Below are 72,089 nucleotides of genomic sequence, written 5' to 3'. Positions count from 1 at the left end.
TCTAGTAGGTCTGAGGATTCCTCCTCATGTGTGGGGAACGCACTCCTTCCTTTCTTATTTTCGCACACTGAGAGGTTTCCCTCTTGTTTTATCCTGTCTGTGTGGACACAGAACTCTTGGGCTAAGCGGATATGCTTAATGCGGTTGACGACGTCGCTAACCATTTTAATTACCCTATAAGGGCCCTGATACAAAGGCTGGAGTTTCTTCGCCACCCCTTGCCTGGGCCTGGTGGTGACGTATACTCTATCACCTAGGGCAATCTGCTTTATTATCGCCCTTGGTCTCTTTGTGTGTCTGTCTACTGTCGCTACTTCGAGGAACTTTTGACAGTGATCGAAGCATGTATTCACTATGGCCATTGTTTCGGCTGCCATGTTCTCAGTGTTGTACCAAGGGATGCTGGTAGAACGGGATCTCGGTGAAAAAGAAGGGAATGCGGGGAATCGTGGAGGAATCTGTGGTAAGCCGAGTTGTAGGTCAATGCCGCCAGAGGGAGCATTTGATCCCAACCTGTCTAGTTGTGCTGGACAAGGGACCGTAGGATTTTAATGATGGTCCCATTTACCCTCTCAACTATTCCGTTGTTTGACGGGTGATACGGCGTTATAGTGTGGTGTTTGATATTCGCCATTTCCAACACCGCCTTGAACATTTCGTTCGTGAACTCCCCTCCCCATCTGAGACCACTTGCTTAGGGGTGCCATGTATGGAATGTACATGGGTGATGAAAGCCCGAGCTACCGTCCGCGCATCTTTGGAACTTATGGGCACAGCGACCAAGAAACGGATCAGGACATCGACTACTGTAAGTATGTACTTCGCACCGTCTAAAGTGATGGTTAATGGACCTATGAGATCAATGTATACCATCTCGAACGGACTTTTCACATCAGGAAACTGTCTCAGTGGAGCTCGGAGATCATATGAGGGGTTGCATGTGATGCAAAATCTGCAATTCTTTACAAATGCCTTTACATCCTCCGACATCTTTGGCCAAAAGGCGAACTTTTGCAGCCGGTCAAGAGTGACTTGGACTCCTCCATGACCTGCCATTGGAAAATAATGGGCAATACGCAATGCCGCTGTCTTTGCTCCCTTAGGACATACCATGCGAAGTTCCCCCAACTGGTATGCATTCCTGCGCGAGCGATATAGAAGTCCGTCCGGGAGGAGCTGAAACTCATTGATTTGTACTTTTAAGCGTGGTCCCCTTAAGATAATTTTTTATTTGACCTCAATCAGGATGTTAATCCTGCTCCTTTCGTGTCGCTAATTGGTCCCATTTGACGGTGTCCTCCTCAGTGTTCGAGTTTCCTTGGCTATCCGTGGTTATGGCCGACACTGAAATCGTCCGTAGGGTGGTCAGCTCCCCCGTATTCTAGAAAACGCGTCAGCGACGATGTTTAATCGCCCCGGGATATAGTTGACTTCGAGATCGAAATCAGCGATCACCATTTGCCACCAGAGTCCGAATGTTTGTGCCTTTAGCAGTGAACAGCCATACCAAAGGCCTTCCGTTGCACTTTACTGCTATCAAACCCTTCAAATGGTTCTGAAATGACAGATAAAAAAAAAATCAAATATATTCTGAACACCCTGTACATCTGCAATACCTCCCACAGTGCCTTCCTATCTACCTTGTCATAAGCTTTTTCCAAATCCATGAAGGCTAAAAAAACATCCTTACCTTTTCCTATAGCTTTCTCACATCTTACCACAAAAATCTGATCCACGCAACCTCTACCTGTCCTAAATCCACACTGTTCCTCACCAATTACTCCCTCTGTTCTTTTCCTAATCCTCTCAATCAAGACCCTCCCATAAGCCTTCACAACTACACTTAATAAACTGATCCCTCTGAAACTACTACATTCACACTTGTCCCCCTTTCCCTTGTAACGTTGAACTATACAGACACTCCTCCAGTCCTCTGACACTACCCTCTCTCAAACAAACATTAAATATCCTCACCAGTCAGTCCACCATCACTGTACTGTACCTCATTTTTTTCAGATATTCTGCATGACACCCTAACCCAGGTACCTTACCTGCTCTCATCTTCTTAACAACTGCCTTCACTTCATCTTTCCTTATTTCTCCTCCATTGTCCTCATTCACCACTGTCATTTTCTTAGCGCTTCCCACTGACACTACCTTTCCCTCCCTATCCTCATCCTCCTTCACATTTAGCAACTCCCTAAATTCCCTCTTACTGCTGTCTCTTCCATTATCATCCCTCCATCTGCATCTTTTACCTTTTCTTCTCTACCTGATTTGTCTCTCTTAATTTCTTTCCAAAACATTTTTTATTACTTTCAAAATTTTCTGTCATACCCTATTTTACATCTGCTCTCCTCTTTGCTCCCCTAAATCCTTGGGGGTATAGTTTAGGAGGATCCATCATTTTTAGGCTGTGTTATATGTTTTTTCCAGGTAAAAGATTTCAGCCGAGACATGTTTACAAATGCTGTGTTTCTGTTTGAACTGATATGCCTGTAGTGCTGCAGCCAATTCAAAATCCTGTTTAAAGGAGGGATTTCAAAGAATAGAATACTAATTGCCATGAGAGTTGGAATGAGAATTTTTTCCAAGAGGTTGTAGAAACAATTTGAAAGTGCAATTTGGCAGTAATTGTCTGGATAATTTTAGTATCTTAGTTAGGGAAAGGTAATGATGATGGCTTTTTTGCAGGCTATTGAAAAGGTTCCTTCTGTCTGTGAAGAGGGTTGGAGGTTGTTCTTACACTTCTGATGAACTGGGGTGAGCAGTTGGGTTGCGAGTTTTAACGACACTGGTAAGAAGGATGTAATGGTATGTGCAGGGGATATATGTGGGTGGTCTTCCTTATTGTAGGTACCTGAGTGGAACCATTTTGAGGGTAGAGATCTTCTGGTGGATTTCTGTGTGTGTGACTCCTGGTATGATCATCCTGGATCATATTCATTTAAGTGCTTCTCTGAACCTGAGGGTTTTTTTAACCCCTCACACAGAAAACTTCCTTTCATACTTTTTGTGCAATCTGAGGATGAGTGTTGTTTCTATAATTTGGCTGGGTTTGAGCATGTGGTACCATGTGCAAGGGCTGAGGAATGTATGTCAGTGACTCAACTTATGCACAGATTTGGTTAAAAATTCACATAAATTTATAAATTTTTACATTAACTATGGTGGTTATGTCTCACACACATTTGTCTCTTAATGTTTCACTTAACTCAAAAAAATTCTCACATAAATCAAGTTTTTGACAGATTTCAGGACACTGTTTATCTTCGAAATCAGATATTGAATACACAAAAATCAATACTTTACAATACCTCTTTGTGGAATCTGAGGTGAAGTTATTGCGATACTTGGGTCTGCTGATAAGAATGATACCAGTAGGCACTACCCTCTATGGAGAGGGTGAATAACTGCTCCATGTTACCATTGTAAATTGCTCTTGAATTTTGGGGCAGGCCTCTTCACTTCACTCAATGGGAAATGTTGCAGTGGAGCAGGAGTGCAACAGAGGTACTTTGGTTTTGGAAGGATTATTGCTCCCTCCTTGTTTTGTTACTATCATTGTCATTATTCTTACTATATTATGGGTGATCATGCTGGAGGCGGCTCCTTAGCTTGGTAAAGTCATAAGATAACTAAAGTTATCTCATTCACACTTGTTTGCTTAAATATTTCATAATTACTTTTTTCTGTACCCTCCTCCCCACACATACTGGGAGTACAGTAGTGACTGTATGGTAGCATGCACCCAATGTTTTGAGGTATTTTGGGGCACCTCCATAAACTGGATTCACACACAACTTTTCTACGTTAGAGTAAAAGTACTACCCATAGAAGAGAGACGATTCTTTTGTACTACAACTGTCCCTCCTTTATGTTGTTCCCTTGAAACTGTCCTTTACCACTTATTTGGATATATCTACTTCTGTGGTAGGAGTGGAAGGAATTCTGCCAGTGTTTCCTATATGGTAACAAAATGGGATGGAGTAGGGGTTCTACTTGGCATATCTATCCTACGAGAATATATCCACAAGAGGGTCAGGGAGAAATCCAACCAGAACTCTAAAAATTGAGATATTAAATGTGCATGATTGTGGTAGAGATGAGAGTAACTGGGAACAGGTTGGCAGTTTGCGAGAAAATGGAGGTTAGCATTAAGTGAAACTAGGTTGAATCATCATTTAGAAAGTAAATGTTTGATAAATGATAGCCAGCATGGTTTCAGACGAAAATGTTCTTGCGTGACTAACTTACTCGAATTCTACAACACAGTTATCTTGAATTATGACAAAAGAAACAATATAGATTTGATATATCTAGACTTTGCAAAAGCTTTTGATACCGTCCCCCATGAAAGACTACTTACGAAATTAGCTTCACATGGAATAAGTGGTAGCCTATTAAGTTGGACTTGTAATTGGATGAATGATCAAAAACAGAGTTGTTTTAAATGGAAAAATTTCTGGATGGAAAATGTTACAAGTGGAGTTCCTGAGGGTTCTGTTCTTGGGCCACTTCTATTCATAGTATATATAAATGATATAGACCACAGACTAAAATCTATTGTTTCCAAATTTGCTGACGATACAAAACTGTGTGGAATGGCAAATGACCACTTAAACCAATTAGATATTGAAGATTTAGATAAATCACAGCAATGGTCTGAAAAGTGGCTAATGAAATTTAACACAAGTAAATGCAAGGTAATGCACATAAGTAAAAATAACAGTAAGTACGATTACAAGCTATTTGGAAATTCGTTAACAAGAGTGAATAGTGAAAAGGATCTCTAGGTTATCAGTAACGATCTCAAATGACCTAAGCAGTGTATTTCAGCCTCTGAGAAAACAAATAAGATTCTAGGACTGATTGTGTGATCTTTTGACTTCAAAAATCCATCACTCATTAACAAGCTATATAACTAATTAGTTCGTCCACATTTGGAATATGCTGTTTCCGTATGGTCACCAAATCTCTTTAAAGACATTGGCAGATTGGAAAAAGTACAACGGCGAGCCACAAAACTGATTCCAAATATCAAAAATAAATCATATGAAAATAGGCTAAAACATATTAATCTGTTTTCCCTAAAAAAGCGTAGACTCAGAGGTGACTTGATACAGTTCTTTACGATTCTAAAAGGAATTGACATCAAAAGTAACAAAATTTTCACACTGAATGAGAATCAGACAAGAAACAATGGTCTCAAACTGTCAGGAAACAGATTTAATTTGGAAGTGGGTAGAAATAACTTCGCCATGTAGTTAATGAATGGAATAAACTTCCTGCAGAGGTAGTGCAATGTAGTTCAGTTAGAAGCTTTAAGAATAATTTAGATAAACACCTATGCAAGATGCTGTAATGACTATCATTTATTTCATATATTTTTGTTATCATGTCTGTTTTTTTATTTGCTCGATTCTCACATAAGAACATTAGAATGAAGTAGACTGCAAGAGACCATAAGGCCTACACTAGGCAGCTCCGTATTCATCATCACCTGTCATCCCCATCCATAAAGTTGTCTAATCGTTTCTTAAAACAACTGATAGTTTCAGCGTTTACTCCATGGTTACTAAGTCTATTCCATACGTCAACCACCCTATTAGTAAACCAATTCTTGCCTATTTCCTTTTTAAATATAAATTTGTCCAGTTTATAACCATTACTGCGAGTCCTGCCCTATTGTTTTAATATGATGACCTTGTTTGCATCACCCTTGTTAAAGCCTTTGATCCACTTGAACACCTCTATTAGATCACCCCGCACTCTGCGTCTTTCCAGTGTGTGTAAGATGTCTAAGCCTCTCTTCATAAGGCAAATTTCTGAGTCCATGTATTTTGGTCATTCTTCTCTGTACTGATTCTAGTGAATTAATGTCCATTTTGTAGGACGGAGACCAAAAATGTACCGCATAGTCAAGGATGGGTCTATCACTAGAGTTTAATAATTACCTCTGCACTTCTATTCATTAGCGTCCTGGCAATGAAACCTAATGCTCTGTTAGCTTTATTCCTGGCGCTAATGCACTGTTTCCTGGTTTTAAGGTCCGGACTCACTAGAACTCCCAAGTCTCTCTCACACTCAGTTTTCTCTATAAGCGCGTTATCTAAGCTGTATCTATTTTCGGGGTTGTGTAACCCTACGTTTAACATGCTACACTTAGAGATATTTTAGTTCATTTGCCATTTCACCGACCATGTGAACAATTTGTTAAGATCATCCTACAGAATCTCTGCATCGCCTCCTGACCTAATTAGGCGTCCTATTTTAGTGTCGTACGCAAACTTACTAACATCACTATTTATCCCATCATCTAATTAATTTACATACATAATGAACAACAAGGGACCTAAAACCGAGCCCTGGGGGACCCCACTAGTAACATTGCCCCACCTAGATTTTACTCCGTTTATGTTGACCCGCTGTTTTCTGTTACTAATCCTAGCTCTAATCTATTCTAACACTTTTCCTCCTATGCCACCTTGTCAAATGCTTTGCTAAAGACAAGGTGAATAATATTGTAATTATCATTGTTATCTGACGCCTTATATACTTTAGTCAAACATGACTTACCCTTAATGAAACCATGCTGTGAATCACGAATTAAATTATGTCTTTCGATGTGTTCTCCGAGTCTATCTACTATTACTGATTCAAGCATTTTTCCTATAACCAATGTCAAACTGATTGGCCTGTAGTTCCACATAGACAATCTATCTCGCTTCTTAAATACAGGAACAATGTTTGCCTGCCTCCAATCAGTAGGCACAAAACCAGTGTCTACAGATTTATTAAATATTTCAGTTAAATGGTCGCAGATTTCTAATTTACACTCCTTAAGCATTCTTGGAAAAATTTCGTCTGGAACTGGGGATTTTGTAGCTCTAAGTCTGCTTGACTACTTCTTCTTTACTAATGTTGATATTAGATAGACTACTTTCTTCATCCCCTCTGAAAATCGGATCGCAGTCAGGTACTTTAACTAACCTCTCATTAGTAAACACCGATAGAAAATAATCATTAAACTCCTCGCTCATTTTTTCCTCCGATTCTATCATAACATTTTCATCGTTTTTAATTTATCCTATTCTTTCCTTATTTTTTTGTTCTATGGAGATGAAACCCTTTGGGTTGGATCTTCCTTGACTAGCAACCTTAATTTCATAATTACATTTCGCTGTACGTGTATTCTTTTTAACCAGCTTTGCCATTTCGTTATATCTTGATCTAAGGTGTGTTTCCCCGTTTTATATTTATACGTAAAGTCCTCTTTTCATTCCGATCTCATGTTTCAATCTGTCCGTCATCCATTTGGGAGTATTACTATTTTTCCTTATTGACTTCAGGGGGATAAATGCATTTTGTTCATTAATAATTAAATCAGTTAGATTGTTATACATTTCATCCAAATCACTGACCTGTTTATTGAGCCCTCGCCCCCAAGTGACCTGACCCAAGGTATGCATATTACCCTCCATGACCCAACCCCTGGTCATGACCTGACCCCTGGTCACGCACAGACCCGACAATGTCCGAAATATCTGCAACATTCGCATGACATTTCATATTCAATTTAAATTGTCAAAGTTTGCTCTCCTGAAGTCTGGTACTTGGATGTTATTCGTACTCTTTAATTCTTCCCAAATAATATTAAATCTTATTTATTGATGATCGCTAGAGCCTAGACTATCTTCCACTTTTACATTACTCATTAGGTGCTCATTATAAGTTAAAAGTCCAGAGTATTTTCTCCCCTCGTAGGATCGGTAATCACTTGTTTTCGGAAATTATCCTGCACCCCGTCTGGGGTATTGGCTGCTTGTTATTGTGGCAAAGTAGCATGCCACATAGACTTTAGGGTCTATATGGGGCGCCCCTACGGACCAGAGCCACACATAATTTTGTCTATGATAAGAGGAAAACTCTTCATAGAGAAATGTGACACTTTTATAGTACGACTGTCCCTCCGTTATGCTGTCCCCCAACCCCTTGCTGCTGTCCTGTACCATTTCTCTGAGTATTCATTTTCAGCTGTGGGGGAATTCCCTGTGGTGGGGGAAAAGAATACTGCTAACAAGTATTTCCACTTCGATCGTAAGAGGCGAGAAGAAAGGGACGGGGAGTGGGACTAGGCATCCTTCTTGTAGCCCCACAGGGGACATTCCTAAACGAAAAAGTAAAGGCATAAGAGGGTCTGGGAGTTTTCCGACCAGCACTCTAAGGTTTGGGTCTTTTAATGTGTGTGGATGTGGTACAGATGAGAGTAAAAGGGAAGAGATAGGTAGTATGTTTGTGAGAAGAAAGATGGATGTGTTGGCTTTGAGTGAAACTAAGTTGAAAGGGAAGGGTGAGTGTAAGTTTGGGAGGGTAAGTGGGAGGTTATCAGGAGTGAAGAGAGGGTGAGGGAGGGAAGGAGTGGCTATACTAGTAAGTGAAGAGATAGGTAAACGTGTAGTGGAGTGGAAGGAGGTTTCCTCAAGGATAATGTGGATGAAGGTGAAACTGGGAAAGGAGATGTGGGTCTTTGTAAGTGTATATGGGCCTGGCAGTGAGAAGAGTGTAGAAGAAAGGGAGGCCTTTTGGATAGATTTAAATGAGTGCATAGAGGATTTAGGGAGAAATGTCAATGTAATAGTACTGGGAGACCTTAATGCTAGGGTAGGAAATGGTCCAATTGATGGAGTGCTTGGGAAATGTAGAGTTCCAGGAAAGAATTGTACTGGAGAGTTGATGGTGGAAATGTGTCTAGAGTTGATGATAGCAAATAGTGTTTAGGAATAAAGTCAAGCATAAGTACACATGGGAGAGGATGGTGGATGGAAGGGTGGTAGATAGTGTTTTGATGGATTATGTAGTGGTAAATAGGACTATGATAGGAAGAGTTAAGGATGTACATGTACTAAGGGGAGAGGGTGGGGGAATATCAGATCATTTTTTGGTGGAAGGTAAGTTGAAAGTGGAGGATAGATGGAGAAAGAGGAAAGGGACAAAAGGTAGGGAGGTGCTTAGAGTGAACTCTTTAAATGAAAAGGAAAAGGAGAAGGAGTACAAGAAGAAGCTGAAGGAGGAGTGGGAGGGAGTAAAGGATAGAGTACAGCTAGGTGTGGAGGAGGAATGGGGATGGTTCAAGGAGGGAGTCATAAAGTGTGCAAGGATGGTGTGTGGAACAAGAAGGACAGGAAGAAATAGAAGGAAGGGTAGTGAAGGGTGGGATGAGGAAACAAAGAAGGTTGTAGAAGAGAAGAAGCGAGCTTTCACAGATTGGTTACAAAATAGGACGAGGGAGTCATATGAGAGGTACAAAGAAAGAAAAGAGAAGTAAAGCAAAAGGTAAAGGAGGCAAAGAGGAGAGCAGATGTGAAGTGGGGTAAGAGTATGACAGAAAATTTTGAAAGTAATAAAAAGAGGTTTTGGAAAGAAATTAAAAGAGGAAGAGGAGGCAAATCAAGTAGAGAAGAAAATGTAAAAGGTGCAGATGGAGAGATGATAATGGAGGAGAAGGCAGTAAGGGGAAGATGGGCAGAGTATTTTAGGGAGTTGCTAAATGTGAAGGAGGATAGGGAGGGAAAGATAGTTGCAGTGGGAAATGCTAAGAAAATGAGAGTGATGAGTGAGGAAAATGGAGGAGAAATAAGGAAGGATGAAGTGAAGGCAGTTGTTAAGATGATGAAAGAAGGTAAGGCACCTGGTCTGGATGGATGCCATGCAGAATGTCTAAAAAAAGGAGGTACAGTGATGGTGGACTGGCTGGTGAGGTTATTTAATGTTTGTTGGAGAGAGGGTAGAGTGCCAGAGGACTGGAGGAGTGCCTGTATAGTTCCACTTTACAAGGGAAAAGGGGACAGGTGTGAATGTAGTAGTTTCAGAGGGATTAGCTTGTTAAGTGTAGTTGGGAAGGCTTATGGGAGGATCTAGATTGAGAGGATTAGGAGAGGAACAGAGGGAGTAATTGGTGAGGAACAGTGTGGATTTAGGACGGGTAGAGGTTGTGTAGATCAGATCTTTGTGGTAAGACAAATATGTGAGAAAGCTATAGGAAAGGGGAAGGATGTTTTTGGGGCTTTTATGGATCTGGAAAAGGCTTATGATAGGGTAGACAGAAAGGCACTGTGGGAGGTTATACAGATAAATGGGATAGGAGGAAAGCTTCTGGGAGCTGTCAAGAGTTTTTATGAGAGTTGTAGAGCTTGTGTAAGGATTAGAAATGGAGAGAGTGAGTGGTTCGAGGTAAAGGTGGGACTTTGTCAAGAATGCGTTATGTTGCCCTGGCTGTTCAACTTATACATGGATGGGGTGGTGCGAGAGGTAAATGCAAGGGTAGTGGGTCTGGGATTGGAGATGGTTAAAGAAAATGGAGAAAAGTGGGAGGTGAGCCAGCTGTTGTTTGCGGACGACACTGCGCTTGTGGCAGGATCGGAGGAGGGACTGAGGAAGTTGGTGATAGAGTTTGGGAGAGTATGTGATAGAAGAAAGCTAAAAATGTGGGTAAAAGTAAGGTGATGAGATGTACAAGGGGTGAAAGTGGCAGTAGACTGGAAGTGAGCATTAAGGGAGAGCGACTGGAGGAAGTGGATAGTTTTAGATACTTGGGTGCAAATGTGACAGGAAAAGGTGGAGTGAAGGTGGAGGTTAGAATGTAGATTGAGAGAAGCGAGTAAATGCCTTGGTGGATTGAAGAGTGTAATGAGGAATAGACATTTGGGAATGGATGCTAAGAGGAGACTGTATGAAGGAGTGATTGTGCTAACAGCACTGTATGGGGCAGAAACATGGAACATAAGAGAGGAAGAGAGGAGTTTGAATGTGTTTGAGATGAGGTGTCTGAGAAGTATGATGGGGGTTACTAGGCTAGTGTGAGAAATGAGGAGGTGAGGAGAAGAACGGGGGTGGAAAGGGAGTTGAGAGATAGGGTTGATGAAAGAGTATTAGGATGGTTTGGACACATGGAAAGTATGAGTGAAGAAAGACTAGTAAAAGAGGTATGGAAGGCAGATGTGGAGGGAGTGAACATGAGGGGACGTCCTAGGATGAGGTGGATGGATGGGGTGAAGGGGGCTTTGGGGAAGAGGGGAATGTCTGTTGAGGAAGGACAGGAGAGGACAGAAGACAGGGGTGAATGGAGAATGGTTGTATATGGATGATGTTGTGATGCATGAGATGGAATGGGTGGAGGGATGGGGGGGTGAGGTAGTATGTGTGAGCAAAATTTGACGCAGCTCGAAGGGATTTCTCCCCATCGCCTCCTTTTATTCATGGGGGGACAGATAGTGGGGGTCGCCGATTTAATGAAGCGGCCTTGCTGTGGATGTGCTGTGTCTTGCGACACTGCTTCTGACCCAGGGCAGTGGACAAGGTGCAGGGATGACCTGTCATCCAGGAGGTGCTAAGATAAGAGGGAGGGTGGAGGGGTGTGTGGACTGTATTCAGGGATGGAATGGGTGGGAATGATTTTATGCCTTTTCCTTTTTGGCTACCTCCCTTGTAAGGGGGAAAAAGCCTTGGTATATGTATGTACATCTAGGAATTCCTTCATTTCCTGATCTATTAAAGTTTCCCAGTCAATGTTTCTACAATCAAAATCTCCCATGATCACATTTTTGTACTAGGACGCTCAGCGAGTTTCATGAATCAGGGGATCAGTCTGCTCAATGCTGAGGTTAGGTCTATACAAGATGCCAATAATAAATTTCTTATTCTTGCCTATAATCTCTACCCAGATTCCATACAGTCCTCTTCCTTAATCGAATTGTTAATACAGTTTATTGTATTTTTAACAAATAGAGCTACACCTCCCCCACTCCTGCCAACCCTATCCTTGTGAAAAAACTTATATCCTTCTATTTCAATTTCCGGAAGGAAATGTTTATCAGCCATGTTGATCCAGGATTCAGTAATAGCTATATCAAAATTCTCTATGCATGCTTTACCTCGCAGCAAATCAATTTTGTTAATTAAGCTTCTGCTATTTGTATAGTAAACTTTAAGTTTGTCTTCCCTCCAACTGCTTTGGTGATTCTTTTCACAGTCCCTCTCTAGGTTGTTTCTATTGCCTAAACTATATTACGATACTTCCCCCCCCCACTACTCCCATGTAATCTACCTTAAAAAACCCTGTAGGATGCCTACTTCTCGCTCAAGGGATTCAGCAATGAGCCGAAATCCTCTGGGCAACAAGTGCACCCCGTCCTTTGTATATAGATGATTCTTACCGTAAAAACCAGTCCCAGTTGTCGACAAATGCCCATCCATTGGCCTTACGATGTTTTGACAGCCTGCAATTCATTGTAATAGCCCTGGAATGCCACATGCCTCCAACTCTATGCCTTGGAAGGATTCTACATACAACAGGAACACCTCCCTTATTTCTAATCTTGTCTAGCGCATCCTGGTACCGTGCAAACAATTCCTCACTCCCTAACTTACATATATCATTGCCCCTCGCACTTAAGCAAACTACAGGGTCCTTACCTTCCTGTACTAAACACTCTTCAATCCTATTTCTAACATCTATCCCCGCGCCGGGGAAACACACCTGCGTCCTATGTTTCCTATCTTTATCACAGAAAGCCCTGTCTAAATACCTCACTTGACTGTCTCCTACAACCAAAATCTTACCTGTGGGCAGGGATCCACCGTCTGCCCTTCCTTTCTTCTCTTGAATTTCATTTGTTTCTTCCAGCTAGTGCTTGAAACGAATTCTTACAATCAAGCAGGGCTGGTGAGGACTTTTTTCCACTTTTCCGCATCTTATTTGTTGCCATTTTCCATCCAGGCTTTAAACTAGTTTTGTCTTCCGTATTTTGGGCCTTCAAGCGGAGAACACGATTCTCCTCTTTAAGGCACTTTACAGCATCCTCCAAGGCTTCAATTCTACTAAGTAGAGACGGGACTGCTCGGACAGACAGTCTAGGGAACGACAACAACTAAGTAGAGATTGTACCTCATCAGCGCTGAACACTAACACAACCACTCGCCATATCACTAATTGAAGCAGCTACCTGGTTGACCTGACCAGTGACGACTACTACTCATTTATTATTAGTTATATGCCAATTCATTATTATTTACTATTTACCTGTTTGTTTATTATGTAACTATACTTATGCACTAATGTATTTTATTATTTATATTAATTTTTTTTTTTTTTTTTTTTTTTTGCATTCGACTTAGATATGGTCCATAAGGTCTCCTGTCGGCATGCTCCGCCTTTGTAACATCAGGGTGATTAAGATTTAGAAATGTGGTGGAGAGAGTCATGAGTGATGAGGGGGCAAGGGATGGAAAGAGTGGCTCTGCTGGTAAGTAATGAGAAAAAAGTGCGTAGAGGGAAGTGTCTCCAAGGTCAATCACTCAATTACTACCTTGAGTTTCATACATACATACATATACCAAAGGCTTTTTCCCCCTTACACATGGGGTAGCCAAAAAGAAAAAGGCATAGAAATCACTCCCACCCATTTCATTTCACCTTGAGTTTCACAAGTGGAAAACTTGTAGCCCCACAGTGTCTGGCAATTGTCCTCAAAACCTCCCATAGATCTCTCCAATAAGAAATTTTGGATTGCTTTATGTGTTGTATCAATGCACAACCATTTCTATATTACTGACTGAAAGTTGTAGGGAGAGAAAAGCTGTTGCCAGCTGTCAGCTTTCTATGTGTGCAAAACTAAAAAAAAAAAAAAAAATGAGTACATAAAGATAAATAAATAAATAAATACAACCGAAGTTTAACAGATTTTGGGCCCTGTTCAAACACAGAGTGTCAGCCCCCCTGATGGAGGTGAGGGGGTTGACTGGTTTTGAAAATGGGTGGCTTCGCTGTCCATTTTGCAGGATCATCACATGCAGGTACTAGACATATGTCCTTTATCAGTGCATAAAAGGGTTACTTAAGAGATGATAAGCATATATACAAATATATATATATATATATACCAACTGCTTTTTCCCCCTTACAAGGGAGGAAGCCAAAAAACAGTCATAAAATCCATTCCCACCCATTCCATCCCTACATACTCCAATCCTATTCACCCCCTCCCTCCCTTTGCTCCTCTTGGATGACAGGATGATAAGCAAAATGCAATATTTTTTTTCTTTTTACCTATTTAATCATACCATACAATGATATACTGAAATCTCCAATAAAATAAGACTGCTGCACCACAGTGAGAAATAGTAAGAATAGGCAGCAATTTTCTTTATGCTGTATCCATTGCATCTCCATCTGCCTTGCTGACTGTCTCATCTACAACTTGAATGGGGATGGTCTTTGTACTAAGCACTTCAGTTGTTCCCAGTTTGTACTCATATTTGCCTTCCCTGTTTCAAAGAATAAAAAATTAACTCCCAAAGTCTAAAAGAATAAATTTCTCAAAGAGAAGCTTTTTACTTACCTTTGACAATATTTTCTTTAAAATTAATCAATAACACAAAAAATTATAACAATAAAGACAAGTGGCACATCATTCAACATAAGAGTCATGTCCAACACACCTTTTGCCCTTTACATTGGCAATGTCAAAAGGTCTCAGGTGATCAGCTCCATCTTTAGTGATGACACACAAATCCACATTTGAGCCAGACCCTAAGTCATTGAAAACACCCCCGGCTATGGCATCACGAACCAACTGCTTGGCTTCCTCAAGCTGCAAGTACAGAAGAAAATGTTGCTAAACACCTGACTGTCATAAGCTCAACAGTAGTAAACTTTATTTTTTTTTTAAGACAAGGAGGTGGTGAGGGAGAGGAGAGGTATACATAGAAGAATGGGTATGTTTTAAGGAGGAATGTGGTGAGGGAGAGAGGGGAGGTAGAAATAGAAGAATGGGTATGTTTTCAAGAGGAAGTGACAAAGTGTGAAAAGTTGGTATGTGGGATGAGGAGGGTGGGTGGAGATACAAGGAAGGGTAGTGAATGGTGGCATGAAGAGGTGAATGCAGTACAAGAGAAAAAGTTGGTATACGTGGACTGGTTGCAATGTAAAACTAGGGAGGCATTTGAAAGGTACAAGAAGATAAAAGCAAAAAATAAGGTAAGGGAGGCAAAGACAAGAGCAGATGTAAAATGGAGTAGGATTATGACAAGACAAAATTTTGGAAAAAAAATAAATAAATAAATAAAAAATAATAATACAGACATACATATATACATACATATACCAAGGGCTCTTTCCCCCCTTACTAGGAAAAAAGCCAGTCAAACGACATATTCCAATCTCACCCATTCCACTCCCATCCACCACCCCTCCTTCCCTCTCATCTTGGCTCGTCATGGATGACTGATCATCCCTACATCTCACCCAGGGTCAGAAGCAATGCAGCAAGACATAGCATATAATGATAATAATATTAAATAAAAATATACACAAATAAAAAGAGGTTTTGGAAGGATATGATAGGGGGGATGAGTCAGGTTGAGAGGAAAAGGTAAAAGATGCAGATGGAAGAAGATAAGTAATTTCAGAGTTGTTGTTGTCTGTTCCCTTGACTGTCAGGCCAAAAAGTTTCGTCTCACTAAGGAACACCATGGCTGGAATGGGGTTTTCCCACAAATCCCTTATAGAGTATACAAGTTAACCCAAACAAATGGACAAAAAATGAATATAGGTGTAATATATAGGCCAAAGACATTATCATTAGCAGACGACAAACTGTTATTTCAAGAACTGTCTAGTTTCTGCAACCGGGATTTATTGATAATGGGTGATTTCAATTTTACTGACATTGATTGGATGACCCTTGAACATGGCCATATAGGTAGTCACTTGATTGATTTTCTTGGTGACAATTACTTAATTCAGCATGTAAAAGAGCCCACAAGATATGGAAACTTACTCGATTTATTGATCACTAGCCGCGAAAGCATGGCAACTGATGTAGAAGTCGGTGAATCTGTTGCAAATAGCGATCACAACTTAGTCAGATTCAAACTCCTAAACAATTTTAGAATAGATACTTGTGCTTCTAAAATACCCGATTTCAGTAAAGCTCAGTTCATAGAACTACGTCAGGAGCTTCAGCTTACAGATTGGGAGGAAAAATTAAACGAAAGGCCTGTAGATCAGATGTGGGAAATATTTCAAAATACGCTCACTAAGATGATTCAAACTTACATTCCTTTTAAGGACAGACGTCCCCCAAATCAGGCTCGCCCAAAGTGGCTCGACAAAGAAACTGAAAAAAGTATTGCTAAAAAGAGACAGGCTTATAAGAAATATAAGTGCTCGGGTGCATCTAATGACTATGAAAGTTATGTATCAATACAGAGAGATTTAAAAAAGACAATAAGAAAAAGAAAACGACAATACGAAATGAACATCGCTGAAAAATCCAAAGAGAATCCCAAAGAATTCTATAGTTACATTAGAGATAAAAAGGTTGTTAGGAATCACATTGGTCCACTATTATCTGCTGACGGTCAACTTGAATATTCAAATGAAGGAATGTGTAATCTCTTAAACAATTACTTTAGCTCGGTATTCGTAAACGAAACACCTCAAAGTGAATTCCAAACTGAAACCTGTGAAAAGTCTGGGGTAAACTTACTCACTACGGTAAATATAACAAAAGAAACAATTAAAAGGTGTATAGACAAACTCAAAGTTAATAAAACACCAGGGCCTGACGGTTGGCATCCAAGAATCTTAAAGGAAATGAAAAATGAGATTGTTGTTCCATTAGAAATTATTTTCAAGAAATCCATCATATCCGGAGATGTCCCAAGAGAATGGAAGCTAGCTAACGTTACTCCCATATTCAAAAAAGGTGACAAAAAGAAACCAAATAACTATAGGCCTATTAGTTTGACTTCGATCGTAGGAAAAATAATGGAAACTATCATCAGAGATGCTATCGAATATCATTTAGAAAGTAACCGTTTGATAAATGATAGCCAACATGGTTTCAGACGGAAACGTTCTTGCGTGACTAACTTACTCGAATTCTACAACACAGTTGTCTCGAATTATGACAAAAGAAACAATATAGATTTAATATATCTAGACTTTGCAAAAGCTTTTGATACCGTCCCACACGAAAGACTACTTACTAAATTAGCTTTGCATGGAATAAGTGGTAGCCTATTAGGTTGGACTAGTAATTGGTTGAAAGGTCGAAAACAGAGAGTTGTTTTAAATGGAAAAACTTCTGGATGGAAAAGTGTTGCAAGTGGAGTTCCTCAGGGTTCCGTTCTTGGGCCACTTCTATTCATAGTATATATAAATGATATAGACCATGGACTAAAATCTACTGTTTCCAAATTTGCTGATGATACAAAACTGTGCGGAGTGGCAAATGATCACTCAAACCAATTAGATATTCAAGAAGATTTAGATCAATTACAGCAATGGTCTGAAAAGTGGCTAATGAAATTTAACACAAGTAAATGCAAGGTAATGCACATAGGTAAAAATAACAGCAAGTACGATTACAAGTTATTTGGAAATTCGTTAACAAAAGTGGATAGTGAAAAAGATCTCGGCGTAATTATCAGTAACGACCTCAAATCATCCAAGCAGTGTATTTCAGCCTCTGAGAAAGCAAATAAGATTCTGGGATTGATTGCGCGATCTTTTGATTTCAAAAGTCCATCACTCATTAACAAGCTATATAAATCGTTAGTTAGTCCACATTTGGAATATGCTGTTTCCGTATGGTCACCGAATCTCATTAAAGACATTGACAGACTGGAAAAAGTACAACGGCGAGCCACAAAACTGATTCCAAATATCAAAAATAAATCATACGAAAATCGACTTAAGCACATGAATCTGTTTTCCCTAAAAAAGCGTAGACTCAGAGGTGACTTGATACAGGTCTTTAAGATTTTAAAGGGAATTGACAACATCAAAAGTGACCAAATTTTCACATTGAATGAGAATCAGACAAGAAACAATGGTCTCAAACTGTCCGGAAATAGATTCAATTTGGAAGTAGGTAGAAACAACTTTGCCAACCGTGTAGTTAATGAATGGAATAAACTTCCTGCACAGGTAGTGCAATGTAGTTCAGTTCGAAGCTTTAAGAATCATTTAGATAAATACCTAAGTAAGATGCTGTAATTATTATAATTTATGTTATATTATTTGTTTTTGTTTTGTTATAATTTGTCTGTCTGATTTTCATTTATTATTAGTTATATGTCAATTTATTATCATTTACTATTTACCTGTTTGTTTGTTATTCAACTATACCAATGCATTTATTTATGTATTTTAATTGTTATTTACATTGTTATAGTTTTAATTTTTTTTTTTTTTTTTTTTTTTTTTTTTTGCATCCGACCTAGATATGGATCAAAAGGTCTCCTGTCGGCATGCTTTGCCTTTGTAATCCTTTGTAATGTGTTGCTGATGTGCATGATCATGTACAATGCAGTCTTCCATAATGTGTTGTATAGTATGGGGTGAAGTGTTACATCCTGGATCTGTGATATGGTCATCCACCCTCCTCTAATAACTTGAAAGGATTGGATGGTGGTTTCACAGCAGCCTGGCCAGGTAGACTGTCCTTTCATGGGAGAGAGGATTTAGAAGGATGGCTACCAGGGTGTCTGGCATGCAACAAAATGTGGTCTTTAAGTTTGTTGATGGAGCGGATATGCTCCTGGAGGCCGGTGTCTGATGGTTGAGGTAGAGAGGAGAGTATTTATATGTGATATATTTGGGTGCTACTTTGATGTTTCTTGGCATGTGTGGGCAATGTTGTTGTTGTTGTTCCCTAGACTGTCTGTCCGAGCAGTCCCATCTCCCCAAGGAATGCCACAGCCAAAATGGGGTTTTCCCACAAACCCTTTATGGAGTGTATGTTGTGTTGTTTGCATGCGTGAATGTGTAATATGCAGTCTTCCATGATGTGTTGAATAGTATGGGGTGAAGTGTTACATCATGGGCATTTGTCCACAATGCAGTCATCCAGTCTCTTCTGGTAGCTTAGAAGGGCTGGGTGGTGGCCGCATCACAGTCTGGCCAGGTGGACTCTGTCCTTTTGTGGGAGAGAGGATTCAGAGGGATGGATATCTGGGGGTCTGGCATGCAGCAATGTGTTGTCTTTTAGTGTGTTAATGGAGCAGTGAGTGATGTGATTATGAATATGTTTCCAGAGGCTGGTATTTGGTGGTTTTGAAGGAAGAGAAGAAAATATTTGTGGGTGTTCTGCCATGTAGTGTAGTTAGTGGGCTGTGTTTGTAGTCTGCAGCAAGTGTTCGTTTGCCTCGCATATCAAAGTGATCCTCAACTTTGAGGACTTTCATTTCATGGTATATATGGTCTGTAGGTATTGCATTTGTGCAGCCTTTAATTGTCTTTAAGGCTTTGTTCTGTATTGCTGAATGGTGCTGAGGCATGTCTTTGTGAGGTTAAGGTCCCATACAGAGCTCACATATTTCATCACTGAGCATATATATTGTTTGTATACTGTAGTGGTGGTTTCTTTGTTTTGTTTCTGAGAATTATTGAATGTGGAGGAGGTCAGGAAAAGATTAACCATGGCAGTGGGAAGAGCTAGGAAAATGACAGTGATGGGAAAGGAAAACAACAGGGATATAGGAAAAGATAAGGTATAAAGAGCACAGAAGACTACCAATAAGAGTGCAGAAGGCAGAGGTGGATGGAGCAATCTTGAAGGTGAAGACCAAGAATAAGATGGATGGATGGATGGGGTGAAGGGGGCTCTCAGTAAAAGAGGATTGTCTGTTGGGCATGGAAGGAAGAAGGAAGAAGGCAAGAGATACAAGTAGGTGCCAGTGGAAAATGGTTCGGAAAGAAATACATACATACTTGTACATACATATACCAAGGCTTTTTCCCCTTACAAGGGAGGTAGCCAAAAAGAAAAAGGCATAAAATCATTCCAACCCATTCCATCCCTAAATACACTCCACTCCCCTCCACCCTCCCTTCCGTCTTAGCACCTGGATGATGGGTCATCCCTGCACCTTGTCCACTGCCCTGGGTCAGAAGCAGTGTCGCAAGTCATAGTACATCCACAGCAAGGCTGCTTCATTAAATCAGCAACCCCCCCCCCCTTCTCCGTCCCCTCATGCATAAAAGGAGAAGATGGGGAGAAATCCCTTCGGGCTGCGTCAAATTTTGCTCACACATACTACCTCACCCCCCATCCCCCCACCCATTCCACCTCATGCATCACATCATCATCCATATCCAACCATTCTCCATTCACCCGTCTTCTGTCCTCTACCGTCCTTCCTCAACAGACATTCCCCTCTTCCCCAAAGCCCCTTTCACCCCATCCATCCATCTCATCCTAGGACGTCCCCTCATGTTCACTCCCTCCACATCTGCCTTCCATACCTCTTTTACTAGTCTTTCTTCACTCATTCTTTCCATGTGTCTAAACCATCCTAATACTCTTTCATCAACCCTATCTCCCAACTCCCTTTCCACCCCTGTTCTCCTCCTCACCTCCTCATTTTTCACTCTATCTAGCCTAGTAATCCCATACTTCTCAGACACCTCATCTCAAACACATTCAAACTCCTCCTCTCTTCCTCTCTTATGTTCCATGTTTCTGCCCCATACAGTGCTGTTGGCACAATCAACTCCTTCATACAGTCTCCTCTTAGCATCCATTCCCAAATGTCTATTCCTCATTACAATTTTTAATCCACCAAGGCATTTACTCGCTTCTGAAAGGAATATGAATTGAAATTGTCCAATGGGATTTCTCTTTGTTTTCTCTAGTTTCACAAGAAGGGCAGTGGGGGGAGGGTTGCCATGTAAATGAAGGAGCTTGCCATGCCATGGATGTGCTGAACCTTGCTGCATTGCTTCTGATACAGGCAGTGGGCATCGAGTATGGGATAGGGATGACCTTCATCCAAAAGGAGCTATAATGAAAGGGAAATGGGAGGAGGCTGGGTCAGGGTAGGTGTATGCCTTGGCTACCTCTTATAAAGAAGAAGCAGCCTACTGGTATACATATAGATTTTGTAATTATGTTTTATACCTCCATGTCTGGTTTCCACCGAGCTTCAAACACAAACATAGCTGCCAATGATCCTGATCCCATGGTGGTGTAAGGAAGACGATCTGTAGAGCCATGTGGATGGATTGAGTAGATGTGTGGTCCATGCTTGTCAACACCTCCCAAGACTAAGGCTGCACTTACATAACCCTGAAAACCAAAGTATTGTTTTAAATATTGTGATCAGTGATCAACAGTGATATTTTCTCTATAATAATGTATATTCACATGCATATTTCAAACAGATATACAAAAGTAACATATATATATAGTGCAAACTAAGTATATGCATGTTCATACATACATACATCAGAGATGCTATCGAACATCATTTAGAAAGTAACCATTTGATAAATGATAGCCAGCATGGTTTCAGACGGAAACGTTCTTGCGTGACTAACTTACTCGAATTCTACAACACAGTTATCTCGAATTATGACAAAAGAAACAATATAGATTTAATATATCTAGACTTTCCAAAAGCTTTTGATACCGTCCCACACGAAAGACTACTTACTAAATTAGCTTTACACGGAATAAGTGGTAGCCTATTAGGTTGGACTAGTAATTGGTTGAATGGTCGAAAACAGAGTTGTTTTAAATGGAAAAACTTCTAGAGGGAAAAATGTTACGAGTGGAGTTCCTCAGGGTTCCGTTCTTGGGCCACTTCTATTCATAGTATATATAAATGATATAGACCATGGTTTAAATCCACTGTTTCCAAATTTGCTGATGATACAAAACTGTGCGGAGTGGCAAATGATCACTCAAACCAATTAGATATTCAAGAAGATTTAGATAAATTACAGCAATGGTCCGAAAAGTGGCTAATGAAATTTAACACAAGTAAATGCAAAGTAATGCACATGGGTAAAAATAACAGTAAGTACGATTACAAGTTATTTGGAAATTCGTTAACAAAAGTGGATAGTGAAAAAGATCTCGTCGTAATTATCAGTAACGACCTCAAATCATCTAAGCAGTGTATTTCAGCCTCTGAGAAAGCAAATAAGATTCTAAGACTGATTGCGCGATCTTTTGATTTCAAAAGCCCATCATTCATTAACAAGCTATATAAATCGTTAGTTCGTCCACATTTGGAATATGTTGTTTCTGTATGGTCACCGAATCTCATTAAAGACATTAACAGACTGGAAAAAGTACAACGGCGAGCCACAAAACTGATTCCAAATATCAAAAATAAATCATACAAAAATCGACTAAAACATATGAATCTGTTTTCCCTAAAAAAGCGTAGACTCAGAGGTGACTTGATACAGGTCTTTAAGATTCTAAAGGGAATTGACATCATCAAAAGTGACAAAATTTTCACATTGAATGAGAATCAGACAAGAAACAATGGTCTCAAACTGTCCGGAAATAGATTCAATTTGGAAGTAGGTAGAAACAACTTTGCCAACCGTGTAGTTAATGAATGGAATAAACTTCCTGCACAGGTAGTGCAATGTAGTTCAGTTCGAAGCTTTAAGAATCATTTAGATAAACACCTAAGCAAGATCCTGTAATGATTATAATTTATTTCATGTTATTTGTTTTTGTTTTGTTATCATTTGTCAGTCTGATTTTCATTTATTATTAGTTATATGTACATTTATTATTATTTACTATTTACCTGTTTGTTTATTATTTAACTATACCTATGCATTTATTTATGCATTTTATTTGTTTACATTATTATAGTTTTTATTCATTATTCTATTATTATTATTATGATTTTTTTTGCATCCGACCTAGATATGGACCAAAAGGTCTCCTGTCGGCATGCTCCGCCTTTGTAATCCTTTGTAATATAACATAGGCTTTTTCCCCCTACATAGGGGGTAGCCAAATGCATGTTCAAGATCAATTAATTCAGAAAACTCTGTCAATATGGAGCAAAACAAGGTATGCAAACACTGAGTGATAAGCATGATGTGGGGGTCAGCTTTGATTTGACCAACCCCCTTTTATGATGACATGGGCCTTTAATAAGTATTTTTATGCACAGTATATACAATGCACATGTGTATGTGAGCTGAGGGTGACTGAGTTGGAGTTTAATGGGTGAGAAGTTAGAGGTAGTGGACAGCTTCTAGTTCACATGTAGCAGGAAATGGAGAAGCAGAGGCTGTGGGTAAAAGAAGCAAGTCTTGGGAGAATGAGATGTGTCACAAGGAAAAAGTATCTGAGAATGAACACAGAGAAGACTACAAGGGAGTGATTGCACTCATAACATTGTGTAGAGCTAAGACTTCAAATGAAGAAAGCAGAATGGAAGAGCTCAAAGATATTTGGGATGAAGTGTTTAAGAAGTATGGTACGAATCATGAGGATAAATTGTGAGAAATGTCAAAGGTGGAAAGAGTACTGGCAAATGTGTTGATTTAAAGAACAGTTGTTGTTGTTGTTGTTGTCATTCCCTAGACTGTCTGTCCGAGCAGTCCCGTTTCCCCAAGGAATGCCACAGCCAAAACTGGGTTTTCCCACAAATCCTTTATAGAGTGTATGTTGTGTTGTTTGCGTGCATGGTTGTGTATAATGCAGTCTTCCATTATGTGTTGTATGGTATGGGGTGAAGTGTTACATCCTGGGAAGCTGTTCACAATGCAGTCATCCAGCCTCTTCTGGTAGCTTAGAAGTGCTGGGTGGTGGCCGCACCGCAGTCTGGCCAGGTGGACTCTGTCCTTTCGTGGGAGAGAGGATTCAGAAGGGTGGATATCAGGGGATCTGGCATGCAGCAGTGTGTTGTCTTTCAGTGTGTTAACCCCTTCCATACGGTGCTGCATACGTAGGCGGCATGAGGAGCAAGTGGATATGCGAGGCTGCCATATCGGCGTCTTGATTATATTTATTGTAGTTGCCCCTGCGTAATGGCATACTCTCTAAACTGTCTTCATCACATTTTCTATGGTTATCAAAATTCACGGGTGAAAGAGAGAACGATCGATATAAGTGGTATCTATATTTTATGATGCGAGTATTATTACGACACATCGTACGTCTGGCAGCTAATGCTGCCCGCGAGATTTTGGCCCGTACTGAAAAGGTTAATGGAGCGGTGAGTGATATGATTATGAATATGTTTCCGGAGGCTGGTATTTGGTGGTTCTGGAGGAAGAGAAGAGAGTATTTGTGTGTGATACAGGTCTTTGGGTGTTGTTTTAATGTTTCTTGGTGTGTGTGGGTGTTCTGCTATGTAGTGTAGCGGGTGTGATGTGTTTGTGGTGGCTGCAGCAAGTGTTTGTGTTCCTCTCATGTCGAGGTGGTCCTTGACTTTGAGGACTTTTGTTTCATGGTGTAAATGGTCTGTAGGTGTTATGGTTATCAAAATTCACAGGTGAAAGAGAACAAACGATTGAGCACTGACTTTATTTTTCATAATGCAATTATTATGACACATCACCACATGTCGGGCAGCTAATGCTGCCAGACGTGTGATGTGCATACATCTCCACCTATCCCTCTCCCTCTATCTACTCAATTGTCTACCTCTATCTACCGGCCTCTTACACATGTAATTTGATCAAAGAGAAGTTACACTTTTATCCTCTGCAAAATTACCGACCACAGCTACGATTCGTCCAGCCCGCCATCTATGATCACTGGTGGTATGGATCAAACTACACTCTTATGTAATAGATTGCATATAGTTCAATTATTTTGACTATTTTCTTTAAAATGTGTGATTTTCTTGTGATCTGACCAATCGTGCATTTCAGCAAAAACCGTCGGACAGTATTCATAGCTGTGGTCAGCAATTTTGCAGAGGATAAAAACGTAACTTCTCTTTGATCAAATTACATGGAAATCACACATTTTAAAGAAAATAGGTCAAATAATGCAACCATATGCTAATTTTTTAAATACAATCATGCATTTCAGCAAAAACCATTCTTGTTCGAGTTTAGTCGGCTATTAATGAGTCAGACAATATTCATAGCTGTGGTCGGTAAGTTTGCAGAGGATAAAAACGTAACTTTATCAAATTACATGAAAATCACACATTTTAAAGAAAATAGGTCAAATAATGCAATCATATGCTATTTTTTTATATAAAATCGTGCATTTCAGCAAAAACCGTCCTTGTTCGAGTTTGGTCGGCTATGAGTGAGTCGGACGGTATTCATAGCTGTTGTCGGTAATTTTGCAGAGGATAAAACCGTAACTTCTCTTTGATCAAATTGCATGGAAATCACACATTTTAAAGGAAATAGGTCAAGTAATGCAACCATATGCTAATTTTTTATATAAAATCGTGCATTTCAGCAAAAACTGTTTTTGTTCGAGTTTGGTCGACTATGAGCGAGTCGGTTGGCAATTTTGCAGAGGATAAAAACGTAACTTCTCTTTGATCAAATTGCATGGAAATCACACATTTTAAAGAAAATAGGTCAAATAATGCAACCATATGCTAATTTTTTATATAAAATCGTGCATTTCAGCAAAAACTGTTTTTGTTCGAGTTTGGTCGACTATGAGCGAGTCGGTTGGCAATTTTGCAGAGGATAAAAACGTAACTTCTCTTTGATCAAATTGCATGGAAATCACACATTTTAAAGAAAATAGGTCAAATAATGCAACCATATGCTAATTTTTTATATAAAATCGTGCATTTCAGCAAAAACCGTTCTTGTTCGAGTTTGGTCGACTATGAGCGAGTCGGTTGGCAATTTTGCAGAGGATAAAAACGTAACTTCTCTTTGATCAAATTGCATGGAAATCACACATTTTAAAGAAAATAGGTCAAATAATGCAACCATATGCTAATTTTTTATATAAAATCGTGCATTTCAGCAAAAACCGTTCTTGTTCGAGTTTGGTCGACTATGAGCGAGTCGGTTGGCAATTTTGTAGAGGATAAAAACGTAACTTCTCTTTTATCAAATTACATGAAACCACACATTTTAAAGAAAATAGGTCAAATAATGCAACCACATGCTAATTTTTTATATAAAATTGTGCATTTCAGCAAAAACCCGACGGTATTCATAGCTGTTGTCGGTAATTTTGCAGAGGATAAAAGCGTAACTTCTCTTTGATCAAATTACATGGAAATCACACATTTTAAAGAAAATAGGTCAAATAATGCAACCATATGCTATTTTTTTTATATAAAATTGTGCATTTGAGCAAAAACCATCATTGTTTTGTTGAGGTCGGCAATTAGGGAGTCGAACGGTATGTGGTTGGTAATTCTGTGGAGGATAAAATCGTAACTTCTCTTTGATCAAATTACATGGAAATCACACATTTTAAAGAAAATAGGTCAAATAATGCAACCATATGTTAATTTTTTAAATAAAATTGTGCATTTCAGCAAAAACAGTCCTCAACACTCCTCATCAGTCATTCTCGCTAACCATTCGTACATCCTTGTCGAACACTGTATGTGTGGGGGAGGGATATTGATGGGATGTGCAGACAAATGATAATGATTATTTTCTCTGTCTGCCCCAAGATCACTGCATGCTGGTACCTGCTGGTCCCTGACAGATCAGGTATGTATAATATAAAGTTTTGATATCAAAACAGAGATCTGATATGACAACAGAAACAAACACATGGAAATGAGAAGACAAAGAGACTGATAGTGGGAACCTATTGTGTAACCCAATATTGATTCTGATGGGCAGCTCCTAGCCTGAAATGTAGTAGAATTTTAACTTTATTTTCTTTATACAGTTTCTGATATACGAACTGCTAGTAATGATACCTGGTAACGGAAGAGCATCTGTTTCAACATACGATTCGCTGCCACTACAGGCACTTGCCGGCCAATATTTAGACGGTGCAGCTCTAATTTACTGGCCATCTGCTGGGTTGTCATTTCAAGGTCAGCAGCTGTTCCTAAAATATAATACCAGTCATATTAGCCTAAGAATCATATCCTGTAAGAACATAACCTGAAAATAAACATATAAATGAATGAAAAAAATAATAATAACTACAATAATAATAACATAGTTGACAATTTGATTTCTAAAAATAGAACACAAACACAAAGCAATATCTGAACACAACAAAAGTATCTATTTTCATACCTGCCCCTGCACAGTACATATTGGGCTGTAAATAATGGATTTTGTTGCAATTCTTGTCAGCCACAATATCGCCTTCTGTTGCTCTTGTATCTGCCCCCAAGACCACACCATCTTTAAAGATGATCCCAGCAATGGTTGTGCCAGTCTTCCTACTAACAGGGGCTGTAAACCCCTTTGCCACTAACTTTTCATTTCTGGAAAAAAAAAATAACAACAACAATAATAATTTAGCAACATAATGACAAATTATCAAACTTGACAAAAACATCTGAGGAACTTTGAACCTTTACTTGTATCTCCACAGACCTATCACTATGCACACCTGACCTTCTCCATTACTTTGAATTGTCTATCACCAGACCTACATCTATGACCACTTCACCTCTCTCTTTATAAGCCTCACAAATCATAAGTTCCTCTCCACCCCCAGAACACTAATAGGGTCCCTTTTCAACATAAACTGTAAAATTTTCTATAGGTTGCATTGATGGATAAAGAAAGGTGGAGTTGTTGTTGCTGTTGTTCCCTAGACTGTCTGAGCAGTTCCGTCTCCCCAAGGAATGCCATAACCAGAACAGGGTTTTCCCACAAATCCTTTATAGTGTGTATGTTGTGTTGTTTGCATGCATGATTATGTATAATGCAGTCTTCCAATATCTGTTGAATAGTATGGAGTGAAGTGTTACATCATGGGCAGCTGTCCACAATGTGGTCATCCAGTCTCTTCTGGTAGCTTAGAAGGGCTGGGTGGTGGCCACACCGCAGTCTGGCCAGGTGGACTCTGTCCTTTCGGGGGAGCGAGGATTCAGAGGGATGGATATCTGGGGGTCTGGCATGCAGCAATGTGTTGTCTTTTAGTGTGTTAATGGAGCAGTGAGTGATATGCTTATGAATATGTTTCCAGAGGCTGGTATTTGGTGGTTTTGGAGGAAGGGAAGAGAGTATTTGTGTATGATATAGGTATTTTGGTGTTTTTTTTATGTTTCTTGGCTCTACACAAGTGGCACCTATCCCCAGGAGGGGCTTCAGTCACCTGGACAAGTACGGTACTGCAGTCGGGTGGAGTTACATAGGATTACAAAGGTGGAGCAAGCCAACATGAGACCTTTTGGTCTATATCAAGATCGGATGCAAAATATATATATACACTCATGCCTCGATTTAACGGACTAAAAGGGGAAACACCGGTCCGATATACCCGATTGTCCGAAGTTTCCGATACTACTGTATTTCAACGATTACGTTACGAAAAAATGAGGAATGAATACAGTACGGTACACTATCCAATCTGTTAGTGTAAATACCTGGGATCTGGCCCAAAATTTTTACCCCAAGAGTACAAAGTCCAAAATTTTCATCAACCGAATACTTCAGCGAATATTGGGTAAGTTGTTCCTTTTGTTTACGAATATCAGAAACAGTTTGTTTCTTTACTCCATATCCTCTTCCATACGTTGCCGCCTACGTAGGCGGCATGAGGAGCAAGTGGATACGCGAGGCTGCCATATCGGCGTCTTGATTATATTTATTGTAGTTGCCCCTGCATAATTACATACTCTCTAAACTGTCTTCATCACATTTTCTATGGTTATCAAAATTCACGGGTGAAAGAGAACGATCGATATAAGCGGTGACTATTTTTTATGATGCGAGTATTATGACACAACATCGTACATCTGGCAGCTAATGCTGCCCGCGAGATTATGGTCCAGAGTGAAGTGGATATTCATCACACACCTGCTTCACCGACACTCCACTTTCCAACTTTTTAATCAACTCAAGCTTCTGTGATACTGTTAAATTGACTATTTTCCTCTTTTCTACAGGATGTACAGGTGCCATGGTTAAAGAAACTGTTGAATTATTTCACAAACAACACACAAAACAGAGCCAAAAAGGTCGAAAAACACGGACCAAACAGCTCCACGTGTTCCAGCACAGTTGTAAACAAAGCAACCATAGGTCATCTGGCGGTCAACTGTGGAAACATCGACCACGTCCGGTCACTCCGGACGATCCGGAAGCTACAAATTTTGTCCGTTGCATCCGAAATCCGTTAAATCGAGGTATGAGTGTGTATATATATAAATATATATATATATAAATATATATATATATAATAATGATAAATACATTAATGAATAAATAAAAAATATAACTAAGTAAATAATAATAAAATAAATGCATAGGTATAGTTAAATAATAAACAAAGGTAAATAGTAAATTATAATAAATTCACATAACTAATAATAAATGAGAATCAAGCAAATATAATAAACAGACAAATGATAATAAAACAAATATAAAATAAATGACAGTCATTACAGCAGGAGACCTTTTGATCCTTATCAAGGTCGGATACGAAAAAAAGTTATAATAATTATAAATAAATGAATAAAAACTATAATGAAATAATAATAAATAAAATAAATGCATACCGTATATTTCCTCGTATAAGACGACCCTAAAATCCAAAAATTCACCCCTTAAAATTGGGGGTTGTCTTATACTACCATTATAAAAATCAGACCTTGAATTCTACTTGAGATGACTTGGTAGGCTAGCCTGCCGATAACCACCGATACACAGGAAATGATTCACATTATGATAAGAACTGGTAATAAAGGTAATTAAACCATATTTACCTTATATATTATTGGCATATCTTTATAGTAAATGGCAATTGTTAATAAATTCGAGGAATAATTCTATATTAATGAAATTACGGTACTTTTAAATAATCTATGTAAACACATTTAACACAGCTGAAAAAAAATGTAAACATCGAGCACTGGTTGCGTTCATAGTAACCTTTTTCTTTCGCTAACTTTTCAGTAATTTTTAAGACTGAAAATAAAAAAAATTGATTACAGTACATAAAACTTTTATTTATCAATAAAAAAAATATATTACAGTAGTTGAACCAGGAACGTAAACAAATAATTTTTGTTAGTTGATGTGTTTTCAGAAAATCATGATACATGATTTGCTTTGTTATTTCATTTATTTTTAATTTATAAGGATACAGTAAGTAATGTATCTGGTATAAGGATACAGTTAAGTAATGAGAAAGAAAAGAGAAAAAGCGGTAAAAACAGCTGATAAACGTAATCAAAACAATTCTTTTTGTACGGTAGGTTTGATACACTGATGCTTTTGTAATTTAGCAGTCATCTTATACTACTGATATGAGATAAATTCATAAAAATTTGCTCTAATTTTATACCTCGTCTTATACAAAGGTCGTCTTATACACGGAAATATACGGTAGGTATAATTAAATAATAAAAAAGGTAAAGGTGGGACTTCGTCAGGGATGTGTTATGTCACCCTGGCTGTTCAATCTTTACATGGATGGGGTGGTGCGAGAGGTGAATGCAAGGGCAGTGGGTCAGGGGTTGGAGATGATTAAAGAAAATGGAGAAAAGTGGGAGGTGAGCCAGCTGTTGTTTGCTGACAACACTGCGCTTGTAACAGGATCAGAGGAGGGATTGAGGAAGTCAGTGACAGAGTTTGAGGAGGTGTGTGAAAGAAGGAAGCTGAAGATAAATGTGAGTAAAAGTAAGGTGATGAGATGTACAAGGGGAGAGAGTGACAGCAGGCTGGAGGTGAACATTAAGGGTGAAAGACTGGAGGAAGTGGATAGTTATAGATACTTGGGTGCAAATGTGGCAGGAAAGGGAGGAGTGGGGGTGGAGGTAGAATGTAGATTGAGAGAAGCGAGTAAATGCCTTGGTGGATTGAAAAGTGTAATGAGAAATAGACATCTGGGAATGGATGCTAAGAGGAGACTGTATGAAGGAGTGATTGTGCCAACAGCATTGTACGGGGCAGAAACATGGAACACGAGAGGAAGAGAGGAGTTTGAATGTGTTTGAGATGAAATGAGAAGTATGATAGGGGTTACTAGGCTAGATAGAGTGAGAAATGAGGTGAAGAGGCTAGATAGGGTAAGAAATGAGGAGGTGAAGAGGAGAACAGGGGTGGAAAGGGAACTGGGAGATAGGGTTGATGAAAGAGAATTAGGATGGTTTGGACACATGGAAAGAATGAGTGAAGAAAGGTTAGTAAAAAAAAAAGTGTGGAAGGCAGAGGTGGAAGGAGTGAATATGAGGGGGTGTCCTAGGATGAGATATGGATGGGGTGAAAGGGGCATTACAAAAGAGAAATGTCTGTGGAGGAAAGACGGGAGAGGACAGAAGATAGGGGTGAATGGAGAGGGGTTGTGTATAGATGATGCTGTGATGCATGAGGGGGAGTGGGTGGGGGATGGGAGGTGAGGAAGTATGTATGAGAAAAAATTTGACGCAGCCCAAAGGGATTTCTCCCTGTCTTCTCCTTTTCTGCATGAGGGGACAGAGAGGGGGGGGGTCGCCAAATTTATGAAGCGGCCTTGCTGTGGATGTGCTGCGTCTTGCGACACTGCTCCTGACCCAGGGCAGTGGACAGGATGCAGGGATGACCTGTCATCCAGGAGGCCCCAAGATGACAGGGGAGTAGGGGAGTAGAATATATAGGAAATGGAATGGGTGGGAGTGGTTTATATGCCTTTCTCTTTTTGGCTACCCCCCCGTGTAGGGGGAAAAGCCTTTGGTATATGTATGAAAATAGTAAATAATAAATTCACATATAACTAATAATAAATGAGAATCAAACAAATAATAAACAGACAAATGATAACAAAACAAATAAACAGCATCTTAGGTTGGTTGGTTGGTTGGTTTATGAAGTTTTTGGCTGGTATGCCAAGCGCCAGAGCCTGGGGCCATTCAGCGCATAAATATCTACCTATTCTTTAAAATATTTACTTGTTCCAATTCATCCACTCAATTTCTGTAAAAATTTAAATATGGTAGAACAAATCTATTTCCTTTAAAAACATTTTATCCAATCTATGGGAGTATCCTCTCCTAAAACTTTAGTAATGGTAAGCCCTTTTAGAAGAATGTTTCTTCTAGCAGAGCTGAATTGTGGGCATTCCTTTAAAATGTGTTTTAAAGTGAAGTTCTTTCGACAAGTGGGGCAGAGGAGCCTGTCTCTCTGCTCCAGTCATCAACAGGTACTTGTGGGTTAAAAAGATGTGCCCGATTCTAAGGTGAGTCATGACGATACCAGTCCTCCTGTCACCCTGGAGATGACTCCAAGGGACAGAAGGTTTGATGGATTTGAGCTTTAAATTGTTGTTTCCATTATTCCATTGAAGTTGCCACTGTTCTCTGGTGTAACTTCTAATGAGATTTTTAAAATCCATTTTGGGGATTCTGAGTTGGGAGATATGAGCCAGCCCAGCTGCTTCTTTAGCTGCAGTACTGGCTAAATCGTTTCCTTTTATTCCCACGTGGGAAGGAACCCAGCAGAAGTTCACGGTTATTTTCTTTCTGTTACTAAGGAGGACCAGCCTATCTTGTATTTGTCTGATAATGGGGTTGACTAGTAATATTATTTTATTGATATTAAAATGCTCTTACAGTCTGTATATATGACAAATCTTGTCAGATGCATTGTTAAAAATATAAATTAAAGCATTAAGAACTGCCAGCAGTTCTGCAGTAAAAATAGAAATGTTAGAATGAGCTCTCTTTTTTATAATAGATTGAGGGGTAATCACTGAGAAACCCATTCTGCAGTTTTTGATCCATCAGTGTATAGACTAGTTGCATCTATGTGGGTCCTGCTGTGTTCAAGGAATTTACTTCTTAGTTTGGACTCTGGGCAGCTATTTTTTTACACCAGAAAGTGCAAATGTTGATTTTGGGTCTACAACAGGGAGGGTATTTAGCTGGTAAACTTTCTTCGATCTGTAGAGGGGTCAGGTCTATGTTCTTGGCACTATTTTCCAGTCTAACGTCCAGCGGTTTGGAGAGCTTAGGTCAAGTTGGAGCTCTGTCTTTGGGTGTTCTAACAAACTTGTAGTTGGGGTTGTTTTTGGATGACAGTACTCTTGTTAGGTATCTCAATCCTAGTTCCTGACTTCTAATTGGAAGAGGAATGCCAGCTTCAACATTTACGCTGTCTATGGGTGACGTTCTATATGCACCTCTGCAGATGCGTATAGCCATGTTTTCGATTATATCTAGTTTTTCTAAGGTGGTTTTACAGGTGGCCCCATAGATATAGCATCCACAATCTATTTTGCTTAGGCACAAAGCTTGGTATATTCGTAACAGAGTTGTTCTGTCAGCTCCCCAGTTGAAACGTGAAACTACTTTTAAGATGTTGAAGCATTGTTTCATGTTATGTATTATTTCATTAATGTGTGTATTAAAGTTTAGTTTTTTGTCAAGGCTTAGTACCAGGTACTTGATCTTATCCTCGTATGGAAGAATAGTCTTCCAGCATTAGGGTTGGGATTTCTTCTCTTATCTTTCTTCGGCAGAAGCGGACTGCTTTAGTTTCCTCCGGGGAGAATTTAAAGCCTCTTTTTTCCGCCCATGCAGTGGTAGAGTTAATGGCAGTCTGTATCTTCTGGCTTGCCTCCAGTGCTGATGGTCTGCTACAGATTAGAACAATGTTGTCTGCATATGCCAAGCTATGCACTTCAATCAGTACTTGTTCTAGTAGTCCATTGACGGCTATGTTGAACAGTGTTGGGATGAGGACACTTCCTTGGGGTATGCCTTCCTCCTGGGTGTAAGGCGAAGAGAGAGATGAACCTACTCTTACTTTTAGGATACGATCAGTAAGAAAATCTTTAATTGCAAAGAACATATTTCCTCCTACACCCCATTTGGCAAGTTGTTTTAGGATGCCACCATGCCAGGTGGTGTCATAAGCCTTTTCTACATTGAAAAAGACTCCTATGGTTTGGCTGTGTGGCGAAAGCATTCTGAATTTCTTGGGTAAGAAATATCAGAGGGTCCATAGTGCTTCTGTTTTTTCTGAAGCCAAACTGTCTGTTTGAGAGGAGATTTTTCGACTAAAATCCAGACAAGATGCGTGTTGACCATTTGTTCATATATTTTGCATACACAATTGGTTAGAGCAATGGGTCTATTACCCTTGAGGAAGACTGGGGGTTTTTCCTGGTTTTGGTATGGTTATAACGATCGAGGTCTTTCACGACTTTGGTGAAGATCCTGTAGTCCAAAATTTGTTCAGTATATTTAGGTAAAATTCTTTGGTGCATGTAGGAAGATGTGAAATCATTGAGTAAATTATATTATCTTCACCAGGTGAAGTTGGAGATGATAGAGGTATTGCATATTCTAGTTCTGTTAGTGTAAAGGGAAGATTATATGCCTCCATGTTTTTACTTTTTGGAGGGACAACTATTGTACTTTCTCGAATATTTCTGAAGAAGGGAGTGTAGTGGAGAGCACTTGAAATGTTTGTGAAGTATCGTCCAAACGTTTCCACTATCTCAAGGTCAGAAATTATTTCATTGTTAACCTTAAGGATGGGTAATGGAGATGGTACAAATTTTCTCATCAGTTTTCAGATTCTATTCAATACTAAGCTTACGGGAGAGTCTTGTTTCAATTTACTTATGTATCTGATAAACGATTCTCTCCTTGCTTTTTTGAATGTTTTCATTTGTTTGGCCAGTGCTCTTTTATAAATGATCAGGTTAACTGCTATAGGTTGTCTGCTGTACTTTTTGTAGCAAATTCTAGTGATTGTTCTGCTAAGACACAGGCGTCTGTCCACCATCGAACTAGAGCGCGTCTAGGATTTCCTTGAGTTTTTGGTATAGACTTCATGGCGCCATTTATCATAATTCTCTCGAGGTGTTTGTAGGCAACATAGGCATTTGGAAAATCATTATTTTGGTCAATTTTTGTGTAATCTTGATAGGTTTTCCAATCTCCCTCTTCAACTTTCCATTTTGGTAAACATGGGGATGGAATATTTCTATTTAATTTCATATGGATAGGGAAGTGATCACTTCCGTATAAATTTTCGTCCACAGACCATTGGTATTCTGGTCTCAATGAAGAGGAGCAGATAGTGAGGTCAATGGCAGATTTAGAATTGTGGGTGAGATCGTATCTGGTTGGGGAACCTTCATTTAGTAGTACAATGTTGTTATTGTCTAGTAGGTCTTCTACTATATTGCCCCAACGATTACATGTTCTTCCTCTCCACAGCCTGTGTCTGGCATTAAAATGAATGGTTGGGGTAGCTGGTCTATCAGGTTCTGTAGGTCTTCCAGAATTAGTTGTAGGGGATTGCCTGAATCATCTTTCAATCTGTTTTCTAGTGCAGGCTCTAGATATAATGAGCATAGAGTGGTAAAAATCTGGATTGCACATGCTTGTAAAACTGAATTTAGGTGGAACAGAAGAGAAAGAGGTGATTTGTTGACCATTTACAGAATTATGAAAGGGATGGAATTCTCGATAGAGACGACTTATTAAAATGGGACAGAAGAGAAACAAGAGGAGACCTGAAAAAGAATAGCTTCCCACATAGAGTGATTGACATCTGGAACAAACTAAACAGAGAAACAGTGAGTGCCAAAACTACACACGATTTTAAGAATAAACTGGATGCGGAGAAATACGAAAACCGGTCACTAAGAGCATAGCTCTCGTCCCGTAAAATACAACTAGGTAAGTACACATAGGCTACAAGTTGGTACTCTGACGTTGCCAATCTCCCAAGGGAAGGGTCATTGTTCCAAGTGACCTAACTCACTGACTTTTCCTGGCAATGCCCTTTCAGCGACATTAGACGCTGGCATCTCAGGTCAAGCCCTCTACTTTGAACAGTGGCCTCACTGCATCTCTGGTCAAGCCAGCTGTACGGACAAGGATCTCCCAGTGCCTCTCTGCGTTGGACCAAACCTTTCTCCCTTTAAACAATATGGCAACAGCCTACTATACCATGTTTTGGCAACTGTATATAATGTATTTATGAAAGTAGCAGTTGTCGAAAAAATTGACGAGTTAAACACCATATGAGGATGGAGCCTGTATTTGTACAACGTTTTGCTTATTACAGCTTTTTCAAGTACTTGAAAAAGCTGCAATAAGCGAAAAATCGTACAAATAAAGGCTTCACCCTCATATGGTGTTTAACTCGTCGTGTATATAATGTACAATAAAATGTTTCTGGCAGCCCTCCAAAGGTTGAATGGCCTTGTATATTTATGCAGAACAAAGTCTGACCTTTTCTATTCATAGTACATATAAATGATATAGACCATGGACTAAAATCTATTGTTTCAAAATTTGCTGATGATACAAAACTGTGCAGAATAGCAAATGATCACTTAAACCAATTAGATATTCAAGAAGATTTAGATGAATTATAGCAATAGGGGCTAATGAAATTTAACACAAGTAAATGCAAGGTGCACATAGGTAAAAATAAGTATGATTATAAGTTATTTGGAAATTCATTAACAAAAGTGGATAGTGAAAGGGATCTCAGCATAATTATCAGTAATGATCTCAAATCATCTAAGCAGTGTATTTCAGCCTCTGAGAAAGCAAATAAGATTCTAGGACTGATTGTGTGATCTTTTGACTTCAAAAGTCCATCACTCATTAACAAGCTATATAAATCGTTAGTTTGTCCACATTTGGAATACGCTGTTTCTGTATGGTCACCAAATCTCATTAGACATTGACAGATGGGAAAAAGTACAACAGCGAGCCATAAAACTGATTCCAAATATAAAATTGCACGAAAATCGACTAAAACATATGAATATGTTTTCCTTAAAAAAGCGTAGCCTCAGAGATGACTTAATACAGGTCTTAAAGATTCTAAAGGGAATTGATAACATCAAAAGTGACAAAATGTTCACATTGAATGAGAATCAGACAAGAAACAATGGTCTCAAACTGTCAGGGAATAGATTTAATTTGGAAGTGGGTAGAAACAACTTCATCAACTGTGTAGTTAATGGAATAAATTTCCTGCAGAGGCAGTGCAATGTAGTTCAGCTTGAAGCTTTAAGAATCATTTAGATAATCACCTAAGCAAGATGCCCCCCCAGGGCCCAGTACTTTGAAACTTTGACATAGTGGTGGGGCTTGTGTGTTGCGAGGAAGGACTGAGCTGTGCCAGCCAGGTCCAACCATGCTGGAGAGGTCAATCCTGAGCTTCCAGACTAAAACTGTGCCAAACAGACGGATATAAATTGGCAACCCCGGCCTGATCTTGATTATGAACTGGACTATTCCCTGGATTCGACGCCCTCACCCCATGACAGTTGTCAGAGAGTGAGATATCAGGGGTAACGAATAGATAGGGGACCCCCCACCCTCATTACTCAGTGAACTCCCCTATCCCTTTCCTTCTTAATCGCTACCCTACTCTCCTTTTCTCAACTTTTTCTTTTATTACTCGAGAGGTTCTGACAGTTAAAGGTTTCCCTGAAACCCCACCAGAAACCAGCTGGGTGATGGGGTATACTGCGAGGTCCCTACTCATTGTGAGGGGCAAAACCCCATATGCTGGTGGAGGAGGGGCAGAGGGGCTACCTTTGACTGCCGACTCTCTATCCATCTTCCAGTGCACACAGGGAGTAGCAACGCTGGCTCCATACTCTATGGAACAAAACTACAGGACAAATCCGGTTGTGAAAGCTTATACTTGTGACTGAGACCCCGTTTCTAATTAGTCGTATTCTGGATCCTTTTGACTCTGCAGACACTACTTCTTTCATTGCTTGAGGCATCAAGCAACTGCAGTATCTTCTTCTATGTACATTAACTCAAAAATTTCTAATATATGGTGATGCCCAAGAGATATAAACTTGACAATGGCGACTCCTTTACCTGCAATTACAGCAGACCCTAAACTCTTACCTCCTCCCATTCATCCTGATCCTCCCCCTAATCACCCTTCCAAAGTACTAACGAACACTCCCACAAATTTGACCCTTTCAAATAAACTCTCCTCTGACCCAGTTGATGACCCACGCAAGGCAAAGGAAAATCTTGATAACAAAGACCCTGGACCAAATATGGATAAAGATTCAAATGAAAAGGTCTGTGGTAATTGCTCCCAAAATGAACATGGCGACTGCGACCAACGAGAACTACGTATAAATTGTAAAGAAGACCACAACACTAAAAACAGAAATTGCTCTACATATAAAAAAGATCAGGAAGCTGTCCTGAAAGCTTCCATAGAAAAAAACAAGCATAGGACATGCAAAGAGGCTGTTACTAAAAACAACCTACAGTGAAGTTCTTCAAACAAACAAACCCAACACCATTGTAACATCCTCGTCAAACAAGGATAAAAACTACAGACCTTCAGATAAAACCTTTAAACCCCCCCCCCTCTTTGGGGGGTCACCGGACTTCCTCGAGGACCCACCGAGCTTCCTCAGAGACCCTCCAAGCTTCCTCAGAAGCCCTCCGAACTCCCGTGGAGGACCCCCAGGCTTCCTTGGAGGCCCCCCAGACTTCCCCAGAAGCCCCTCTGGCTTCTGCGATGGCACATGAAACTTCCTCAGAGCCCCCTAGGGCCCCCGTGGGGACACGCCAGACTCCTTCCAAAACTACCAAGACTCCTACAGAAGACACACAGACATCGACAGTGACACTCCAAACTTCGCCAGGGACACCCCAGGCTTCCTCGAGTGCCCCCGGATTCCGTCTGCCTCTGAGAACCACAAAACAGACTCTTCCCCAGACTATGGGACCTTAACCAAGAAAAGTCACAACCTTGTACAACCAAAAGTACAAAACTCAAAGTCCGAGGAGATGCAAAACTCCTATAAGAAAAATCCTCGAACTCTCTCCCCGACCCAAGTAACATTTTCTTTAACCATCTCCAATCCCTGACCCACCACCTTTGCATTTACCTCTCACACCACCCCATCCATGTATAAGTTGAATAGCCAGGGCGACATAAAACATCCCTGATGAAGTCCCACCTTTACCTCGAACCACTCACTCTCCATTTATAATCCTGATCATAACTTCTGCCATTTCTGTGTCATCAATTTCTGTGCATGCATGCATGTGCACACTTGGCATCGCAGGGTGATGACACATGCTGAATATAGAGATGATGATGATACCAGTGAAGATGATAACATGGCTTGGTTTACTATCTATCACTGACCCCAGTGATATTGGTGCTACGAAGATATAAAAGAAAACAAAACAAGGCAAGCAAGGCCTGTTACAGGACCTTGGCATGAAGATACATACACAAAATTGTGTAATAATGGTGGTAATGGAATAACATTCATGAATAAAAGGAAATAGGTTTAATGGTATGAACATGTGGAAAATACATTGTTCCCATTCATCTAGGTAAGAATGTACATTCTATGAGTTTGTTGCTTGATTTCTAAGATTATTGTGGGGAAGGGGAACTGGAGGTTTTGGTTGAGAGGATTGTTGATGGTCCTCTATTGCAGGAATAGTGTGATTCTGAGAAGGGACAATCTATGTCGAGGCCATGAGGAACTCTTTTGATACAATCTTTATGCAAGACAGTCTCTGTAAGATCGTGCAAACCGAGTGCTTTAACTTTGTTTATTGACTTATGTCCAATAATACAATAGAGTCCAGAGAATTTAGGGGAGAGCTTCCAGGTGGGGGTATGGTTAAGGGGATCGCCCATTAGAAAATCAAACTTTTTTTGTTTGGGGTGAAAGTGGCTGAGATTTTTTCCTAGAAACTGTCTTGTCTCAGAGAAGATACCACCAAGTCATTTATGCTTATACTTTTTTTATTGTGATTTTTTTTTTTTTTTTTTTTTTTTTTTTTGAGGGGTAATTTTTGAAAATTTTTAAATTGATTCTGAGGATAGACCTTTGACTGGATATTGATTATTTTTTGTCTTTATAATGGGCTAAGATAGATGAAACGGAGGCAAAATTATGATGTTCTGATCAGTCTTACGAGGAAAAAAAATCCAAATTAAGTTGATGAAAAAAAAAAAAAAAAAAAAAAAAAAAAAAAAGTATATATGAAAAAATCCTACTAGTCCTTGACAGGACATAAATCTGCCTCCATAAATGTTCTCCCAATTATGCTGAATCCGAAAAGGATTTGCAGTTGAAAATCAGTGAAGGCGTTTTGGATATGAATCAAGTTAAATGTGCAAAAATCAAGTTTTTCAGGAATGAGCGTCATAGTTTTATGTTCATGGCTACTGGTCCCATTCATTATTTAGGATGTTATGGTGTTGAAAGGGTATCATAGGCAACACCCTACTCTTTATTGCCAGCTTTGATTAATTACAGGTTTATATGATGAATCCAGTTAGTATCCACCAGGGTTATATTGCTCAGGTTCCAAGCGTGCACTTTTCCTTTTCTTGGCGCGATGCATCTTTGGCGACAGACAATCTTTATCTGCCATCCTAAGCTGTTTTATGGCAGCACTGGTTGTTGTCCCTCTTGCTGATGCATATATGCAAGTTCATAACCAAAGATGTGGTTCAGAACTGCAACTTGAGCACAGAATTGAACTAGAAAATAGTACATCTCACTTACTTGAAAGACAAGCTATGAATAAGTCATGTTCACATACTGTACGACAGTACGCTAAGCAGTCAGGTCCCTGTTGCCATATCGTATGCTATTATTTATCATACAAAAGCATAAATATTGTGCAAAATACGCAGCTTCTTTTGTCATCAAATATATGTAACCACAGAAAACGTGATATGCAGTATGCAGCGCACACGACCCAGCCACTCGGGGGGGTGGGGTTACTGTATTTAAATTTTTTTAGATAGTAAAAATCAAGATACAACATCCATACTGGGTCACAAGATAGCTAATGAGCAACACATTTAGAGGAAATATTTTCAGAATTTCATTTTTTTTGTGATTTTCTGATGGATGATTCATACTGTACGTTATGCAGTCAGGTCTTTGTTGCCATATCTTATCCTATTATCTATCATACAAAAGAATAAATATTGTGCAAAATACACAGCTTCTTTTGTTAGGAAATATATGTAACAACAGAAAACGTGATATGCAGTATGCAGCGCACACGACCCAGCCACAGTAGGGTGGGGGGTACTGTATTATATTTTTTTTAGATAGTAAAAGATACAACATCCATACTCGGCCACGAGATAGCTAATGAGCAACACTTTTAGAGGAAATATTTTCAGAATTTTGTACTTTTTATTATTTTTTCATGATTTTCTGATGGACGATCCCCTTAACCACTTCACTCCGGGCCAAAATCTCGCGGGCAGCATTAGCTGCCAGAAGTACGATGTTGCGTCATAATACTCGCATCATAAAAAATAGTCACCGCTTATATCGATCGTTCTCTCTTTCACCCGTGAATTTTGATAACCATAGAAAATGTGATGAAGCCAGTTTAGAGTATGTCAGTTATGCAGGGACAACTACAATAAATATAATCAAGACGCCGATATGGCAGCCTACCGTATCCACTTGCTCCCCATGCCACCTACGTAGGCGGCACCGTATGCAAGGGGTTAAGGGTGTAAACAATGTCTCCAATTTCAAGGGTACAAGCTCTGGCCGATTTGTTATGCAAACTGACCATTTCGTCTTTTGTTAGATGAAGATTATGTATTCTTTTAAACAAATTATTGAAATCTGCTACTTTGACTTTTCTGTAATCATTGAAGTTGTAAATGGGAGGTAATTCTGAAAGATCATAAGAAGGCAATCTTCAATACACTCTTATATGACCAGTTAAACACCATATGAGGACGGAGCCTTTATTTGTACGACGTTTCGCTTATTACAGCTTTTTCAAGTACCTCATACGGTGTTTAACTCATCAGTCTTGTCGGCAACTGCCACTTTCATGAAAAAACACTCATATACAATCACCTAATAATAATAAGCGTACATGCTTTTTGGTGTTATCCTCGGCAATTTGCATTTATTATTCCGAACTATGTGTTCTTGTCATTATATGCACTTCATGTACATTGATTCATTGCCAAATAAAGTCTATCTAACATTTCTCACCAGAAACACATAAGCCACATATCAAATTCTATGATTATTGATTGGGTGAAACTATAAATTGACCCTTTTTTTTTATTCTGACATTTCTAAAGTACTTATAATAATTATACAAGGTATGTAGTTTTGAGTGGACAAAATATGGGGCTCCTATATCATTTCTGGTTACCACATGGACATCATATACTATAGTCTCCGTAACAATCCCTTAAATACAAGACAATGTGGCTGCCACATTAAGTACTCACGTACGTCACTACATCAAATGCCAAAGACCAGTCAAATACAATGAATTTATGGGCAACTACGTGCTCATGAACTAGAAAAACATGCCCATTACATATACCGTACTCATGATTATAATAATGTTATTTCAATGGTCAAAGTTGTGTAAAAACTGTTCTCTGTTCTTGACTTTACCTTGCAAAGTTTCCAAATTGAAATCCTGTAGTGGTGTCATTCTCACTCTCCATAACCATTGTGTTCGCTGATAAAACCCTTGCCTTCCGGCAAATTTTCCTACTTATGGCTTAAGAAATTGGATAACAATGCCCTGAATTTCCCGAAGAGCTTAACTACAGAAATTAAAGCTCTAGTCCAACCACTCCTGAACTTTGAAGCTTACTAGCGGTAGGCAACTTTGTTGAATCTTCGACTTGATTGTGTTTACTTAACATATTATCTTTAGTTAAAAGAATATATATATATATACCATTCATTTTTGAAAAATAATAATTCCATAACAATATATAAAGAAAAAATATTACAATCTTTTAATAACTTCGACTTTATAAATTTAGTAGACATAAAGTGGAAAAGTTACCAATCTTGTCGCCATACTGAAAATTAACTTGACGGTGTTTAGTTATCTAGAAATTTCTGGGAAACTAAAATGCTTTCAGCTGTTCAAATAGATAACTGAATAAACAGCAGTATACTACTCAAACACCCACAATAACCTACCACACATACTGTGGTGACGCGGCGCTGGTCAAAACCAAACTGGCCGTAGCACAAATCGAGATTTGCCTATACACTCGCCGTAGTTAGCAAGACGTCTCGGCCAGCTCCAGCCAGAAGTTAATCAGAAACTTGGGAAAGCTCTCCGTGGACCTCGCTGAGCCGCCAGCTTCCTTTAATTAAAAGGACGGCGTCTTGTCGAGACAAGCAGTTCTCTCCAGCAAGTCGCCTCGGGCACAACATCTCCAAGTTTCAATTGGCCCTTCGCACTCAGCCCACAACACTTGAAGGCACCCACCCTGGACTTTCCCCCCTCTGACCCTTCGCTCTCAGCCCACAACACTTAGGCTTGATTCACACTATCGGTCCGGTCGCGCTCCACTCCCGTTCCGCTCTCGGTCCGGTCGCGCTCCACTCCCGTTCCGCTCTCGGTCCGGTCCAATATTGTCTCATTAATTTCAATGGAAGCATTCACACTGGCGCTCTCGCTCCAGTCTCGCTCCGGTTTCGCTCCGGTCACGGTTCCGTCAAAAGATATTTTTACTGGAGCGAGACCGGAGCGTGACTGGATCGTGAGCGCCAGTGTGAACTCAGTTGCCACGGTCCTGGTCCACTCCAGTCGAGATTCAGCCTTCATATAAGCAAGTAGTGTTACCTGCTGTCCTACCAAATCATGGGTAATCCAAAGGAAACACCACAATGGGATCATGAGAATGTTAGAAAAATTATAAAAATACGTTTTCTTTTTATTTATCACTGATACAATGACAATGCGTACAGCGATGATATACATAAGCACCAACTGAATAAAATATAACCTACAAAACTTACTTTAATTTTGTGGATTCAGATGAAATGCTAATAGAATTAGTCAAAAGGTAAACCAGAGCTGTATGACCTGACTTTGCTGCACTACAGTGATAACGTGGCGAAAAGAAGAAGCTGTGTTGAAATAAGCAGGCAGCTGGGTTGTGAAGATAAGAAATTCCATACAATTGCCTAATGTCCACTGTGGAAATGCATTTCCTATCCTCACTAAACAATTTTCCTATACAATAATGTTTGCATACTTATCATATTGCCAAGGTACTGAGAGAAAAAAAATACACATTATTAACCGAAGAAAGAAATTCCATATGTATAATAACCTATTATCCACTGCGGAAATGCATCTCCTTAGCTCACTCAACAAATATTCTTACACAAGTTTGTTTGTCTACTTATATTTCATCCTTTTGCCAAGGCATTGAACCAGCTAGGGAGCTGAAATAATCTTTCAGTGTTTCTTTCACGCCAAAAGCCTCCTTCGTAGCATTTCCCCCCTCTTCCTCTCATTGGACGTACTATGTTTGATGGAGGCATGACAACAGTATCTGGTAATGCAACAGCATTTGGGTGTATCAGATTGTGAAGTATGCATGTTGTTGTAATGATCGCATTAGCGTTAGAAGGCATAGCTTTAAGTTTCCTTAAATATATTCTGAAGGTTTGCACTAGAATACCAAATGTGCACTCAGCTATCCTCCTGGCTCTAGATAATCTATAATTAAAAATCCTCTTCTCTACCATATGTTCAGTCTGTGAACCTGGGTAGGGCCTCATCAAATTTCTCTTCAGCGGGAAAGCCTCATCTCCCACTATAACGTATGGTGCAAGCACATCAGTGTCAGGAAGTGCAGCATCTTCTTGTACATTTCAGGTCATCCTCAATTTTGGATAGTATTTTCTCAAATGTTCCTTTGTTCATTCTGAAATAGCTGTGGAATTTACTCTCATCATCAATAAGACGAGGATACAGAGTATGAAATTCTCCTTCAGTCTTCCTATCTTGCAACATAGGATGAACCCACAATTTCTTTCTTTTTCTATTTTGTTTTCCTTCTTCTTCTTCATCAAGTGCAATAGCGATTATTGCCAACTCGGCGTCAGAAAAGTCACACATCCTTCGTAACTGATGGTAAGACTTCTACTGGTGTCGAGGGAGGGGGGATGACGGGAACGAGAGGGGACCGATAGTGTGAATACCTCAGAACCGAGAGCGAAGCGCGACCGGACCGATAGTGTGAATCAACCCTGAAAACCTCAGAACCGGAGCGGAACGAGACCGGAACGTGACCGGACCGATAGTGTGAATCAACCCTTAAAGAGGCCCTCACCCCGGACCTTCCCTCTACGAGCCCTCGTCCGTGAACTCCAAGCCTAGTATTCATCAAATCTTATGTGCAAGAAAGGCTTGATGTAACTTACTTGCTTTACTTGATCCCACCAGGCCAGCACATAATGTCCGCCTCCAGTTTTCCTCAGCCTTCACTAAGGAGTTTTGTCCGTTTGGGCGTCCAGGGATGTCTTCCAGTTTGGATAGGAATTTATTCAGCTTATGTTTAAACGAGTCCACTGAGCAGCCCGTTTTATCTCGGACCTATCCTGGAGTGTAGTTGAAAAGTCTGGCAGTTCTTTATCTGAAGCTTTTATACTGTAGTGTTCCAGCTCTGCCACGCTGTAGTATAGAATGCAGCTTCTGGCTCTGCGTTTAGACACCTGTAACATTATTGCGTTCGCCAGATTTGACACTTTTTCCTCCATTATTTTCTATAAGTATATTGTGGTGTACCTATCCCGTCTTCTCTCCAAAGTGTCTTTAGGGATTTTAGCCTTTATGAATAATATAATTGCGATCTCTTAAATGTTATATATACTGTATATATATATATATACTGTATATATATATATATATACTATATATATACTGTATATATGAATACATATATATATGTGTATTTACCTAGTTGTATTTACCTAGTTGTATTTTACGGGAAGGGGAGCTATGCTCGTGCTGTCCCGTCTTCATATCTCATTTTATCTAAACTATTTTTAAATTCATGTATTGTTTTTGCACACACCACTTTCTCATCTAACTTGTTCCAACTGTCTATTGCTCTGTGAGGAAAGCTGTTCTTTTTCAAATCTCTTCTATAGCTGTCTTTTTTTATTTTCTTTCCGTGTCCTCTTGTATTTCTGTCATCCCATTTTATCAGATTCTCTCTATCAGTAATTTCTATGCCTTTCATGATTCTGTAAATAGCTATCAAATCTCCTCTCTCTCTTCTTTGCTCTAGTGTCTGTAGTTTAAGTTTTTGTAGTCTCTCTTCATATGATAGTTTTGAGAGTGTTGGTGCCAATTTTGTAATTGCTCTTTGTATTCTTTCAAGTTTTTTTATACATTTTTTTGTACTTGGTGACCATATCGTTGCTGCATATTCCAATCTTGGTCTTATCAGGGTAATTAGGATTTTCCTCACCATTTCTTCATCCAGGTATGTAAATGCCACTTTGATTGTTCTTATTAAATTATAAGTTTCTCCAAAAATCTTATTTATATGTTTCTCAGGTGACATATTATTCATAACAATGACTCCCAGGTCTGTAGCCAAGCCCTTCCTTACTTAATTATTGTATATATTTATTGTATATGTATCTCCTTTATTGTATATGTCATACTTCATTATTATACATGAGTACTTAATATCAACATATATCTATTGTAAATGTTTTGTATAAGTAAGCCTATGTAGTCATTACAATATAAGTGTCCTATACATAATTATATAACCGAATATATATACGTCATTAGGCGTACGCTAAACGCGTATGCGTCTATGCCAATTGTACACGTCGTAGAATTAAGTTACTAAATATATGTTACCCTTAACCATTTTGCATGCATATTCATCATTATATATAATTGTTCTCTTGTTGCTGTATATTTCTATGTATATACCTAGATATGTTAGTATGTATTGTTTTGCCCAATCTTTTTCCCGCCTGGCAACAATGTAACAGAAAGTAGGCCACAGGCGCGTCTTATGCCCAGCTAGGCCCCCCAAGCATTCGCTTGTGACAGATCACTTCCTGTCTTACTTGTGTGTAGATCTCCGCAATAAACTTCTACCAAAATACTGCGTGTTTGGCACTTACCACAGTGGTGACCCCGGAGTGACAGTGCCCAAGTGACCCTAATACCCAGTGCTCCATACCTAAGTGATTTAGGGTCATACACATTACGTGGTTAAGTGCCTATGCGTATTCATAAACTGTGACTCGTCACGCGCACGGAACTACGCATTTACGAACTTCAAAGTGCGCATGAAATAATCGGAGTGTGCGGCATTGTTCAGTCCTGATCTACACGCAACACGTATACGATACACAATACGTATACTGGGAAACATCCGACAACAACAACATGAATTCCCCTACTCCGCCTACAACCACTGTAGCCACTTCAACGACGACAGCAGCAGCAGGAAGCACTTCTTCCTCTACGCATTCCACGACTTCCGCCGCCGTCGCCGTTCGACCTCCACCATTCGACGAAGCATCGCCGGCAAGATGGTTTTCGTTGCTAGAGGCGCAATTTGCACTAGCTAACATAACCGTCCCCCAAACTAAGTTCAACCATGCACTTGCGAACCTAACCATCCCTGTGCTCAACCAGCTCGACGACGATGTCGTTACTTCCGGTGACTACGACCGCTTGAAGAAGGCGCTAATCAACGTCCTTACCAGGTCTCCGCCGGAACTCTTCGATGCCTTGGTCCACCAGAACAATATCATGTATGATAAGCCGACGACCTTCCTACGAGAACTTCGCACCATAGGTAAGCAACTCGGTGTCGACGACGACTTCATCCGCCTAAAGTTTTTACGTGCAGTGCCAAGTGACATACGACCACTACTTGTTACACATGCCGGTTCACTAGATGAGTTGGCCCGTGTCGCTGACACTCTCATGGCCCATGGCCACGGAAACAAAGGGATAAGTGCGTCATCAGTGAACAAGCCTGTGCCAAGGGCTCCGCATAGTGATAGTGTGCCAGTGTTTCGTAGTGGTAACCCCACTACACGTGTTTCAACACCCACTACCTTTCCACTCGGATTAACTCCCTTCTACGACGGTCAAAGACCACGAGTGTGCCGTTACCACCTCTTCTACGGCAACAGTGCTAGATCTTGCAAACAATGGTGCATATTGTCCCACACTAGTGCTAACGTGTTGCCCAGTTCACGACCTAACTCACGTTCTTCATCTCCAGGACCTCAGCTTAACACGTCGGGAAACTTGATGGGCAGTCTGTAGAAGTATCCCTTGCAACCGCAGGACTGCCTCTCGTCATTAGTGCCACTATAGGTTGCAAGAACTATGAATTCCTTATAGATACCGGTTCTCAAGTATCGCTCATTCCCTACGACCCAGGCTTAACTCCACTGCTCCGTTCCACGGTAGTACAACTTACTACTGCTTCCGGTACCCGTATTCGTACGTACGGCGAAGTCGACGTGGAACTTGGGATTCGACGTATCAGACGTTCTCTCCCATGGTCATTCGTCGTTGCTGATGTTGTCCGCCCAATTCTTGGTACCGATTTTTTAACCCATAATTCACTAGTAGTTGATTGTAGAAATCGCCTCCTCTCTGATCCTTCCACTGCATGCACCATTCCCCTTAAGGCTTCTCCTCTCCCTATCTCTTCACATGCGGTACATTATGGGGATATTGATTCAAGAGCCATTGCTCTTCTTTCAAAATTCCCCGTCCTTACCGCACCCCGACAACTGTCTGATCCTCCACCATTAGAAACTACAACCTATCATCATATTGATACAGGTGATTCTTCCCCTATATCCTTTAAAGTAAGGCCATTGACAGGTGAGAAGCTCAAAGCTGCCAAGGATGAGTTTCAATTTTTGCTTAATGCAGGGATCATACGACGCTCCAACTCACCTTGGGCGTCCCCACTTCATTTGGTTCCCAAGAAAGAGCCACATTCCTGGAGACCTTGCGGAGATTACCGAGGTCTCAACAATATAACTGTAAATGACAAATATCCCATACCACACTTGCGCTCTCTCACCATGTCACTTAAGAATAAGGTTATATTCACTAAGTTAGACTTACAACGTGCATATCTGCAGATTCCTGTAGTTGAACAAGATATTCCTAAGACTGCGATATGCACGCCATTTGGTTTATTTGAATTTTTGTACATGCCCTTTGGATTGAAAAATGCCGGAGCCACATTTCAGCGCTTTATAGATACCCTCTTAGCTAACGTAAACAACACGTTTACGTACCTTGATGATGTACTGATTGCTAGTGAGACCCTTGAAGAACATATTTCAGATGTTCAAACTGTTCTTTCTATTTTGGCTCAGCATAACATGCGACTTTCTCTTGACAAATGTCAATTTTTCAAGTCAAATCTTACCTTTCTCGGTTACGAGATTAGCTCACAAGGGATTAAGCCACCTAAAGACCGTACCACGGCCATTTCCGATTTCCCTTTGCCTCAGACTTCACAGGCTTTGCGCCGTTTCATGGGTATGATAAATTTTTTTCGGCCCATGATTCCTAATTTTGCTACCGTAGCCTATTCCCTTACTGAGCTTCTTAAACAATATCCTTCTTCAAAGTGTCTCACTTGGACTGACGCAGCAAAGGACTCCTTCAATAATTTGAAGCAAGCCTTACTGGACTGTCCAACCTTAGCTTACCCTTCCCTATTACCGACAAACTACCAACTCGTGACTGACAGTTCAAGCCTAGCCGTTGGCGCCGCTCTCTATCAAGTTATAGACGGCGAGCCAACGCCCCTAGGATTCTACTCGAAGAAACTCTCTGACACACAACGCATCTATTCCACCTACGACCGCGAGTTATTAGCTGCTTACCTCGCAGTTTTGCATTTCAGGACTCTCATTGACGGACATACAGTTACCCTATTTCTTGACCACAAACCCCTCGTAGCTGCCTTTTACTCTAAATCTCTTGCTAAAACTGACAGACAACAACGACAACTCTCTGTTCTTTCTGAATACGTTTCTTCAGTCGAGTACATTCGTGGCGAAACTAACGTCATCGCTGATTGCTTATCTCGCACGTCGTGCGCTGTTACACTCGACGCTTTTGACTTAAGTGGCATAGCTCAAAGTCAGACAACAGATGACGAACTGGAAACTTTCAAGCCTAGACTCTCTAAATTCACTTTACCCTCTGATTTAACACTCTGGTGTGATACCTCTACTAACACTCCTCGACCTTTTGTTCCATTACCCTTACGTAATGACGTAGTCTCTTCTTTGCATAACTTTTCTCATCCTGGTGTTCAGTCCACCTCTAAGTTGGTCAAACAACGTTACTTCTGGCCACACATTGACAGAGATATAAAGACATTTGTAAGACAATGCCTTAGGTGTCAACAGTCTAAGACTACCCGCCACACTTCCTCTCCTGTTTCTCCTATATCTACTCCTACTGACCGCTTCCAGTCAGTACACATTGACATTGTAGGACCGTTGCCCCCTGCTACTCTTCCTAACTATCCTTACCCTCTCCCTTACAAATACTTGTTGACTTGCATTGACCGAGCTACTCGTTGGACTGAAGCAATTCCCCTCATTGACACTACTGCCACTTCTGTAGCAATCTCTTTTGTAAATGGCTGGATATGCCGTTTCGGTGTTCCACTTCATGTCATCACGGATAGAGGTTCCCAATTCGAGAGTGAACTTTTCTCTAAGCTTTCATCTATCATTGGTTTCCACCATATGCGTACTACTAGTTATCACCCTCAAGCTAACGGCATGATTGAACGTTTCCACCGTTCTCTGAAATCAGCTCTCCGCGCTAGGCAAGATAACTGGTTTTACTCCTTACCTATCGTCCTTCTTGGCTATCGCATGACACCTCACGTCACCAAATTTTCCCCATTTACCGCCGTTACTGGCGCTCACATGTTATGCCCTTCTGTCGCCATTACTCAGGAACACACCCACTCCTCGGATGACACAACCATCCTTCGTCTTATCAAGGAAATGCAGTCTGTTAATTTCCAAGATCTCGCATCCGGTGACTGCCATACACCACCTCCACCCTATCTCCCTCACGACCTTCATTCTTGCTCTAAAGTTTGGTTACGAGTCGACAGAATTCGTAAGAGTTTGGAGGCTCCGTACTCTGGTCCATATGACGTCATTCGACGTGAACCTAAGTACTTCATCCTTAACCTACCTCAAGGCGAAACCTCAGTTTCCATTGATCGTTTGAAACCAGCTTTCCTCCCAGTTTCTCCTCGCCCTAAGACCCGTCTCCATGTAACCCCAGACATACCCTCACCACCTTCCACTCCTCCTGTTCCTACTTCGTCCACTTCTGACACTTCAACTGTCATCCCACCGAATCCCATACCACCCACAAGTGCCAATGACCTTGGCCACCCTATCACCTCTTCCCATCCCTCCCACCCTCATACTTCCGCTCTCCCATACAAAAGTCGCTCAGGCAGGGCAGTCAGATTTCACAATAAATCTGATTTTTACTACTACTAAAGACTTTCTTTACTGACGCTACACTCTCAAGGGGGGAGTAATGTAGCCAAGCCCTTCCTTACTTAATTATTGTATATATTTATTGTATATGTATCTCCTTTATTGTATATGTCATACTTCATTATTATACATGAGTACTTAATATCAACATATATCTATTGTAAATGTTTTGTATAAGTAAGCCTATGTAGTCATTACAATATAAGTGTCCTATACATAATTATATAACCGAATATATATACGTCATTAGGCGTACGCTAAACGCGTATGCGTCTATGCCAATTGTACACGTCGTAGAATTAAGTTACTAAATATATGTTACCCTTAACCATTTTGCATGCATATTCATCATTATATATAATTGTTCTCTTGTTGCTGTATATTTCTATGTATATACCTAGATATGTTAGTATGTATTGTTTTGCCCAATCTTTTTCCCGCCTGGCAACAATGTAACAGAAAGTAGGCCACAGGCGCGTCTTATGCCCAGCTAGGCCCCCCAAGCATTCGCTTGTGACAGATCACTTCCTGTCTTACTTGTGTGTAGATCTCCGCAATAAACTTCTACCAAAATACTGCGTGTTTGGCACTTACCACAGGTCCTTCTCATTTTCTACTCTTTTTATTCCTTCTTCTCCCAAATTATATGATCCTGTTATTCTGTTTTTGCTTTTTCCAAATTCCATTATACTACACTTTTTTGTATTGAACTCCATCTCCCACTTCCTACTCCATTCTTGTACTTTATTTAGATCTCTCTGTAGTGATTCACAATCTTCTTCAGTTTTCACTCTTTTCAGTAATTTTGCATCATCTGCAAAGAAGCTCATATAGCTTTCAATTCCTTCATCCATATCATTAATATATATAGCAAACATTATTGGGGCCAGAACTGTTCCCTGCGGGACACCGCTTATTACTTCATTCCATTTTGAGTGCTGATCTCTTATCACTACTCTCATTTTTCTTTCTTGCAAAAAGTCTTCCATCCAATTTAGCAATTTACCTTGTATTCCTCCTTCATATTCTAATTTCTTAAGCAGCTTCTTATGTGGTACTTTGTCAAAAGCTTTTTTTAGGTCTAGAAATGCACAATCAGCCCATCCATCTCTTTCTTGTATTATATCTATTAGCCTTGAATAGAAACATATTAAATTGGTGACGCATGATCGTCCTTGTCTGAATCCAAATTGCCTTGGATTTAGTACGTTGTTTTTTTCCAAGTATTTTACCCATCTACTTTTGATAATTCTTTCACAAATTTTTGCTATTGTACTTGTTAGAGAGACTGGTCTATAGTTGGTAGGTTCTTCTTTATTTCCTCCTTTATATATAGGTACTATATTTGCTTTTTTCCAATCTTCTGGAACTTTTCCTTCTTTTAAGGAACTGCTTATTATGCTATGTATTTTGTCTGCCAGTTCATTCCTGCATTCTTTCAGAATCCAGTTTGCTATTTCATCTGGCCCATGCGATTTTCTGACATCAAAATTACCCAAGTGTGTCAATATTTCATTCTTTGTTACTTCTATTTCTTCCATAGGGGGGACTTTTTCTTTCCACTCAATCTCTTCAGGTTGTATATTTTCCCTTGTAAACACTGATTTAAAATGTTTGTTCATAATTTCTGCCATTTCCATTTCCTCAGTGTATTCAACTCCTCCTTGTCTCAATTTCTCCAAGTCTTGTTTGTTTTTCAGTTTATTGTTTACAAATCTGTAGAATAGTTTTGGTTGATCTTTACACTTTTCTATAACATCTTTTTCATATTTTCTTTTTTTCTCTCTGCACTTTTGTACATATTCATTTCTATAACCAGTATATATTTTCCATTTTTCAGGTCTTCTGTCTTTTTTCCATCTGGTCCAGGCTTTGTCTCTTTTGTCTTTTAGCTCCCTACAACTTTTGTTGTACCAGCATTTTACATATTCTTTTTCTTGTTTTTGTCTTGGGACATACTTTTCCACTCCTTTTTTGTAAATTTTTGTCAAAATATTCCATTTCTCTTCCACTGATGTTTCTTCTTTGTATATTTCTTCCCAGTTTTCTTGTTGGAAGAATTCTCTTATTTTATCAAAGTTTGTTTTTTCATACATCATTCTTCCTTTTCTATATTGTTCATTTCTTTTCATATATTTTTCTTCATTAAGTTCCAGTTCAATCAATATGTGGTCACTTTTACCTATTGGTGTTTTATATTCAATCTTGTCCACTATTCTAGGTTCAGATGTAATTATTAAGTCTAGCCTCGATGGTTCTTCTTCATTTCTATACCTAGTGTTCTCTTGTATCCATTGTGTCATTGAATGGTCAGTAATCATCTCAAGTAGAGCATTTCCCCATGAGTCATCACCACTCTTTACTGTCATTTCTTCCCAGCAGATTTCTTTGCAATTAAAGTCGCCCATCATAACTATTCTTCCTCCGTCTTCCATTATTTTAGTTAATGCTATCTTTGTGTCCTCTAGCATACTTTTATATTCACTCTCCTCCCATGAGGCTGTTTTCGGAGGCACATAATTGATCACAAATTTTCTGCTCTTCTTATCTCTGTCTTCCACTTCTATCATAATCATCTCTACTGTATTCTTTCCATATATGACACCTTTCACATTTATATCCTTCTTAGTCAGGAACATAACTCCACCCCCTTGCTTTTTCTCTCTGTTTCTAATCCAATAATTGTATGCATCATGTCCTACACTGTTGGGTGGTAGTGGGCCTTTTAATTTTGTTTCTACAATTCCCATTATGTCCGGTTCTTTTTCTTTCAAATAATCATTCAGCTCATTCAATCCTGTTATTAATCCATCTATATTTGTGTAAGACACTCTTAGTTTTCTGCCACTTCCATTGTGTTCTCTGTTTCCCTTATGTTTTTCTTTTGTATGTCGAACTTCCTTAGTTTCATGTTCACTACTCTCCAATAGAATCTCTCTTTCTCTGACTCCGTTCTGTTCTCGTTTTTTGTCTTAGCTTCCAGTCTTTTCTGCTTTTCTTCCTCTCTTTCCTCTTTATTCATTTCTCTTTTTATCCATATATTTTTGTATTGTTCACTTGTTGCTAGTTTCCCTGTTTTGGATAAGATATTCTCTGCCGTTGTTTGTGACTTGAATTTAATCTTAATTGGTCTGGTCTTGTCTGTGCTATACTTTCCGAGTCTAAATTTCTTTTCGATTTGTTTCATAATTCCTGGTTCATCTTCCTGAACTGATTCTAGTAATTGGCTTACTTTTTCATTTTCCTCTTTGATTCTTGTGGTTCTATCTGTGTTGTGTTTCTCTTCCATTCCTAATATAATTATACATTTCTTCTTGTCTGCTAAATCCCTTACTATATTCTCCTTTTGTCTCATCACTTTAATAACTGAGTCTTCAGTATGTTCTTTCAATTGCTGTTTGACTATGTCAGTGAATGAAATCTTATTTCCTTCTTGGGTTTGCTTCCAATTTTTACTTTCTTTAGCTATTGTTTCTCTGTTTTCTTTACTATTCTTCTTCAATTCCTCATTCTCCCCCTTTACCTCTCTTAACTGTCTTTTTAGTTCTTCTATTTCATCAGTTAAGTTTTTATTCGCCTTTTCCAGTTCTTCCAATCTTTCAACCCTTTGTAAAATGGTGTTCATATGACCTAACCTACTCTCCAAGTCCTCGATCACCTTATCAACCTTCTTCTCTAGTCTTGTCAGTCGGGGGGGGGGGTTTGTGTCCCCCCCACTCTCTTTAAATCCCTTGAAAATATTCTCATCACTTTCTGCTATATTGCTCCTATCTATACCTCTAATCTTCACATTCCTATTAGACATGTCGTTATCATCCAACTCGTCTTGGGGTCGTTTGTCTACCTTACGGCGGCCCGTCAGGGCCATTTCCTCCACCTCCTCATTACCTTCCATTTCCCCAGCAATCCCTCCCCCTCTCCTCTTTCCTTACTTTCCCACTACCCCACGAGCAATTTCCCCCCACCCTGCAAATACAAAAAGGCACTTCTCTTTGCGTTGGTATCCACAATCTGCACTTTTCTTCAGAGCGTTCTTCAGGCCGTCCGTTCGTTGAAAGTGTGTGTGTGTGTGTGTGTGTGTGTGTGTGTGTGTGTGTGTGTGTGTGTGTGTATTTACCTAGTTGTATTTTACGGGAAGGGGAGCTATGCTCGTGCTGTCCCGTCTTCATATCTCATTTTATCTAAACTATTTTTAAATTCATGTATTGTTTTTGCACACACCACTTTCTCATCTAACTTGTTCCAACTGTTTATTACTCTGTGAGGAAAGCTGTTCTTTTTCAAGTCTCTTCTATAGCTGTCTTTTTTTATTTTCTTTCCGTGTCCTCTTGTATTTCTGTTATCCCATTTTATCAGATTCTCTCTATCAGTAATTTCTATGCCTTTCATGATTCTGTAAATAGCTATCAAATCTCCTCTCTCTCTTCTTTGCTCTAGTGTCTGTAGTTCAAGTTTTTGTAGTCTCTCTTCATATGATAGTTTTGAGAGTGTTGGTGCCAATTTTGTAATTGCTCTTTGTATTCTTTCAAGTTTTTTTATACATTTTTTTGTACTTGGTGACCATATCGTTGCTGCATATTCCAATCTTGGTCTTATCAGGGTGATTAGGATTTTCTTCACCATTTCTTCATCCAGGTATGTAAATGCAACTTTGATTGTTCTTATTAAATTATAAGTTTCTCCAAAAATCTTATTTATATGTTTCTCAGGTGACATATTATTCATAACAATGACTCCCAGGTCCTTCTCATTTTCTACTTTTTTTATTCCTTCTTCTCACAATTTATATGCTCCTGTTATTCTGTTTTTGCTTTTTCCAAATTCCATTATACTACACTTTTTTGTATTGAACTCCATCTCCCACTTCCTACTCCATTCCTGTACTATATTTAGATCTCTCTGTAGTGATTCACAATCTTCTTCAGTTTCCACTCTTTTCAGTAGTTTTGCATCATCTGCAAAGAAGCTCATATAGCTTTCTATTCCTTCATCCATATCATTAATATATATAGCAAACATTATTGGGGCCAGAACTGTTCCCTGCGGAACACCGCTTATTACTTCATCCCATTTTGAGTGCTGGTTTCTTATCACTACTCTCATTTTTCTTTCTTGCAAAAAGTCTTCCATCCAATTTAGTAGTTTTCCCTGTATTCCTCCTTGAGTTTCTAATTTCTTAAGCAACTTCTTATGTGGTACTTTGTCAAAAGCTTTCTTTAGGTCTAGAAATGCACAGTCCGCCCATCCATCTCTTTCTTGTATTATATCTATTAGCCTTGAATAGAAACATATTAAATTAGTGACGCATGATCGTCCTTGTCTGAATCCAAATTGCCTTGGATTTAACACTTTGTTTTTTTCTAAATATCTTACCCATCTACTTTTGATAGTTCTTTCACAAATCTTTGCTATTGTACTTGTTAGAGAGACTGGTCTATAGTTTGTAGGTTCTTCTTTATTTCCTCCTTTATATATAGGTACTATATTTGCTTTTTTCCAATCTTCTGGAACTTTTCCTTCTTTCAAGGAACTGTTTAGTGTGCTATGTATTTTGTCTGCCAGTTCATTCCTGCATTCTTTCAGAATCCAGTTTGCTATATCATCTGGTCCATGCGATTTTCTGACATCAAGATTACTCAAGTGTGTCAATATTTCATTCTTTGTTACTTCTATTTCTTCCATAGGGGGGACTTTCTCTTTCCATTCAATCTCTTCAGGTTGTATGTTCTCCCTTGTAAACACTGATTTAAAATGTTTGTTCATAATTTCCGCCATTTCCATTTCCTCAGTGTATTCAACTCCCTCTTGTCTTAATTTCTCCAAGTCTTGTTTGTTTTTCAGTTTATTGTTTACAAATCTGTAGAATAGTTTTGGTTGATCTTTACACTTTTCTATGACATCTTTTTCATGTTTTCTCTTTTCCTCTCTGCACGTTTGTACATATTAATTTCTATAACCGGTATATATTTTCCATTTTTCAGGTCTTCTGTCTTTTTTCCATCTGGTCCAGGCTTTGTCTCTTTTGTCTTTTAGCTCCCTACAACTTTTGTTGTACCAGCATTTTACATATTCTTTTTCTTGTTTTTGTCTTGGGACATACTTTTCCACTCCTTTTTTGTAAATTTTTGTCAAAATATTCCATTTCTCTTCCACTGTTGTTTCTTCTTTGTATATTTCTTCCCAGTTTTCTTTTTGAAAGAATTCTCTTATTTTATCAAAGTTTGTTTTTTCATACATCATTCTTCCTTTTCTATATTGTTCATTTCTTTTCATATATTTTTCTTCATTAAGTTCCAGTTCAATCAATATGTGGTCACTTTTACTTATTAGTGTTTTATATTCAATCTTGTCCACTATTCTAGGTTCAGATGTAATTATTAAATCTAGTCTCGATGGTTCTTCTTCATTTCTATACCTGGTGTTCTCCTGTATCCATTGTGTCATTGTATGGTCAGTAATCATCTCAAGTAGAGCGTTTCCCCATGAGCCGTCTCCACCCTTTACTGTCATTTCTTCCCAGCAGATTTCTTTGCAATTAAAGTCGCCCATTATAACTATTCTTCCTCCATCTTCCATTATTTTATTTAATGTTATCCTTGTGTCCTCTAACATACTTTTATGTTCACTCTCCTCCCATGAGGCTGTTTTCGGAGGCACCTAATTTATCACAAATTTTCTGCTCTTCTTATCTCTGTCTTCCACTTCTATCATAATCATCTCTACTGTATTCTTTCCATATATGACACCCTTCACGTTTATATCCTTCTTAGTCAGGAACATAACTCCACCCCCTTGCTTTTTCTCTCTGTTTTTAATCCAATAATTATATGCATCATGTCCTACACTGTTGGGTGGTAGTGGGCCTTTTAATTTTGTTTCTACAATTCCCATTATGTCCGGTTCTTTTTCTTTCAAATAATCATTCAGCTCATTCAATCCTGTTATTAATCCATCTATATTTGTGTAAGACACTCTTAGTTTTCTGCCACTTCCATTGTGTTCTCTGTTTCCCTTTTGTTTTTCTCTTGTATGTCGAACTGCCTTAGTTTCATATTCACTACTCTCCAATAGAATCTCTCTTTCTCTGACTCCGTTCTGTTCTCGCTTTTTGTCTTAGCTTCAAGTCTTTTCTGTTTTTCTTCCTCTCTTTCCTCTTTATTCATTTCCCTTTTTATCCATACCTTTTTATATTGTTCACTTGTTGCTAGTTTCCCTGTTTTGGATAAGATATTCTCTGCCGTCGTTTGTGACCTGAATTTAATCTTAATTGGTCTGGTCTTATCTTTACTATACTTTCCGAGCCTGAATTTTTCCTCAATTTCCTTCATAATTTCTGGTTAATCTTCCTGAACTAATTTTAGTAAACTGCTTACCTTCTCATTTTCCTCATTGGTTCTTGAGGTTCTATCTGTGTTGTGTTTCTCTTCCATTCCTAATATAATTATACATTTCTTTTTGTCAGCTAATTCTCTTACTATATTCTCCTTCTGTCTCATCACTTTAATAACTGAGTCTTCAGTTTGTTCTCTCATTTGCTGTTTAGTTATATCAGTAAATGCAACTTTACTGTTTTCTTTTATCGACTTCCATCCCTCTCTGTTTTCTTTACTATTCCTCTTCAATTCCTCATTCTCCACCTTTACTTCTTTTAACTGTCTTTTCAGGTTTTCTATTTCATCAGTTAAGTTTTTGTTCGCCTTCTCTAGTTCTTCCAATTTTTCAACCCTACGTATAATATTGTTAACATGACCGAACCTACGCTCCAAGTCCTCGATCATCTTATCGACCTTCTCTTCTAGTCTTGTCAGTCGGGGGGGGGTTTGTGTCCCCCCCCCACCCTCTTTAAATCCCTGGAAAATATTCTCATCACTTTCTACTGTATTGCTCTTATCTATACTTCTAATCTTTACATTTTTATTAGACATTTCATCGTCGTCGGGAGGCCGTTTGTTTACCTTTCGCCTGTCTGCCTGGGCCAAGTCTACTCCTTCCTCATTTCCTTCCATTTCCCTCAGTAATCCCTCCCCTTCTCCTCTTTCCCTACTTTCCTACTACTCCACGAGCAATTCCCCCCCCCACCCTGTAAATACAATAGGCACTTCTCTTTGCGTTGGGATGCACAAAACTTCAATTTTCTTCAGAACGTCTTCTAAGCCGTCCGTTCGTTGAAGTGTGTGTATGTGTGTGTGTATTTACCTAGTTGTATTTTACGGGAAGGGGAGCTATGCTCGTGCTGTCCCGTCTTCATATCTCATTTTATCTAAACTATTTTTAAATTTATGAATTTTTTTTTGCACACACCACTTTCTCATCTAACTTGTTCCAACTGTATATTACTCTGTGAGGAAAGCTGTTCTTTTTCACATCTCTTCTATAGCTGTCTTTCTTGATTTTCTTTCCGTGTCCTCTTGTATTTCTATCATCCCATTTTATCAGATTCTCTCTATCAATAATTTCTATGCCTTTCATGATTCTGTAAATAGCTATCAAATCTCCTCTCTCTCTTCTTTGCTCTAGTGTCTGTAGTTCAAGTTTTGCTAGTCTCTCTTCATATGATAGTTTTGAGAGTGTTGGCGCCAATTTTGTAATTGCTCTTTGTATTCTTTCAAGTTTTTTTTTTTTTTTTAATTTTGTACTTGGTGACCACATCGTTGCAGCATATTCCAATCCTGGTCTTATCAGAGTGATTAGAATTTTCTTCACCATTTCTTCATCCAGGTATGTAAATGCCACTTTAATTGTTCTTATTAAATTATAAGTTTCACAAAAAATCTTACTTATTTGTTTCTCAGGTAACATATTATTCATAACAATGACTCCCATGCAGGTCCTTCTCATTTTCTACTTTTTTTATTCTTTCTTCTCCCAATTGATATGATCCTGTTATTCTGTTTTTGCTTTTTCCAAATTCCATTATACTACACTTTTTAGTATTGAACTCCATCTCTCACTTCCTACTCCATTCCCAGACTTTATTTAGATCACTCTGTAGTGATTCACAATCTTCTTCAGTGTTCACTTTTTTTTAAATATTTTTGCATCATCTGCAAAGAAGCTCATATAACTTTCAATTTCTTCATCCATATCATTAATACATATATAGCAAACATTATTGGGGCCAGAACTGTTCCTTGTGGAACACCACTTTTTTAAGTTTGCCCTGTATTCCTCCTTCGGTTTCTAATTTCTTAAGCAACTTCTTATGTGGTACTTTGTCAAAACCTTTTCTTAGGTCTAGAAATGCACAATCAGCCCATCCATCTCTTTCTTGTATTATATCTATTAGCCTTGAATAGAAACATATTAAATTGGTGATGCATGATCGTCCTTGTCTGAATCCAAATTGTCTTGGATTTAGCACGTTGTTTTTTCTCAATATTTTACCCATCTACTTTTGACAATTCTTTCACAAATCTTTGCTATTGTACTTGTTAGAGAGACTGGTCTATAGTTGGTAGGGTCTTCTTTATTTCCCCCTTTATATATAGGTACTATATTTGTTTTTGTTTTTCCAATCTTCTGGAACTTTTCCTTCTTTCAAGGAACTGTTTATTATGCTATGTATTTTGTCGGCCAGTTCATTTCTGCATTTTTTCAGAATCCAGTTGGCTATTTCATCTGGTCCATGCGATTTTCTGACATCAAGATTACTCAAGTGTTTCATTATTTCCTTTTTTTTTTTTTTTTTTTTTTACTTCTATTTCTTTCATAGGGGGGACTTTCTCTTTCCATTCGATCTCTTCAGGTTGTATGTTCTCCCTTGTAAACACTGATTTAAAATGCTTGTTCATAATTTCCGCCATTTCTGTTTCCTCTGTGTATTCAACTCCTCCTTGTCTTAATTTCTCAAAATCTTGTTTGCTTTTCAGTTTGCTGATTACAAATCTGTAAAATAATTTTGGTTGATCTTTATATTTTTCTATGACATATTTTTCATATTTTCTCTTTTCCTCTCTGCACGCTTGTACATATTCATTTTTTATAACAAGTATATATTTTCCATTTTTCAGGTCTTTTGCTTTCTTCCATTTGGTCCAAGCTTTGTCTCTTTTGTCTTTTAGCTCCCCATAACTTTTGTTGTACCAGCACTTTACATATTCTTTTTCTTGTTTTTGTCTTGGGACATACTTTTCCACTCCTTTTTTTTTTTTTTTTTTTTATAAATTTTTGTCAAAATATTCCATTTCTCTTCCACTGTTGTTTCTTCTTTGTATATTCCTTCCCAGTTTTCTTTTTGAAAGAGTTCTCTTATTTGATCAAAGTTTGTTTTTTCATACATCATTCTTCCTTTTCTATGTTCATTTCTTTTCATGTATTTTTCCTCATTTAGTTCCAGTTCAATCAATATGTGGTCACTTTTACTTATTGGTGTCTTATATTCAATCTTTTCCACTATTCTAGGTTCAGATGTGATTATTAGGTCTAGTCTCGATGGTTCTTTCTCATTTCTATTCCTAGTGTTCTCCTGTATCCATTGTGTCATTGTATGGTCAATAATCATCTCGAGTAGAACATTTCCCCATGAGCCGTCTCCACCCTTTACTGTCATCTCTTCCCATCAGACTTCTTTGCAATTAAAGTCGCCCATCATAACTATTCTTCCTCCATCTTCCATTATCTTATTTAATGTTATCCTTGTGTCTTCTAACATACTTTTATGTTCACTCTCTTCCCACGAGGCTGTTTTTGGAGGCACATAATTTATCACAAACTTTCTGTTCTTATCTCTGTCTTCCACTTCGATCATAATCATCTCTACTGTATTCTTTCCATATGTGACACTCTTCACGTTTATATCCTTCTTAGTCAGGAACATACCTCCACCCCCTTGTTTTGTCTCTCTGTTTCTAATCCAATAATTATATGCATCATGTCCTACACTGTTGGGTGGTAGTGGACCTATTAATTTCGTTTCTACAATTCCCATTATGTCCGGTTCTTTTTCCTTCAGATAATCATTCAGCTCATTCAATCCTATCTATATTTGTGTAAGACACTCTTAGTTTTCTGCCAATTCCATTGTATTCTCTGTTTCCCTTTTGTTTTTCTCTAGTATGTCGTATTTCCTTACTTTCATATTCACTACTCTCCAATAGGATTTCTCTTTTTCTGACTCTGTTCTGTTCTCGTTTTTTTCCTTAGCTTGTTGTCTTTTCATTTTTTCTTCCTCTCTTTCCTCTTTATTCATTTCCCTTTTTATCCATACCTTTTTATATTGTTCACTTGCTGCTAGTTTCCCTGTTTTTGCTAAGATATTCTCTGCCGTCGTTTGTGACCTGAATTTAATCTTAATTGGTCTGGTCTTATCTGTACTATACTTTCCGAGTCTAAACTACTCTTCAATTTGTTTCATGATTTCTGGTTCATCTTCCTGAACTAATTCTAGTAAACTGCTTACTTTTTCATTTTCCTCATTGATTCTTGTGGTTCTATTTAGGTTATGTTTCTCTTCCATTCCTAATATAATTATACATTTCTTTTTATCTGCTAAGTCTCTTACTATATTCTCCTTCTGTCTCATCACTTTAATAACTGAGTCTTCAGTTTGTTCTTTCATTTGCTGTTTAATTATGTCAGTAAATGCAACATTACTGTTTTTTTTCCAACCCTGTGCTTCTTTAGCTATGGCCTCTTTGTTGTCTTTATTATTCCTCTTTAATTCTTCATTCTCCTCTTTTACTTCTTTTAACTGTCTTTTTAATTCTTCTATTTCATTAGTTATGTTTTTGTTCACCTTCTCTAGTTCTCCCAATTTTTCAACTCTGCGCAATCTTTGCTATGTTACCGAACCTAATCTCCCAATGTTCGGTCATTTGTTCAAGTTTATCCTCTAGTCTTGCTAATCGGGGGAGGTTGGTATCCGCCCCTCCCTCATTAAATCCCTGGAAATTATTATCTTCACCTTCCATTGTGCTGCTCTTATCTATATTTCTAATATTTACATTTTTGTTAATCCCTTCACCAAAATCATCGGTCCTCCCCTTCCTCATTTCCTTCTATTTCCCTCAGTAATCCCTCCCCTTCTCCTTTTTCTTCACTTTCCCACTACACCACGAGCTTCCCTGTAAATACAATAAGGTACTTCCTTTGCGTTGAGATCCACGAAAATTTCACTTTTTCTTCAGAACTCCAATCTTCGCCGTCCATCCGACGAAAGTGTGTGTGTGTATGTGTATTCACTTGGTCTTCGGATCACGTGTTGGACTCGTGATCGACAGCTATTTCCCTCCTGGAAGAGAGCTCAGAGCTCGTAGGTCCGATCTATGGGTAATGCTATGACCTTTCACACACACACACACCCAACTCCCCGCCCACGACAGTCAGAGTAACGACCCGAAGCGCAGCAGTACCGAAATAATTTCGGCCCTGGGCAGGATTCGAACCAGGAGCTGCGGGCCACTTTCGTGGCAGCTCAGCGTTCTACCAACTGCGCCACCGAGCCGTGTAAATATGTAAATGTGTGTGTGTGTGTGTGTGTGTGTGTGTGTGTGTGTGTGTGTGTGTGTGTGTGTGTGTGTGTGTGTGTGTGTGTGTGTGTGTGTGTGTGTGTGTGTGTGTGTGTGTCTGGATTTTCTTTACATATTTCATCAGCACTGGGTGGACTCCATAGTTGGGAATATTAATCTAGCCTTGGTAAGCTAGTACTAAGGATTTCCAGCGCTTTAATATTGTGAGCCTATCCCAGGTTTTAATTGTTTATAAGCATCCAGCTAGAAAGTTGACAGCATTTTTTTTTTCACTAGGACAGTGATAATCTCATTGAAATCACAGTTCCTCGAAAAAATTACGCCAATATCTTGTACGTGATTTACCTTATTAATAGAATTTTGGCTGGGACCATGAAAAATCCTGTGACTGGTCTTCTCTTTGTATCTGAAGTTAATGTATTGGAATTTGTTACCATTGAATTGCATGTTGTAACCTCGGCTCAATTGTATACTTTGTCCAGATCTCTCTGTAAAGTCAACTGGTCTTCAACTGAACTGATTTACCTTATTAATAGAATTTTGGCTGGGACCATGAAAAATCCTGTGACTGGTCTTCTCTTTGTATCTGAAGTCAATGTAATGGAATTTGTTACCATTGAATTGCATGTTGTAACCTCGGCTCAATTGTATACTTTGTCCAGATCTCTCTGTAAAGTCAACTGGTCTTCAACTGAACTGACAGCTCTAAGTAGCCCAGTGTCATCAGCAAAGCCAATTACATTGAAATTGATTCCACACTTTATGTCCAGCATGAGGATAAAGAATAAAACCGGTCCGAGGATCGTTCCTTGTGGGACCGAGCTGACCACATTGCTTACTGCACTCTCTTGTCCCTATATACGTGCGAACTACTTTCTTCCTGTAAGATATTCAGCAACATAAGCACCCAATTCTCTTGAATTTTTTAGGTCATGAAGTTTGTGCAGTAGAACCCCGTAGTCCAATTTGTCGAAGGCCTTGCTAAAACCGAGGTAAATAACATCCGTTCTTTCACCAGGACATGAGATGTTGTTTGATTAAGTTTCTCATATCAGTGCTTATTGTTGTAGGGCATCACTTTACCTTACAGCATGTAAGGACTGTGCGGGAGACACCTCTCTTCGTCAGAGGTGGGCACCGTTAACCAAAAAGTTAACTTCGTTAATCCGTTAACTAAAATGTTAGATTCGTTAATCGCTACTCTGTTAATTTAAGAAGAATGTAACGGAAGTTGACGTCACTCTGTTAATCCGTCATGCCACTGGCAGTAGACGTGATTCTAAAAGACCCCACCAGTTTCCTGGAGTGCTTTCTTGGGAGATAGTGGTGAAAATGAGCTCGACGAAGTGCAACTACTCGAATCTAAGAAAGCCTAGCCTAGCTTTTCCGCGAAACGAACCTGCATACCTTCACCCTCTCCTCAAATTGTACGAACTTGGCGGTGTGGGTTCTATTCATGTGCTGTTTGAGATTATTCAGACTTGACACGTGTTTCTTAATTAGAACACTTGGGTAGGCACACCTTGTAGTTGAAAATTAACTTCTCTTCCTTGAGTTAAGAAAGAAGTAGTACTCCAATTAGGTTTTGAACCTCTCGTTGCTTAGGTTGAAAAACACTGACATTTTCGACGGATTCAAATTCTTAACATAATATAATGAATGTCAGACTAGGAGCGAAGTAACGTATATACAGTACAGCACTGTCTCAAGGACCACAGTTTCAAAGTATAATTCGGCCACTAGGTCCAGAACAGAACGCAGTGTACGAGAACAAGGCTCAATCAGATTCTGTCTTACATGAAATATTTTGCCTTATAATGTCTTAACTCTTAACCAATCACAGGAGGCGATATTGTTGAAGGCTGATTTTATCCGAATATTCAACGACCCCTAGCGAACCAAATATAGCCAGTCTAGATATTCATTGGGGTGTAGGGGGGTGGGTTGGAGCTGTAGCACCTAGGGTAGGAAGCAGCCGCATCCTAAGGGGTGGCTTCGTGCACTTGGTCAGCACCTTTCACCCCAACTCTCACTTGTGGCTCCTAGTAGCTGTTAGTCTAGGACAGCGGCCACACCCCGGGCAACCATCTCGGCTGATGGGCTAAACCAAGTGAGGGGTGCCACACACTGTGGCATGGAGCAGTGCCAGCTCTACTAGATGAAGACTAGAACAGCAAGCTCAGTATATGTACTCTACTTGTCAGAGGACTTTGGTGAGTTTGGTGTGATAGCAAGATGGGTGGCACATCTAGGGCGAACCAGGCATGTAAATGGCAATCGGCCAGTCACCGTAGAAAAGGATTGGAGCCCTTACTACGTATTTATCCAAGATTAACTATGGAGCAAAACCAAAGAGTAAATGAATGAACAGCGTGAATGGGAGTCTTTTTCCAGAAAGGAGGGAGATTACCTCGCTCGGTCGGGAACAGAGTGTACAGCAGGCGGTTTCTGATCGTTATCCGGCGACTGTTGTAACCAAAGAAAAGTTGAGAATGGCTACGTGGAATGTCCGAACATTACACCAAGCGGGGAAATATTATGGGGTATGGAGAGAAATGAACAGAATGAAGATAGATGTTATGGGGCTTAGTGAGGTTAGGTGGCCAGGAGTGGGAGAGGTGAAAAATGAGCATGGAGTATTTGTATATTCTGGAGAAGAAGGAGCAGAAAAAGGGGTAGGAATAATGATGAACAAAAAGGTTGCTAGTACTATGAAGGGATTCTGGGCAGTGTCAGACAGAGTGCTCTTGGTAAAACTCAGGGGAAAACCTTTTGACATATGTTTAATACAGGTGTATACTCCCACAGCAGTAGCAGAGGAAAGAATAGTAGATGATTTCTATGATAAGTTAGATCAAGCAATGGAACAATGTGGAAATCAAGAGGTTAAGATAGTTATGGGTGATGTAAATGCAAAAGTGGGTTCAGGTGGAGAAGAAGAGGTTGTGGGGCCATTTGGGTTAGAAGAGAGAAATGACAGGGGAGAGAGATGGATAAGCTGGTGCATAGAACATCAACAAATAGTAATGAATACGTGGTTTAGGCAACATCCGCGAAGGCTATGGACATGGAAGGCACCAGGAGATACAGCAAGAAATCAAATAGACTATTTTACTATCAACAGAAGATTTAGAAATGCAGTGATAAAGGTAAAAACATACCCAGGAGCAGATTGTAATAGTGATCATGTGCCAGTTGTTGCAGATATTAGAATAAAATTGAAGAAATTAAGAAAGGAGATGGGGAAACCGAGAAGAGAAGTAAGTGTGTTGAGAAAGGACGAAGACTTGAAACAGAGGTATTTGGTTACAGTAGAAAATAAATATGAAGTGCTGCGAGAAGAAGGGGATGTAAATGATCCGGGGTTTCAGTGGCAAAGGTTATGTGAAGCAATAGAAGAGGGAAATAAAAAGGTACTTCCTGAAAATAGAAGGAGGAAAAACAAATGGATAACAGAGGAAATATTCGAACTAATGGATAAGAGAAGAGAAGCTAAAAATAGGGATAGAAATGAATATAGAGAACTTAATAGACAAATCAAAAAGAAGTGTATAGATGCCAAGGAGAGTTGGCTTGATGAACAATGTAGGGAAATTGAGGACCTTGAAAAAAGGGATTCTAAAATGATGTATGATAAGATTAGAGAAATTACCAAGAGAAAGGGGACTAATGGTGGGGGGGCAATCAAAGATAGAGAAGGAAAGGTTTTAATGGACGAGGAAGATATTAAACATAGATGGGAGGAGTATGTAAGGGACCTATTTGAGGACGACAGACAAGAAGGAGAAGAGGAAAATTATAGATATCTAGATGGGGAAGAAATAATGGAAGAGGAAGTGAAATTTGCAATGAAGAAAATTAAAAAAGTAAAACCCATGGGTGAGGATGGTGTGATGATTGAAATGTTAGAGGCATTAGGGGATTTTGCAATAAGAAAACTCACTAGTCTAATAAACCAAATTTACGAAAAGGGTACAATAACGGAACATATGTGTAACTCGATTTTTATACCACTACCAAAGATAAACGGAACAATGGAATGTAGTAAACATCGCACAGTCAGTATCATGAGTCAAATAACCAAAATTATATTAAGGATAGTTTTAAATAGAATAAGAAATAAAGTGAGAGAACAAGTTTCATGGGAGCAATTTGGTTTCATAGAAGGGAAAGGAACAGCAAATGCAATTTTTATAAGAACGATTATGTTGACTACGAGAAGGCGTTTGATAGGGTAAGACATGAGGATTTGATAAATATTTTGGAAAGAGTGGATATAAATAGGAAAGACATGAGTATCACCAGAAATTTGTATTGGAAACAAAGAGCAGCACTGAGGGTACGGGGAGGAAGAACAGAATTTCAAGCTATAAAGAGGGGAGTGCGTCAAGGCTGTGTTATGTCTCCAGATTTATTTAATTTATATGGGGAGATGATCCTTAGGGAATTAGAGGGAATGGAAGGGATTAAAATTGGAGGATTTAATATAAATCATATCAGATATGCTGATGACACGGTATTGGTGGCTGACTCAGAAGAAAAACTGCAACATCTACTGAATGTAACCGTAAGAGCTAGTGAGGAGAAAGATTTAAATGCAGTGGCGGATTAAGGCTCTTGTGGCCCTAAGGCAAATTTCAAGATTTTTTTTAAAATATGGCCTGAACTAATGATAAAATTTATATTATTGTACAATAATAACAAATATCCATTAGTAAACATTTATTTCTAAACAAAACCTTATCAATTTTACATATGTTAAGGTAAGGTACTACTACATACATGTGTTTTTGTATACATTATTAAATTTTCACTTTTCTTGCTTTGACAGTAGCAAACTCATCAATCATAGAACTGAAGTCAGTTTCGGATAGCAAATCTTTTTCAATGCACAGAAGTGCCAACACACCAAGGCGGTGCTGACTCATTGTGGATCGCTTTACATCCTTAATTCGAGTAAGCTGGGAAAATGACCGTTCACCAGAGCAATTAGTAGCCATCAGTGACAAGTAAATTCGCAAAGCCACTTCAGTGTTTGGAAATGCAGTTGAAATTCCAGTTTTGTGCATTAATTTGAACGTATGTTGAGCAATACCTGTTGACGCTTCTTTGCTACATTTCTTCTTTGTCTGTTCCTTATACCAACAGATAAACTGACAGAATTCTGAATAGAAGTCAGAGGAAAGATCACTTGCATACACACCAACAAGTCTTTCAATTGCAGCCACAATATCATCATCAGACATTGATTCAAACTCTGTCAGAACATCAAACCGCTGCTGCATGGTTGAATATGCTTCAATGCGTTTTTTTCTAAGCACTGTTCAGTTGATCGATGATGACATTAAAAGTGTTAACTTTAAATTTCTGCTTTCCTGTCATACTTTCCATAGCATCTGCAGCACTTCCTTCACTAATATGCTTCTTGCGTTTAGGTATTCGGCGTGTTTCACTTTCATACTTATAAGAGCTGTTTCCACAACGGTCAGAGGCTTTCTGCTCATAAATGTCAAATTTCTCTCTGCAATCACTTATGAATTGAGCCAGACTCTTCAAAAGACCAATAGCAGTTGTTAATTCAATGGTAGCACTTTGCAGCAACTTGCTGCATTGGTTGAAGCGCTGCAGAATGTCATTCCAAAGTTCACACATGAAGGATACTTCTATGGTATCCATATGCTCTGCCAAAGCGTTTGCCTGATTTTGAGTATCCCTATTCTGACTGTCATCAGCTGCAATTTCCTCAAGAGCACTGTGGAACTGCTGATATCCTTGGATTACAGCCTCAGTGGCATCAGCCCTAGCAGACCATCGGGTATCTGATATGTGTTTAGGAATAAGGCAATGAGGTTTCTGTTCTATGTGGATTAGCAGAATCCTCCATCGATGTGTAGATGCTACAAAGAATGTGTACAAATGCTGCAAAAACCCAAAGTATGAAACAGCTTCAACACAGCAATCCACCGCAGATTGACCAACAAGATTTAGTGAGTGGCCTGCACATGGAATATAATCCACCAAACTGTTCTTGTTTTTCAGGATTTGCTGCATACCAATGTATTTACCGGACATATTACTAGCATTGTCATATGTCTGTCCACGGCAATGAGTGAAATCAGTGTTCTGCTCTGATAAGTACTGAAGAAGAGTATCAGCAAGATTCTGACCTGTGAGACTGGAAATTGGGATGAATGTGAAAAAACGCTGCACTGGTTCATAATTTGTCATATTGACATGACGAATAATGATTGTCAGCTGGTCAGTATGAGTAATATCTGGTGTAAGTCCACTGAAATAGAGAAATACCTCGACTTCAAAATCTCACTTTGTGTCCCATCAGCGTGACAAGTTCTTCACAAATTGTTTTTGAGAGGTAAGATGAATGCCCACGTCCACGGTTGGCATGTTGACGAATATGCTGGAATAGAAAAGGATCAAATTGACTAATCAACTCCAATATTCCCAAATAATTCCCATTGTTACCAGACCCAATAATCTCATTACTGCCCCGAAGTGGTAGGCCTCTCTCACAAAGAAAGGCAATTGTTGCAACACAACGTGTAAGCACATTTTTCCAGTATTTATGCTGCTCAATCATATTTTTGTGCAACTCAGCATCAATTCGACCAGCAGCAGCAGAGCGATGAGCAAGAGTCAGAACTGAGTCAATATGTTTGGTGCTTGTTTCATGAGATTTCAAATTCTGAGTTATATTCTTCCAGTCATTATCACCAGAGGTACATAGCTTCATACTTCTATCTGATGAGAACAAAATGCATGGGAAACAGAAAACACAAGTCTTGGCTGGAGAATAAACAAGCCAGTCACGATTGACTACCTCTCCATTTGGTAAAACTCGTGTGAAGGCACTAGGATTAAGGAAGCGGTTCACTCCAGAATATTCTCGTTTTGTTTTTGGATAATCATTTGCCAAATTTCGAAAATGGTCAGTCCCCATGCTGATGCATACTTCACGTAAATTATCTGTTATATTACCAAAAAGCCCAACATCATTTGGTACAGCTTCATTTGAAACTGAACTCTGAACTTCTTTTGTGGCTGTAGATTCTTTATCATCATCACCAATAACTTTGCTTTGGACAGTGTCTGATGGAGGAGAAATAGGAGGAGATTGGTCATCTAAGTCACCACTGCTGCTTCCAAAATCTTTGTCTACGACTTGAAAATATGAAGTTAATTTGTGTGTTTTCGCCAACAGATCTTCTTGCATTTGCTTTTTCTATTTTGATTCCTGAGCTCTTTCCCAACCACCTTTCCGTTTTGACATTGACATGGTGAAGTCCCGTGAAGAAAGCCTGAAAAAGGGAAAAACATTTTTTGGTTGAGATTTTATATATTAACCAATTATTTTCAAATTGGAGCAGGGACACTTTCTATAGTCACTAGTCTGACTATACGTGAGGTGTGTGTAATTCACCTCGGATCTGCTGCAGCCTCTGTCGAGACAGCCAGACACCACCCTACGGCAGCGAGCTCAGAGCTCATTATTTGCCGACCTTGGGTAGGTCTCAGACCACTCACACACCACACACCGGGACAGCAAGGTGAACAGGGGTTACATGTGAAAGGAGACAAACCCAATTTATCTCCGTCCGGCCGGGGAATCGAACCCCGGTTCTCTGGCTTGTGAGGCCAGCGCGTTACCAATCCGCCACCGATTGTGTGTGTGTGTGTGTGTGTGTGTGTGTGTGTGTGTGTGTGTGTGTGTGTGTGTGTGTGTGTGTGTGTGTGTGTGTGTGTGTGTGTGTGTATCTACCTAGTTGTATTTTACGGGAAGGGGACCTATGCTCGTGCAGTCCCGTCTTCATATCTCATTTTATCTAAACTATTTTTAAATTCATGTATTGTTTTTGCACACACCACTTTCTCATCTAACTTGTTCCAACTGTCTATTACTCTGTGAGGAAAGCTGCTCTTTTTCAGATCTCTTCTGTAGCTGTCTTTCTTGATTTTCTTTCCGTGTCCTCTTGTACTTCTATCATCCCATTTTATCAGATTCTCTCTATCAATAATTTCTATGCCTTTCATGATTCTGTAAATAGCTATCAAATCTCCTCTCTCTCTTCTTTGCTCTAGTGTCTGTAGTTCAAGTTTTTCTAGTCTCTCTTCATATTATAGTTTTGAGTGTTGGTGCCAATTTTGTAATTGCTCTTTGTATTCTTTCAAGTTTTTTTTATACATTTTTTTGTACTTGGTGACCACATCGTTGCAGCATATTCCAATCCTGGTCTTATCAGAGTGATTAGAATTTTCTTCACCATTTCTTCATCCAGGTATGTAAATGCCACTTTAATTGTTCTTATTAAATTATAAGTTTCTCCAAAAATCTAGGTGTGTGTGTGTG

At 39.2% G+C, this 72,089-nt stretch overlaps 1 protein-coding gene across 1 annotated transcript; it reads right to left on the bottom strand.

Annotated features, from left to right (window-relative positions):
• Positions 1-14,091: 14,091 nt before the first annotated feature.
• Prosbeta2 (Proteasome beta2 subunit) lies at positions 14,092-42,592 on the bottom strand. Its single transcript, XM_076178092.1, has 6 exons — positions 42,333-42,592; positions 27,029-27,222; positions 26,701-26,834; positions 20,970-21,137; positions 14,500-14,651; positions 14,092-14,325 (listed from the first exon to the last, which is right to left on the bottom strand). Exons 1-6 carry the CDS (start codon positions 42,389-42,391, stop codon positions 14,205-14,207), a joined length of 828 nt encoding a protein of 275 aa, XP_076034207.1. The 5' UTR covers positions 42,392-42,592; the 3' UTR covers positions 14,092-14,204.
• Between the last annotated feature and the right edge of the window lie 29,497 nt (positions 42,593-72,089).

This window comes from Oratosquilla oratoria, chromosome 41 (assembly GCF_046742065.1).
Source record: "Oratosquilla oratoria isolate Oo_2021 chromosome 41, ASM4674206v1, whole genome shotgun sequence".
NCBI lineage: Eukaryota > Metazoa > Arthropoda > Malacostraca > Stomatopoda > Squillidae > Oratosquilla > Oratosquilla oratoria.
Note: the sequence above shows the minus strand (reverse complement) of the source record. Positions and strands in the feature narration are given on the sequence as shown.

Bases quoted from the DNA above. Each gene is read 5' to 3' on its own strand.
- Prosbeta2 (XM_076178092.1), bottom strand. From the start codon at position 42,391: ATGGTTATGGAGAGTGAGAATGACACCACTACAGGATTTCAATTTGGA. The intron at 21,138-26,700 runs GTATCATTACTA...TTTGGTTTTCAG, and splicing joins AGATGCTCTTCCGTTACCAG to GGTTATGTAAGTGCAGCCTT. The intron at 14,326-14,499 runs GTGTGTTGGACA...TCTTTGAAACAG, and splicing joins GCCAATGTAAAGGGCAAAAG to GGAAGGCAAATATGAGTACA.